Genomic DNA, 72,089 nt, shown 5'->3' with positions numbered 1-72,089 from the left:
CAAGAATGGCTAGAAAGATGACCCTTGTAAGTCTGGGCTTGTCGCTCTCACTCCAGTGCTTGGAGAAGATTATTATGGGAGCTGCTGAAAAACACTTGAAAGACAATGCAGTCATCAGCCAAAGGCAACAATAAGTTCATGAAGGCATAAGTCATGCCTTAATAACTTGATATTCATGGTGTTCCCCTAAATTTTAGGTTTAATTTTAAGGCCAGTTCTCTTTGGTTGTTTTATTAATGACCTGGACATGGGAGTTGAGTGCACAGTAAGTAGTTGCAGACAACAATAAACTAGGAGGAACCATTGATACCCTCAAGGATACAGGGACCTTAGAGATAGATCTTGATGGATTAGAATGCTAGACAGTCACCAGCTGTGTGAATTTTGGCAAGAACCTGTGTTATAGTCTGCCCTGGGATGGTGTAATCCTGTATGTACATATAGACTGGGGGACAGGCGGCTACAGTCTTGCAGAAAGAGATTGGGGACTTTGGCTGGAGGTCATCTCATGTGAGTCAGTGATGTGCCCTGGAGGTCAAAAGGGCCAGCCATATCAGGGCCAGCCATATCAGGGCCAGCTGGGGTACATTAAACACATTACAGCTAACTGGTCAAACAAAGTGATTGTTTCACTCTGCTCAATGTTGGTGTGGTCTCACTCTCAGTACTGTGTGCAGTTTGGTGTCCACAATGTAAAGATGTAAAAACACTACAATATGTCCAAAGAAAGACAACAAATATGATACAAGGACTAAAGGGCATGACTTATCAGGAGCGGCTGAGGAGACCAGATTTGTTCAGCCTGGAGGAGACTGACTGGAGACCACATTGCAGTCTACAACTTCCTCATGATGGGGTGTGGAAGAGGGGGCCTTATCTCTTCTCTCTGGTGTTGAGTGATAAATTTCAGGGGAATAATTTAAAGATGCATCATTGGAAGTTCAGATTGGATACTGGTTCTTCAGTTTGGAATGGTTCTTCACTGAGATGATGGCCAAGCACTGGAACAAGCTCCACAGAGAAGTGGTCACTTCTGCAAGTCTGTTGGTGTCCAAGAAGTGGTTGGACAATGCCCTGGAATATGTGGTTTAATTTTTAATTTGGCTGTGTGGACCTAGGAGTTGGACTCAGTGGTCTTCATGGGTCCTTCCAACTCATGATGTTTTAAGTACCTTAACTGAACTGCCTAATTTGTAATTGAGATTTGTGAACAAAAAAAAAAGGTTTTCCTTTTCCGCTTGCACCTGTGTGACCAAAAATGCCTTAATTTTGTTGTCCTTGAAGTCACTTAACTCCAGGATTGCATTCTTGTTCTCCAGGGTTATGCATTCTTATTCAACCACTCTTTTCAGTTTGCAAGCCATGCTTTGAAATGTTAATATGTCATTCATTTCTGTTCCTTTGTGGCAGAACACTACCATACAAGTGGCTTACCTTGCTCAAAATTAATTTTAAAAAAGCACCTTAATCCTTAAAGCTGATTTTGGATTAGAGTTTGGCAATGAAGCCATACATTCCTCATGCTTTCTGAGGTTTTGTTTGCTGACTCTGCTGTGAAAAATTGAGAAACTAACCATCAGTGGCTCATAGGGATAGGACATTGGTTTTGGTATTTGAGGGGGGGTTTGTGACTATATTCACATGTTCTTTTGCGTGTGGATGCAGCATGTTCAGGTCTATACTTCTGGGTTTTCATATCAGTAAACAGTGTATTTAAAATTCTGATGGGAAGGGAGACACAGATGCTTGGATTTTTTTTGTCAAATGGGGATTTGCTTATAACATAGAGATTGTGATTTGAACTAGGACACTTGAGGGCTTTTTATGTGGAAAGACATCTGTAGTGGTGGGAACACCAGAATAGGATTTATCAATCCTGGTAAACCCACTTGTTGATTGTGGTGAGATAAACCTGGAGGTAGTTTAACTGGGTCCTGAGGGTCTCTGTAGGTGTAATACCTCTCCTGCATTATGTGCCTTGGAACAGGCTTTGACAGGTCTCTATGGGAGATGCAGTCTTCTAAATATTCTTTTTATCTTGTCTCTGCACCACGAATATGACAGTTCATGACTAATTTTTAACATTTTAATTTAAACAGTTATCTGCTCACTTGCTGTTGTGCACTTAGCTAAGGCTACCAACCCGTGATTTTAGGATAAAAGAGGTTGAACCATATGGCTAAAAGTCCTTTGTTTTCCTTCATCAGCGCATTTGAAAAGCAATTCTTTATTATTCCACAATCTTAAACATAATTATAAGGAGTTTAAGAATGCAACCATTTTTGTTTCTAAACATGAGAGATGACTGTCATGTTGCTGATGATACAGAGAGGGATAGGTGATGCATGTGATGCATTCAGGATCAGGCAGTGTAGCTTCAGCTGACTTGTTTAGCCAAATTAGCACCATGCATGTGCTTTCATTTCTTTTGTTTGTTTTCTAGACTTGAAAGTGCAATTATAGAAAGATGTCTGACATATGTTGCAGCTTTAGGTCATATCTTGTCCACATTCCTAAACCACACCTGGGCACATCTGACTTTAACCACGTCAGGCACACATTCATGTCAAGTCTGGTGGAACTGTTATGCTGTCACGTGCTGAGAAGCATGGAAATGAAAACTGGAATAAGCAGTTTCTCCCATTTTTTCTTTTTTATTTAGTGAATTAATTTGTATTTAAAAAATACTTGGAGAGTATGAGTTTTACACAAATTGTTTGAGACACTGGATATGAGTATTTTATTTTTCTTTTAAGTTTCTTTTATATAGATTTGGAAGGGTAATTCTTACTTTCAATCTGTAACTTAATAGTCTGACCTTACTCCCAAGCCCAGAGAATTTAGAGTGGATCAGAGTGGCCCTTTGTGAGAAGAAATTTCACCAGGAGACAGTAATTCTGAATCTGTTCTTGTTCTGTTTGTTAAGATATTCTCATTGCAGCTTGCACAGTCTCTAGGTGCGCTGTGAAAGGGATGATGGTGCATGCTGGTATCTTGTACCTGTTTATCTTGGACAAGCACTTAAAGACTTGGGTTCATGTGGGGCTATCAAAATGTAGTCAATAACTATTGGAGGGGACTGGGCAGAAGAGTTTTCAGTGTGTGACTTTCTTCCGGCCTTAATTCAGTGATCATCTTTATCCAGCAGAATAAATTACCAAACTTTTGTTTCCTGCTTGTATTAAAATTCAGTGCAAAAATACTTTCTGATAATGAAATCACTTCCTTCCTTATGTGTCAGAGGCTGCTGTCAATGAAGCGAAAAAATCACACCTCTGTCTCCTAGTCTAAGAATTATTTTGTGCTTATCTCTGACTTTTTGGCAATTGAGTCTTTTTGTTTGACACTTTTTAACATGTTGACATAATAAGTGTATTTAGATATGTACCACATAGGCCTAGAGGACCTTTCTCTTATAGTAAGTTTTGCTGAGCTTTTAGAAGCTTGCTGGTCAAGCCCAGTATTTTTCTGAAGTATTAGCATTTTTCTGAGAGTTCTGAAATTTCCAAGTATTTGAAGCAGTTTAATAACCCATCTTCTCACATTCTGGTAAATATAGAACTTTCAAGTCTTATTGCTTAAATTACATCTGTCAGATTATCAAATCATGCAAGCCTGGATGCAATGCAGACATTTTATGCATATTGAATTGGCAATATGCCAGCCAGTTATCATGAGCTTTTAACACTGTAGCGCACTTCTACACAGAAAGGAAATCTGATCCACAGAGCCTAGTATTTCTTGCAAGTTATTGTATCTGGTACTCTGTGTGTGTGTGTGTGTGTAACATACTCATATTTTTTACCTTCCTGGGGGAATTAGGATTTAAAAGACTGCTTTGCTACATATTACAGAAAAACGCACATAATTCTTGTGGAAGGAAACTCTTGGTGTTCAAAGGCTTTATTAATCACTAACATCTCTCAGCAGTTTGAAGACTGAAGGATTTATGGGAGTCATTCTTTAAGAATGGTTGGAAATTATTAACTCATATTTATCTGAAATAACCTGGTATTTCTCTGGTTTTGTTTACTTACAAGTTTAATGGACTTTTTTATAGAAAGTCTGGATCTGCTGTGCTGAAAATAGGACTCTAATCTGTCAACCCTTATTCATATGAAAAAATCTTGTTGAGGTGATTAGGCTCTGTGAAATAATAACTATTTGTAGGAGCAGAGGTTGCCACATCACGTCTGATGTGATCTGGGCTGCTGCATTTTTTTCCTTCCAGCTATGAGCTTTGTCGAAAGATCAAACAAAGCCATGAAAATGATGGTAAGATACAGTAAAGAAGAGTATGTCTCAATATTTCTATCATCTCATATCATGCACAAGAGAGACAGCTGTTTTCTCCCCTACTATGAAGACACAGATGCATATTAAACTGTGGTTTCTGGCTGCCTTTCAGAACAATAAGAAACTACACACCTGTCAGCTCTTGGCAAGCAGGAATAGTAAAATTACTAAGTTTGTTTCCACAGCATTCTCACACTGACAAACACACCATTGGCTTCATTTTTGTCTCCATCACTTCTCAAAAGGCTTAGATTTCTCCCCAGAGGCACAGAAGAATTAAGCAGTTTTACTACTGCTTCTCATAAATGGCTTACTTTTTAGAAAGCGTATGTTTTCATGCTAGGCTTGTTTTATTACTGCTTCTCTTCTGGAACAATTTTTTTTTCCAATCAGTGTTTTGCATCTGTAAGCCTTTGTGCTATATAGCACCCTCCTTCCCTAAGGCAATCCAAAAACCCTGCAAGCTAATGGCTCATTTAGTGATCAATTTGTCAAATAATATTCACAGATGTTTTTCTTGTAGTACAGTGCAGGTAATGCCCATGTGAATGATTTCTTCTCTTAAGTGGATAGGTAGAGGATTTGTTTTGTAAAGTGCAGTGTACAGTTTTCCAGCAGACAAGTTTCCCTTTTGCCTATCAAGCTTTAAAAAAAAGTTTGTTTAAAATATAGAAATACGAATGAACATAGGATAAAATTTCTGTCCTTAAGAATAGGTTAGGCACATGACCATCCACTGATTCCTAGAGTGGAGTTAAGTGTGGACTTTCAGTCTTGGCTCTTCATTGCTAACTTTTGTGGTCTTGGCTGAATTGCAAAAGTTATAAGAACATTGGTAGGCTTTTTATTGTTTGTTTGGGTTTTTGTTTGTTTGTTTTGTTTATTTGTCAACCCCCCCCCCCCCCATACTGCCAAAAAAGCCTAACTGAAGAGAAAGATTGTTCAAGACACTTTAAAAAGTTATTAAGATGGTTCAAGACACTCTACAAAATGATTGAAAACTTCCCCAGGACATTTCTGCCCCCTCTTCCCCTCTCTTCCCAGTTCTTACAGCTCCTTCACACTGCCCCCACACAGTTAAAAGCACAAACCGGGAATTCCTCAGAAAGTCTTTTACAAGGCATGCTGAAAACTTTGAAGACATTAATCTGAAATGATCTGTCAAAGATCCAGGGGAATGGAATCTAACTGAACTTTAACTACTTTATCCTACTTAAGCCGGAACAGAACTGCTGAGCTGAGCAATTTAAGATTCCCACAGCTGCACTAGCAATGTTTTCGTTCATGGCACTAAATTGTTTCCATTAGCCTGAAAAGGGTTATAAAACCTACAATCAATTTACTTTCTGGGGCATTGTGTTTTGAATACCGTTTAATAGGGTGTGACAAAAACACATAATTTCTCCACATGTTCTTACATTGCAAGCAGATTTTGCTTGGTACTAGGCAGTGAACCAAATGTTCTGGACAGACAAATGTTCAGCAGAGAATGCACTGGAATTGGAAATAAAGGAACAGTATCAGACAGCTAGAATGCCCAGGGCATGACAAGAATCTTAAGTGGAAGAGATGAGCACAATGGAATAATGGGAATTTTTACATTCCATTTGCTCATCAGCTCCACATTTGCTATGGATAGGAATCATTAGATTTGTTTAACGTAGGGGAAAAGAATAGATTCAAAAGCTGGAAACATGAGTGAACCCAATTGGACAGGAGTATATTTAATACTAATATGAATAACCAGGGGTGGCTAAATATGATGAACAGCTGTGGGCAGGAGGAGGATTCTTGCTTTCTTCCAATGAACTCAATGACTTGGATTACTTTCTCAGCCTAATACACCCACAGCATTTTTGTTACATGAATAACCACATTTATTTCAAAAAGGCTTCTTGATAGGGGAGGACAGATTGATTTACTTACCTTTACTAATACTCCTAATCTGTTTATATCCCATATCTCCTTTCATTGCAAGCTCTTCAGCTTGTATTTTTTATTCACAGTGTATCTTAAATCGGTTTTTTGCACAGGAAAATAAGACTGTTTAATGAGGAACTGTGAGTAAATATATTCAAGCAAGTTATATGATAAAACATTTCTGAATAGTGATATGGAAAAAACCCCACGTTGTCCCATGACAACGTGTCTCTAAAAATGTATTTTCATGGTTCTGTAATTGTGTGCTGAGGTACACTGTAAAACATGTGAAGGCTGACCATCAAAAAGGCACTGCATTCTATTTCTGAGGGTAGATGACCTTAGTTGTCCTTACTAGGTGTTTCATTGTCTCTTAATTTAAACTAATGTTTTTAAGAGGGAGTGAAAGAAATATGGCAATTTTCACTCTGAGTCCAGAAATTATTGCAATGTTAGCAAGCCAACTCCTTGGTAAGGAATAAAGCAATAATCAGGGCAAAATTAAATTGGTCAGTTGTACTGCATTGATTTCAACACTTTTGTAAAGGTGCAGTTTATTAGTTCTTGTAAGGATTTTTCAGGGGTCCTTTCAAAGATCTTCAAAATTAGATGGGAACTTTTTCAGATTGAATTTTTAAGCAGAGAACATTAGCTGCTGTTCATAAAAATTTTTAAGCTGCTTCTCCGTAGCCAGTATTCTGGTTATTTAAGTGGTAAATGGCAATAGATGTTTTCACTATTATTTTGTAAGATGATAATAATAAAACCCAGATTTGCTTTATTCGATGTATAAGAGCAGCAAACACAAAACCATATTGAGAATTGCTGTCTAATCATTTCATGTAACAATATTTAAGATCCCAAAACTTTGGTTCAAGTGTTCAGCTCAGTGGCCTAACTGAAGCTAACTGTTGTGAAGCAGAGAAAAATAGGAGACTACTGCTTGAATGGGGTTAGAGAAGCTGTGCATCCCATCTTGTTTTCCCAAAGCTGTACAAAAATGCATCACACCTAAGGGCACTTCCTTCTCCTGTTTGTACATGTTTCCAAGTGCAGAAACACAGCAACCTTCTCCATTTATTCCAGTTCTTCTCTGTGCTTTCCACTGGACATGTTCTCTTCATAACTAGCCTAATCTCCTCTACTACCATTTAACCCTACACTTTGTCTCAAACTTGGCAAATATGGTGGTCAGTTCTTTCTTTGCAGTTGCATTCTGCAGAAGAGAGTTACCTCAAATCTCTTCTGCTCTTTTCTCTTACCACAACAGTCATTGTTTTTGTTCTTAATCGTGCTTTAGAATCAATGAATCATTTAAGTTGGAAAAACCCCTCAAGATCATCAAGCCAAATCATTAGTCTAACACTACCAAGTCCAACACTAACCGATGTCCCTGTGCACGATATTTAAGTCTCTTAGATACCTCCAGGGGTGGTATGTCCACTACTTTCCTGGACAGCCTATCTGTATGTTTGAGAACCTCTTTGGAGAAGAATTTTTTCCTAATATCCAACTTAAACCTCCCCTGGCACAGTTTGAGGCCATTTCTGCTTGTCCTGTTGTTTGTTTCTTGGGAGAAGAGACCAACCCCCAGGCAGCTGTAGAGAGTGATAAGGTTCCCTCTGAGCCCTCTTTTCTCCAGAATAAATGCTTCCATCTCCCTCAGCTGCTCCTCACAGGACTTGTGCTCCAGACCCTTCACCAGCTCCACTGCACTTTTTTTCGACACACTCCAGCACCTCAATGTTTTTTTTGAAGAGAGGGCCCAAAACTGGACACAGGACTCAAGGCATGGCCTCACCAGTGCCCGGTACAGGGGGACAGTCACTGCCCTGGTCCTGCTGACCACACTGTTGCTGATACAGGCCAGGATGCCCTTGGCCTTCTGGGCCATCTAGGCACAGCTGGCTCATGTTCAGCTGCTGTTGACCAGCATGCTGGGCCAATTTCCAGGCGCTCTGTCTCAGTCTGTAGCACTGCCTGGGGTTGTTAAGGCCCAAAGGCAGAACCTGGCACCCAGCCTTGTTGATCCTCATCCAGATGGCCCATTGCTCCATCCTGTCCTGATCCCTTTCCTGTCCTCCAGCAGATCAACATTCCCATGCAACTTGGCACTGACATTTTCTATCTTTTTTGTCATTTCGGTGTTCTGCTTTCATCTGTTAACATCTTACAGGTCAGAATGATCTTTTAGGGCTCTGTTCAAGGAAATGTTAGTCATTATTGAAAATCTCACAGACAACTGATTTTGTGCGCTACTATTTTTTTTCTTCTATAATTCCTATCCCCTACTGTATCTTGTTTTCTACCTGAAATGTACTTTATTTTTAAGGAATATCTGAATTTGTGATGTATTTTCCTCCCACAGGCTGTACTCCATTGCTTGTCTGAAATTTCCTTTACCAAAGTGAGTTGTTACTATTTTGCTACTTTCCTCTCATAAAAATGACTATGATTGCAGTAAACAGTGTTAAGTACTCCTAGTAACCATCTGCTTTCAAGTGCTAAAATTCCTTTAAAAAAAACAATAAACATCATGTATAACTTTGTTTTTCAGGCTTGCTTTCTGTGAAGGTGTTTTTAGAGCAAAACAGCTCATCCATTTTTGTGGGCAGGCTTTCATGCTTAGTACCCCCTTAACTATTTTGTGATCTTTCTAGCACTGGTATTGACCTGACAAAGGAAATAGGAACATGGGTGTGTGGATGTAGTGTGATCATTTCTGCCATATAAAAAGGGTAAACATCAGCATTTTAACTCATCATACCTGAGTAATACATCAATACAATTTTTTGAGCAAAATATCGAACAACTGGTAATAGAGAGGAAGATTCTATAAAGGTGTGTGACTTTGGAAATGTAATGAAACAAAAGAGGTAATTTCAGATTTTGTCTATTCATAGTGCAGGGAAGGCTCTTTTTTGGGAAAGGATGTTTTTGAAGTTTTAAAACTTGGCTTGTCATTTGACAGAAATCAACCATTTTGTAGCATGATTGAGAATGGAACTTTGTATACAGAAAAGCTGGAAAAGAATATAACTGCTGTTGAAGTACTGAGGAGAAAAACAGGTGACTTCACTGAAATGTGTTGGGTGACATGCTTCTAAACTGCTAAAAAATACATCTCCTCCTAAATCAGTAGAAAAATACTGAGAAACGTTTGGAAATTTTTTATCTTCAACCCTAAACCCCCTAATGAGTGCAGAAAACTTTACATTTTGACTGGAATATAATTGAACATTGAAGTATGAGTGTTTTAAATAAAAATAAAGGACTTTGTGACTCCATAGTAATGAAATAATCTAAGGTAAATAGGATCTGAGACTTGTTTAATGATAGCCAAAACTGCTGCATTTGTTGTAATAACTGCTGCAGATTTTAGGGAACTCTGACAACTTGATGTAAACTCTGAAGGGTCAAGAAGGAGATAACCCCTGTAAAGACTACTTCTATCATGTGAAAGAGTGATAGAAAAGATGGGACCATTGTCCCAAATGTAAACTATGTGGGAATACAAATAAATTGAAACATGAATATTTTGTAGGTAAGTACAATGCGTGGAACTGGCAGTGTAATAGCAGCAAAGCCATGTAGAGCTCTCCTGGCCAGTTATAGAGCTTTTCAGCGCTGTAGCAGTCCATTCTGAAGAACACTGCAATATTCTGGATCTTGTAGCAGTAGTTTAACCATAAAAAAGGTCCTTTTGTTAGACAAGGCCCATGACAGTTGGAAAAAGGGACACATACTTAAATTCATGGTGAGAAAAGATTTGTTCTGATATATTTGTTCTGTGGTGACTGAAATGAGGCATATTTAGCATACCAAGAATGGAAACAGAGCAAGACCCTCTAGCAAAAAAGACAGTAGTGGACATCGTAGGAGTGTGTGAGCATCTAAGCCGTCATTTCTTATTGGTGGCTGAAAGTGAGCAGAAACCTTATGAAGTTCTTAAAATTCTATTTAACACATTTTCTGAGAAAGCTGACTAAAGTTGGCACCAGAAGCTTATGTAGTGTATGCAGTTTAAAGCTTATGCTGCTTATGCAGTTACATGCAGATATGGTGTGGTGGAATTTGGGCCTGATTTTTCCTGGTCACAAATGTGCTACATTCGTGTGGTTCTGAGAATGCAGGTCTCGGTGGAGTTATGCATGCTTATCAAACTGATGAACTAGCACCTGGTTGTATTTATGAAATAATCCTTTTAGAGAAATTTGACAGTAATACATATTAAGTCAGTTCTACCTCAAATAAAACTGATGTTTTTTCCAGGAAAAAGTGTTTGTGTGTGTGAGATTTTCAAGACTGTGTTCATTGTTTTCAGTTGTCATTTCCCCCTGTCTTTTTGCTAGTGTTTTTTTCTTTTCCTTTGTGAAAAGCAATATAGAATGTGCACTCAAATTATTTCAATTAATGGGTCAACTTCAAGCATTCTTTCTTAAATTTTCTACTACCATTGTTTGTGGTATCCCCCAGTGGGTTTAAACTGCATAACATGAAGCATGGTATATCTGACTTTTAGTGTTTGAAAACCAGAGTTCTGTAAATAATGCAGTCATATATGTGAAACCTCTGTATTTAATAGCGATTTGAAGAAGTCAAGCTCTGAGTATGACTTCATTAAACTGCAAATGGCTTGTAATTAAGTTGTTGATCATCTTTTGCAAGGTCTTAAGATTCTGCAGATGAGATTAAATCCTTAAATGTGTTTCAAGAGGCATCCACTTATGCTAGCACTTTGCCAGTTAACGACAGTAGGAAACAATACTGGAAGAACATGTAAATTCATTTGGCTTGAGTGTAGCCTGAGTATTATAGGAACCTAAAATTTCACCAAGAACTTGAAAGCTAAAAATTATGACCTTCTGTATCCCACTTTCCAGACTTCTTTCTTGCTCTGTTCCCCATTCTTTTGGTAGTTCACTCATTATTACAGAACCAAGAGAAATGATAATTTTTCACCATTGTTGCTTTCCATTATTTTTGTAAATAAGGTGTATCTGAGAGAATGGAGACCCTGCTGTCATATTTGTTCTTGTTCAAAGAGAACGCGTGGTCTGCAGGCCACACATTTCTGAAGTAATTCTTCTGGCTTAATGGATACCATTCATACAACATGCTGATAGGGCAGTGGAAACCACTAAGAGTTTGTGGTGTCTGTTTCTGTCCTCTCACCTGCTTTGCGCCATCAGAATGGCTCCACTGCTTGAAATGTCACTTTTGGTGAGGATACAGAGTGGCATGGTCTCAAAAAGCTCAGAGGAGTGGGAAATATAATCGATAATTCAGAGTTTTAAGTGGCTCCTCTTCTTGAAACACATGCTTCTCTACTCATTTGATAAAATATTTATAATCAGGCTTAAAAGACAATTATGAATTAAGATGTACAATTTGATGTTCTCAAACACTGTGGGTGTCAGGCCAAAGGAACATCCATACTCTAAAGCTTCTTCTGACCATAACTTCTTGATCTCACACCTAAGGAATAGAAGAAGAAAGGTCATCGATTTCATGATGGAGGTAGAATTGGCATCCATGGAAACTTCTTCATGAAGTACAGTAACAGGAGTCAGCCACAGGGATTAGCTCAGTTGATTAGAGCACGGTGCTAATAATGCCAGGGTTTTGTGTTCAATCCCTGTATGGGCCATACACTTCAGAGTTGCACTTGATGATCTTTTTGGGCCCCTTCCAACTCAGAATATCCTGTGATTCTGTCTTGTGGATTTATTAAAATATAACATGAACCCAAACAAATTTTAAATTTTTTTTTTAATAAAGACAACAGTTAGTTTTAACTCACTTTAAGTTCAATGCATGTACTTTTGTTAAGAATTCTCACCCATTAGAATTTAGCCAATTTAAATATTGGTGATTGGGATGTTCTGTGACTGAAATGAGAGTTTTTTAGTTGGTAGATCCCATACTTCCCTTGGAGATAAAAATATTTAGCAGAACACAGTTAATTGAAATAAATTGCCTAAGTTTTACTTTTACAGAGGACATCTTTCATTTTGGGCTTTTTAAAAAAAGGTCTATTCAAAGATCATACAGACTTTCTGTTTGCACCAGCCATGGAATATCGAGGAGACACCCTCATACATCAAATATCTGTTAAAACAGATATTTTTTAGAAATAGAAAATCTCCTAGTGTGTAAACTTTTTTTTTGTTACACAGATCCTAGACCACCATGGCATGAGAGGTGAGTAGCCTCTTTTCTTGAAGCCTCCTATTTATTAGCTTATTGAAAGAGTGGTCCACTATTTAGATCACTGAACACTTGCCTGTTCTCCATCAGTCTCCCCATTTATTCAAAAACATTTGTGTAAAGACATCTTTCATTCTTTAGAAAACAGCCTCTAGTCCTCATACTTGGTAATCTATATTTTCTAAACCACTGGAAATCTTGTAATTAATGGCTTCAAAGGACAGACAGGTTACTTATTTCATTTGTATGATGATATTAATTCCATCTCTTGTAATATGAGTAGTATTCTGTTTGTCTTTTACCCAGTGTAATTTGATTTGGTATGGTTTCTTTTTCATCTTATAATTTCAAACATATTGAATACTTTTATTTAATTCTGGTTACATGCATGGGATTCTGGTTACATGAACTGGATCTTTGGGCACTGAGTTATTTGGGGTAGATAAAATGAGGTAGAAACAAAACTTGTGCTGTCACTATAGACAAAGGTCTACAGTGGCAAATAATCTAGAAAAGTAAGAACCCCAAACCTCCTAATTTCTATAAAAGAGAGAAAATAATCAGCATCTGAGAGAGACTAGATAATAATTATAGTGGATTAATCAAAAAATCAAAAGAGGAAAAATTATTTCATCAAAATGGTAAAAAACCCACTATATATTACTGAGTTGTTATTCACAAGGTTATTAAACTCACTAATTGTATTTCCAGTGGTACAGCAGATACATCCATACGTGTTCATGGGTGCAAACTCTCTTTCCAGAAGTGAGACTGTGTTTGCTGTAAGGTACCTCTTGCTCCCAGGACTGCAGTGAAACCTCACAGTTTACTTTCTCCAGTGGTTAGGTACTTTTCTATGGAGAATGAGACTCCAGTTGTTTTGCTCTTCCCTGGGGCCTGACTGAAGAGGTTGGAGTTTTTGTGAAGTACCAAAGAACAACCGATCTGTTTCCTTTCATAAATCTCAAAGGCTATTAACTCCAATGATTTAACAAAAAGACTCTTAATTGCAGAGGTGTAAGAAGTTCAATTAACATGTGTTTGTTTGCTCTAATTACTCTGACCTTGATTTTATTATGCTGTGATTTGGATCTGTTGATTCAGGGCAATTTTCTACTCCAGCTAGCTTTCTTAAGCCTACATACACTTGGGGTCTCTTCCTCTGTACATATGTACTTTCTGGATATAGACTCTGGTTTTGCTTGAGAAATTGTTCTCAAAAAGCACTTTGGGGACATCTGCAGCTTTGAGACTGTTCAGGTCAAGTATGTCCTGGTACAAAATATTTCAAAAGGTAGGGAATATAACCACAAACTGTCCTGTCATCATAGAATCATAGAATGACTTGGACTGGAATAGACATTAAAGATCATCCTGTTCCATCTGTCCTGCCAAGGCCTGGGACACATTTCACTAGATCAGGTTGCTCAAATCCTCATCCAACTTGGCCTTGAACACTTCCAGGGATGGGGCATCCACAACTTCTCTGGGCAACCTGTTTCAATGCCTCATCATCACCACAGTAAAGAATTTATTCCTAATATCTAATCTAAGACTACTCTCTTTCAGTTTAAAGCCATTTCTCCTTGTCCTTTCACTACATGTTCTTGTAAAAAGTCTCTCTTCATTTTTCTTGTAGTCTCCCTCCAGCTACTAGAACAGCACAATTAGTTAATTCCAGACCCTTCTGAACAATCCCAATTCTCATAGCCTTTCATCAAAGAACATGTGCTCCATTCCTCTAATCAACTTGGTGGACCTCACAAACTGCTGCATGAAGGGAATGAAAAGAATAATCTTTGCAGCATCAACTTGCCTGCTGTGAGGTGCAGAAGGCAAATATTTATAAACTGCCAGGATTTTTAACCTGATACTGTATTTGGTCTTTTTTTTAGAATCCTACCTCCCCAGTCAGGACCACTTTGGAAGATGTTCTTTCAGCCTCTAAAAAGGGGAGGTGTTAGCAATCTTCTTGTTGAGTGAATCAAACCTTTCATTTTTTTCCGTTTATACCTGCATTAAACATTTGCTTAGAAGAAATTCTCTCGGTCTCTTATGATTGAATGAAGTCAGCTAGGAAGTTAAAGTTACTAAGGCCTTTCTGTCAATCACCCCAATTAGTCACTTGCTTGTATTGACTTTACTGAAATTGTCTTTACTACTGGCTTGCACTTTACACTCCTGTGAGCCTTAAAAGTTGGTGTCGTTTTGATAGTGATGGTTCAATGGGGGAAAGGTACCAACTACAACTCAAATGAGTATCTAGACCATGAACCAGAGCATCAGTGCTTGTGTAATAGGTGGTTGTATTTCTAGAGGGCTGTAAATAATCACTGAGAGTATACTGAAGCCAAATTTATTTTGACAGTGATGGACTCACAGGTTAGAAATTTTCAGATGACCTTTGTCCTGTGGCTGGTTGTGGATACTCTTTCAAAACTGATGCAGGGATGTCGTAATTTGTGTCATAGTGTCATGATGATACAGCAATGTTAGATCTTCCCATAATTTCAGAAGGTTTTTCAGAGTTTCCAGTTGTGAAATGCATAAAGAGCTGGATTATATTGTAAAAATAATGGCAGGCAGATATGTCTGGAAAAGCAAAGCTGTTGAACTATTGTTTTCTAGTCAGACTCTTAAAGCTAATAGTAATTACAGCTAAAAGCATTATGTTGATTCTTCGCTGACAAGGTTACAAAGCCTTTCAAAATCGCTCTCTGACAAATGAAATAAATACATACCGAAGTATGGAGCTTGTGTCATAGTTGTGTTTGTCTAAAACTAAAGTGATGAAAAGTTTGGGGGTTTATTAAACTAAGTAATACAGTTGGAAGACCAGAAAATCCATTGCATATTTAAATAAGGTTACATTCTCCAAACTTCAGAAAAACACAGGATGTTTTCCTAGGATGCTTAGGAAACACATACTTTCATTTACAAGAACACATTTTTTCTTTAAACATAGAGGCATATCTTGCTTTGTGAATAAGGAGAGATTATTTAAGTGGGAGTGCCAGGATTTCTTTCTTTGTGTTGCAGAACGCACATTTACACAAAAGGGTATTGTTCTTTCTGAACAAAGCATACAAAATTGCTGGACGAAGAATGATAATCTGTCTAATTTATTTTCTGAGAATGTGGCATAATTGCTGATTAACCTTATTGGCATCTTACTTCCACTTGCAGGGTATAGCTGTGGAAAGGGATTAAGTGAGAGACAAAGCTTTCATTTTTGGAGAAAATGCTCTTTCTGATTTTTACATTGGAAAGAGATAAGCAGTACAATCCATTTGTAGGGGTGCTTATATGTGAATGTGAGTGGCATATCTATGTGCTTGATATCTAAAATCTTTAGGAACTGTGCATCAGGAGAGATGGATGTGAAAGAATGAGAAGCTTCTGATAGGAATGTGTCATAAACTCCCAGAAAGGACTGTTGTTTGACTATGGATGACAGCATTTTCAGAATGCAGACCACACAACCAGGATTTGTACATGTGTTTGGTTTAAATATAGAACAAAGTAGGGTGGCCTAGAGAAAATGTGAGCAATGACCTGTCTCTGTAACCTGTATGACTTTCCCATATTTTGTGCAACAAAATATCTATTGAAATCTGGGCACGCAAAGCATGTAGCTGGTTTAGTAATGACTAGCAATGTCAGCATAGTGTAATTAACATAGTGTGGCATAATTTATAAGGAACATATTATACAGCTGAACACCAACGCGGGAAGATGGGAAGGAGTGAAAGAATTGTTCATCTGCAAAATCAAAGTGTCTCTCCGTCTGATGTAAGCATTTTATTTTCAAATGCTCATTACATTTTTGTCGCTAACAAAAGGCCTCTGTCATTATGAGTTAACACAGTGACAAGCAAGAGTGAGTCATGAAGAGGACCTCTGTCCTTTTGCCTCCATATTAATCCAAAAGGGAAAGTTTGAGCAGACTGTTTTTACTGTACATAATCAAGCAATTCTGAATGCTCAGTGAAACTTGAATGGTACGGCACAAAGCCTGGTTATGACAGTTAATGAGATGAGACTTAAACTTATTCAGCCTTTATAATAATAAGTGAAAGCTTTTGCCTTCAGATTGAAAGGCAGACATATCCTGAAATATTCATTAAAATGCTAAAAACAACAGCAAGGGCACTGTTCTGTGTGTCTCTGTTTTATGACTCTCTCCAAGAAAGAAGAAACTAGATGAAATTATTTCTTAATTATACTTATTACATATCTGTAATAAGCTGTGACATTTGCATTGATGGTGGAGAACTTTAAAGAAGGAAACATTCAAAAAATTGCTAACAACACAGGGAGTGATTTATGTTACTGTATCTTTCTTTCAGAGCCCCAAATATTCAGACTGGCTGAAGCTACATAATTAATTTCACTCCCTGTCTCTAATAAGAAGACAGTTGCTTTGGAAAGACCTTTTTGTCTTTTTCTCTGCTGTATTTCCACATTCATATACTAAATAATTTAGCTTTGTATAAGCCTTCTACTTGTCATTGGTGGTTCTTGGGTGCTTGCAGCATGATATTTTTTGCAGCCATGTATAATACATATTTGGGGAGGGGGCTTTCCGATGAATCATCCAACTTAGCTGACATTGATTAAATGTATTACCTGCATTTTTAAAATTTATTGCTGGTAAGCAATACTAGAATGTGTATTTAAAAAAAAAAATCACAAAAAACATGTTGTGAATGATTTTCAAATGTTTATTTCTGTATTAATAATACTGGAAACCTCATAGTTACCTAGGACTAGCTAGCTCAGTTATGCAGCTTTGGCTGCAATTGCAGAAGTCCAGGCACTTTCCCAGAGAAGAACAGTGACCACGTATGAAAATGTAACCAAGGTCAGAGCCCTAAGCTTTAACCCAGCAAGCCTACTGAGACATTGCTGTTGTGCTCAAACTAGAGTTTTGGTCTTAGACTGAAGGAGGCAGCTGGGTTATATTCTTCTCCACATTGCTGTATTCCCCTGGTGCCTTAAACTAACCCCTTTGCTTTTTCTCTTAACCTGTTAACACTTCATGAGCATTTACACTTTCTCTTCCCCAGTTTTGCTAGTCCTGCTCCAGCTGGACAGATTCTGAAATGCTGCATGGTGATTATGCAGCCCCAGGATCGTGGTCTAACTGCTGAAAAATGATGTGGTTAAAGACATAAACCCAGACTTGGTCTCAGGCATACATTCACTACCAGTGTAGTGTATTGTTCAGAGTCCTCAAAATTCAGAGGAATTCAATGCTGGAGCACATGAGCTTACTGTCCCTGCATTTTTAGTTTTTTTAAAAGGAGAAACAAATAAAAAGTAAACTATTTATAGTGCTTGAAGCCCTAAAGAGGTACTGGTTAATAGGTGATTTATAAATTACAGAGATTGTTCTGTTGGATGCAGTCATCTCAAGATCATGTAGTGGCAGGACAAGGGGGAATGGCTTCAAACTGAAAGACAGTAGCTTTAGGTTAGATATTGCGAAGAAATTACTGTGAGGGTGGTGAGGGACTGGAACAGGTTGCCCAGAGAAGCTGTGGATGCCCTATTCCTGGAGTTGTTCAAGGCCAGGCCAGATGGGCTCTGAGCAACCTGGTCTAGTAGAAGGTGCCCCTGCCTGCATCAAGGGGGTTGGAACAAAATGATCTTTAAGGTCTTTTCCAACCCAGACCATTCTATGTTTCTATGATTCTATGATCAGTGGTTCATACAAAAGTCTTTTTGTCAATTGCTCCCAAAGGAGATTTTTGGAATGGAAACTCTGACACACTGAGTTTTTTTTCTGCTCCTTATTTTTCTTAAATTGAATAGTACTTTTGCAAAAACACCAGAAGCAAATGTGCCTAAGTCTTTTTTTTGACTTTCAGAATTATATTAGTTCAGAGTTTTGTTTCTAATTCAAATTTATAATAAAAAATATTTGTTTTGTTATGCAAAAATATAATGAAAATAAAACAAATGTATGACAAAAAAGTCAGTAAGTCTCACCATTATTCTGTAGCAGAGAGGTGTAGCTCAGAGCTACAGTGCTCTCAGGCATTAGGCTTGAGTCCAGGAAAGTGGAACTTGAGGCAAAGCTCCTGGTGATAACCATGCAAGTCTTGCCTGGGAAAGGCACTAGGGGTGTTACAGCATTTGTTTGTTTTTCACTGACACTTGGTGTACACTTCAGGAGAGAAAAATGCTCTTTACTGTTGCATTATTTTTTCCCCCTTGATTATTATAAATGCTGCAAACAGCAAGTGAATTTGTGGAGGAGGAGAACTGAGAACATTTTGTAATTCTTGAAAGGTTAATTGCACTATTTATAGACCTAACTGAAAGGGGAAAAATCTCTCAGTATGACCCAGCAAGGTCAGCGTGGTAATAGCAACCTAAATGGAGCTCTGACCAGTCATGAATTACTGTCTGTGATACTGGGAATGCTGACAGTTCAATCACAGCACTGTTTCAATAGAGAACTCCATATATTTAAAGCGCTGATACTGTTTTCCCTCTAAATGACAGGCTTGACAGATGGGCCGAAAGCACTGCAGACGTTTGAACAAGGAAATAGAGAGGGAGCCTGCTGGAAGCAGGGCTTCACGCAGCCAGCCGTGGATGATGAATAGAGTGTGATTGTGTCTGACAGGTAGTAATATAACTATTCATTCACCACAGAACACCTGGAGCACACTATATTAAATGGTACAAGATGGAGAGATTCTGTGACAGGAATGGGAAGCGTGAATCCCATGCTGAGTTTAGGTACAGCAATATAAAAGGTCAGGGGTTGTGCAATATAAACTCCCCGAGAAAAGGATGTAATTAAATTATTTGCTTACTAAAGTCTTTCTAATGTTTTGCTAACATGTTGCCAGGATCATTATTTCAGCATGTCTGTGCAGCTGAGAGGAAAATAGCAAATGGTGCTTGCTGACTACTGTGCTCCCATTCTGTGTTCAGAGTCTTGCTAATCAAAGTGCCATCATTATTGCACAAAGCTGCATCGCAGGGTGGGGATGGCAAGGGGCAGAATTGTGGCCACAGTCCTAGAAGCTGTATGCTGCATTTTGTCTTATATTGTGAAGCTTGTAGCTGACCTTATTTTATGGCATTTGGTCTGCTGTGTTCAGCCGGCCCATGGAAAATTAAAATGCACTGCACTCGTTGATAATGTGGGCTGTGGAGCTGTGTAGCATCACAAATCTGTTTTGTCAGAGCTGAAAGAAGCTGCCATTTTCACCCTGCTATGACAGAATTGTAATTCAAAGCCAGAGACACTTTATTTTGCTAATATTTATTTTGTTCCATTTCTGTACTGAGAAGCAGATCAGGCTTAAAGTCTAGAATTGTTCTTTATATACAGAAAATGAGGACCTGAGATTAGGTCCAATGTTAGTATGAGCTGGAACTGAGCTGCAAGGAGTTGACTTATTATATTACCAAATGTCTTTCACACAGGAGCTACTGAAAACCTTTGGAACACTTAACTTTTTTTGCAGTAAACCTGAGATAATTAGAGACATTTTGGAAGATTTCAGTGAGCCCTTTTGTGTGAGAATATGTGCTACTGATAAATAATGTCCCAAAGGAAATCTTGCTAGCAGTCATATTCAAATGAATATTTCTACCACACTTCATGTCTTGCAAGGCAGGAGAGTTAACCAATTTGTTTCCGTGCACTTTTCACTGATAACTCTTAAAATGTGATGAAAAGTGCAATGTTCTTCTGAAAATATAGACAGCTAATGCACACATAGTCCCTTCTCTTGGGTGTCCAAAGGAGGGGTTTACTTTTACAAGCAAAGGTGAAGGAAAAGAAAACAAGACAAACAAGCAGGCAGGTTTAAACTTTACTTCTTTATTTATTATTTCTGTACAGGGAATATATAGCACATTTTGTAATTTAGAAATACTAGTGTGTTGTGTGTTATTGCTGTCCTTTGAGCTTAAATTGTTGTCAAGTGTTGATTAGAAAAGTTGACACTAAATATGTATCATTTTTGTCAAAATTTCAATGTCTAGAGAAGGTATTGATAATTTTTTGTAAATTCAAAAGCATCGAAAGGGTAGGCTACCTAAGAGCACTCTGCTTTTTGCTATTTGAACCATCTACTTTTATGTTAAGAACTTGAGAGATATAATCTAATTTTATGCTTCACAATCCATACATTATTTCACATTATACAGATAAATTGTTTCACATTAAAAAAAAAAAAAGTTTTCAAAGCAACAGAATGTGTAGCATCAATTATTTATTTCCTGATTCTTTTTTTTTCTTTCATTTTATAATTGTATGTATTTTTTAATACTGGTTTGGTATAAAAATCAGAGTTAAATTGTGCCATAAACTGGATATTCCAGTCTGCTTTTTTAATGTAAAATAGCTAGTGATGTGAACCTTGTATTCAGTGTAGTTGAACTCTTCAATCTCTGAATCCACTCCGTCTCTGGCCTCTACTTTGTCCCCATATCTTGTTATAGCAATGCTGATGTATTTCAAATTGTTTTGAAATTGCTGTGGAAAATGTTGATTCTGATTGACTTTGTCAAACACTATGGTTGGGTGATTTTTTAAGCATTTCTTCTACTTAGACAATCACTTCGGATATCTCATGCAACATAGTCAAGAGAACCATATTTCTAAACATACGCAGTGACATGACTGTTGACTTGTCTTGGGAAGTCCTTGTGAAATGAAGTATTTGGTAGTCAATATTCCATAGGAAGTTACTGAGCAGCTTTCATCTCAAATTAATTTTGCTTGTCACTTTCTTTATTTGCTGAATTCTCTGGCTAGGTCAGTTACTGTCTGAGTGCTTACTAAGTGGCCTTTCCTGAAAGCAGAAGGCATAGCAGGCACTCTTTTTTTTTCCTCTGTCTCCTTCCATTGCCAAACCTGGCACCATAAGCAGTAGTTAAAGGATGACAGCAAATAATCAAACACAATTTAAAAAAGAAAAGTAAAATCCACCACTTTTTTACCATTTTTTTTCCTACAGATTCAGTATCTCTTTTTCATGAAAATAAAATAAAAAAATAAATGTTCTACATGCTCAGGAAATTGATGGAACAGCTCTTGGACCTCCTACTGAGTCTGTTAGACCTGGTATACTTGGACTCTGTCAGGGAGTGGCCAAATTCATTGCAGCTCTTAGGACTTCTCTATTTCATCAGGAGGATTCATCACAGTTGGATATGTATTGGACAATTTTCCTGTATGAAATCTGCATTGCCAGGTTTTGTGGTGCTTATTCATTTTCTGTTCTGTCTCAAACCTTGTTGCAGGAATTCTAATTCTGTTAGATCAGCTGAAATGGATAATGAAGTTAACACTTTATAGGCAAACAAACTTATTTCTTTATCTATTCAACTATTTATTTATTTGTTTGTTTGCTTGTTTTAAGAAAAATGAGCAGTATTCCAGGCTTTTGTGCTCCATCAATCTGGGAGTATCAACTCAGAGTATTTGTTACTGTACACAGAGATTGCACCTTCCTTGAAGGCTTTTTTAGATGTGTTTTTCACATTATTTATTTTAACAAACAATTTATCACAATTTATAATAAGTTATTAGAAATATTAGAAATAAATAATATTTATTTGCTTCTTTTCCTTAATAAGAAAAGGGACATCTGATTATTTGTTACATCAGGAATACGGGTAACACACAGAAGAGTGTCACTGAGCACGAGAGACCTGCAAAGATTTCTGCTGAGGGAATTGAGGCCAATAGAAGCCTTACATTAGCAGAATATTAATTACCAAATAACAGTGTTTTGCCAGGAGCAGAGATGCTTTTTGTCCCTCCCAATGTTTGAAAATTTCTTTCAGTATTAAAGGAATTTGCAGATATGGCTGAAGACACTGTATCTGATTAATCCATAGTCTTTTGTGGATACTTAAAAACTCTTTACCAGGAAAAGAAATCCTAAACTTGGTGATACCATTAATTTAATGTTTTGTGGTAGAATGATGTGACAAGAGAAGAGGAAAATTGATCTTTTATACTAATAGCCTTACATTAATTTTGCTTTTCAGTGTCTATAAGAAATTGTAGGGTAATCGTCACCAAAACAAGGACTTTATGAATGGTTCATGAAGACCATTGTGGCTATAGAAAATTAAAGAGTAAGTAATAAAATGAAGGTATCCTCTCTATCTACAAGATAGCTTTCCCTTAAGCAGAAGGCTTTCATCCCAGTCAGTTCTTCCCTGAATGGTGAAAAAAGTTAAGTCAACTTTGTCCTTTTCCTGGAGCTGTTCTGTACAGCACAAACAAAAATTTTGCTCTCACTTTTTGTGCATCTGTCATCATCACCACATGTCCACATCAAAGGACATTTTTAGCACTACTTTGATGCTTCCCTACAAAAATATGAAAAGTGAGAAAAGATGAAAAGTATGTCACAAATGTCTCTTGTTCTGTGGATGTACATATTATGTAAAGGACAGCAACAATTCAAAACAATTTCCTTGCCTTCTCGTTTTAGCTGTCTGATGAGATACCTGATGACTTTGTCAGCGACATTCAATATTTGATGCTTGAAATTTGAATATGTTTATTTTTCAAAACTTCCATATGTACAGGAATTATTTGAATTTCTTTGTGTTTGCTGCTAAATTCAATGTTGGGATGCATGTGGCATGTGCTCAACATTTAGGTCAAGAAGAATATTACCATCTACTGAGGAGAGTAATGGGTAGGTATTCAGAAGACCTGTAATTCCCATTAGACCACCAGTTGCCCACAAGGATCACGGGACCATATCCTTTATTCCCATCAGTGTTTAAAACTGTGATTGAGGAACCTTCTTAGCATTGAGAGTTCATTCTTCAGGTGTCTGCTCTAACTGAGCATTTTAACTGTAAAGATCTTCTTGGCATGGTCAGAACCACGTGAAAAAATTTTGCTTCTTCATAAAAGGCATTTCTAACTAGTCTTGTTTCCGTATGGAGCTTAGTACTTAAATTTGTATTGAACAGTCCTAATTACTGTCATCTGTGTAAATAGCAGAAAAGTATTTAACGTATTCCAGGACTGGCAGTTAGAAACAAATCTGCCTCTAGTCCATCTTCCTCTCTTCCAGACATGCGCTGCATCCAAGTGTACCATTGTGCTCTAACAAACTTTATTTATGCAACGTAGCAATATTACAGATGCCTATGAATTTCAGTGCTGATGAGTCTTTTAACTGGTTCCTGCTTCTAATCATTACTTTCAGAGTTCATTTACTCAGAGTTCAGAAATCGTTCTAAACCTGGGTTCTGGCTGATTTCTTTATTGTCAAGTATAAGCCCCTCTACAATCAATAACCGGCTGCAGTATGTCAAAACCTCTCAGGCACCAAGAATGGAAGTAAGACAATTAGAAATATATAAGTAGTTTCAAAACTATGACAAAATAAAGTTTTTGGTCCAAACCAAAAACTCTTGGATTCTGTGAAGAAAAACAAAAAGATCAAGCTGGAGGGTTTTGTGGAAAGCTTTGCATCTTATCATGGCTCGAGAAAAAAACCATGAGCCAGCGACACAAAAAATGCATTCTAGTCAGGGCCTTTGCACCTTAGTACAGTTTATAGAGGGATGACCTGGTTCTCAGTGCTTCTTTTAATTTCTCAAGTGCACAGAGGGTCTGCTGGGGTCTTGGTTATGTCAAAGTGAACAACTCATACTTTGGAAAAAAATAAAGAAACTGTTATTGTTTGAGATGAAAGGGCAAAGGAATTGCAGAAAATTCTAGAGTTTTGTTTCATGCTGAGGCTTTTTTGTTCCACGAAATCTTTAATTGGTGTGGTTTAAAGGTTTGCCCATGGTGCAGCACTTGATTGCTCATCTCCTGGTGGAGGCCCATGGCTACCAGCTTAGAGGTAAAGAGAGTCACTGAGACTTGACCCTGATAAACTGAGAGATACATCAACCTCTGAAACGCATGAAAGACTTAGGCAGGCAATACACTGTGGTGCAGGGACTTCTCAGTGGTGTGGATTGAGCTAGGGTTGTAAAGGATAACAGAACAGCTGCAATGGTACAGTGTGATGTTAGTGTTCTCATAGAGGAACAGTAGTTTACTGGATGTATATCCACTATTCTTGTTGCTGTTTTGTGCTATATATGGAGAATTTCCATCTCACTTCTTAGCCTATCTCTTTTATTGGTCGAAAGTTTAATGTTTTTCAATATACTCTGACTCCACATGGGTGATTAGAATATATTTACCTGTTGTTGCAACTTAGAGGATTGCTGTCTTACTTGTGTTCTTCACCCTGCGCTTTGCTCTGAAGGAGGTCCTCTGTAAACAGACAAATGTAATTGTAAGTAGACAATTACGCACATTTAAGAAGAAAATTACACTTTTCTGTCTGTTTAATAGTTGAGGATAGAACCTGGAACACAAATGTTGTAAACTCTTCAGCTTTTGATGATGTCTTATCTTTGTTGACTGGAGGAAGTGTTGAGGGTAAATATCTTCTTAACATCATTTGTGGTGAATATGGTTGTTGAAGAATCACTTGCTTTTCTGAAATGTGACTTTCCTTGTTTATAGCTGCCATTCCCTTTTTTTAAGTTTCCAAAATCCATCACTGTCCTCTGGACTCTTTTTTTCTAATATTTAATTTTTATGCTGTGTTTCTGAAAGGATTTTTGGTGCTTTTTGTTAAGTTTTGTCTAGCTTGATTCTTTTTCTATGTGACTAATTTACTGGTTTTGTTTTCATAAGCTTTCAATTAAATTTTGTGTAACCCTTTCAGCTGAATGTTTTTACAGTATTGCTTCTATTTGCTTTGTGGCTTTTTTTTTTTTTTTTTGGTTTTTAGTTGTAGCTATTTTGTCCAAGAGGACCGTTCTCCACTGGGATTTCATGCCTGTATGGTTAAGCAGCTCAATCCCATTTCCGAGAGTCTAAATTTCTCAATTTTTTTTTTGCTGCAGGATGTTCTTGTTTTCAAGATAGCCTTGAAGAAAGATTAGGCAGGATGTGTCCAGTATTACTCAATGGGTGATCTGCAGATCACTTGGACTTCTTCCTTCTCTTTAGTTATAGCAATGGCTCTACTCCAGAGCTAGTTATTCTGAGCAGACAAGTACTGACTTAGACTCTTAAAAAACTTTAGTGATTTAGGACAGAATTTTTTCTCAAGTGAGTCTGGTAGGGACTGTGTGAACAGAGAAGAGGACTATGCAATTATTTACACAGCAATTATTGCCTTGCTGTGTGTCATGGAACACATGGATGTACTGAGTGTTTTTAATGTATGGTGAAACTTTTTGTGGCTTAAATGTTGGAAAAGATATCCAGTGGACTTTTCTGAAGTAAATTGTCTATAGCATGGTGATGCCTATTCTAGTACTATGGAGCTGTTCTGAAGGTGAAATTTGGCCAGGTCTGAACTATAATGTAAGTTTTATTTATCACTTCTCTGTTCACATTTACAGCTGTAATCTGCAGGTTTTTAATGATCTGGAGATTACCAGTGATATCTCTAAAAACTGTAATATTTTTTAAGACTTTGTCATCTTTTTATTCAGTAAAGGATCTGGTTACCTATCATTGTGATATCAATTACGTAACAATCATGACACTTTGATGAATAATTCTGTTGTGATTCATCTATACTGGCAGCATAGTATCACTGAAATATTTCTGATTATCCCCTACATTACTGTTTTTGATGGCTATGGAAAATGTAATTTGTGTGTTTTACAAGTGAATGTATTTTATCCCTTTTCTTTTTTACACTCTATGCATTGTTCAGCCAATATGCTTGAGATGGGAATTTGTGTTCACAGACTGTAAGCATGAAACATCACTACAATCCATAATAAGGGCATTAGTATTCTGTTCATGCAAGCCAGTGTAAGTACAATTTTCAGTGGCCTAATGTAACAGGTAATCATAAATTAGTATTTGCTTTAAAACAACACCAGATTATGCAGGCTGCATGCTTAAGAAGAATGACCCAGTAAGTAGTGCAGCTCTGTAATGAAGTGGGAGCTCATTAAACAGATGCTATCTACTTCACTGATCTACATAAGCGGCAAACAAACCAAATGGAAACGTTTCAACAGAACACCGCAGTCAACCAGAACAAGTTCAGGTTCATCTACTTGTGGCACCATCTACAGGAATTAGTCACAGTAATAATTGAATAGTTGCTTGCTAATTTATCATTTTACATTTGTTATTGCATTTGCATAATGTGTTGGTTTTTTATGTCTTTGGTTACATTAAATGCCCTCATCTGTGTTTACAAAACCAGAACACAGTGGATGATTTAAAGATTCATCATATTGGCAGTGTTCGATGTTCATTGCTTGGACTGTATTTTTTAAAATTGTCTTTTTTTTTCTGGTTTGTGTCTTACATCTTGGCACATACAGGCTTGCAATTACTTTTTAGGAAAATTGAAAGATTTACTTTTTTTAGGAATCATAGGTAGAGGCAAGAAGATAGAAGCAATGACTATGCATTCAGTATTTCTAGGTGTAATGCACCAGAAATGACTTAAGATGTTTTCCCAGTAGGTGGAATAGCCAGAAATAACAGTCCTTTAGAACTGAACTCTGTAAGTAATTTCAAAAATCAGTACTAGTTTTGTAGTGTATTACCTGAAGGACATTTTGCTGACTTTAGAGGCTTTGCAGCTGCTTAGGAAGAACAGTACTGTATAACACTGTTATACAATTCTATTTGAAAGTAATGAGATGTAAAAATGTTAAGTGACTAGAATCTAAAAAATAAAAAAAAAAAGTTTCTCATAGTCTCTGATATGCATTAATTGCAGGTGTTACACAATATGTGTGAAATATAGCTGATAAAGTAGAGATAAATGGGTTCTAACTTTTTATATGGTGATATTTTTTATTAGACTGCATTTTCTGGTAAGTGCTCATGCAGTGCCCTACTATTCAATGATACAACATCTAGCAGAATCAATTTTTAGTGTTGTCAAACTATTTCAGGACATTTTTTATTATTTTAATGCTTTATCTTTTGCTCATAGCTCTTAATTTCTAGGAGAACTATGATTCTGCAGATACATCAGTTGTCCTGTGATTTTTGACATGTTTCAAGTTTTGTGTCCTCTGCAGAAGCCCTTAACATTGTGAACACTTGCCAAAAATTGCTATTTTACAAGTAGCTTGTGATCTGTATGCAGACTGTGCTTAGAGCAACTGTAGTTTTCTTTGTGCAAATGTATTGCATGTGGAGTACTAGTCACCAAGAATATGTGGATGATATGTGGAGCTCAATGATGCTGGGAAAAAAAGAAAAAGTTACAAAACTTTACTGTTTAACTTAAATAAACATCAACAAAGAACGTATGCTTATAAGTCACCTTTCAGCAGGACTGGTTAGACCTTTAGAAAACAAAACCCAAAGACTTGCTAGTAACATGCAAAGTGTGTTTTCAAAGGAAAAAGACTTTTCTGTTAAATATTTTCAAAAAACTTTCACTCCACCTTTTTCTGTATGTTCATTCATGTGTTCCACAGAAACTGTAGACTTGGCAGACCTCTGAATTTGTAGCTAACCTTCTTCAATTACCTTCACTGTTAAACAATAATTCTGCTGAGAAAAGCTGTTAGAAGTTGCAGATTCTTGAATACGTAGCAAAGAAAGGCTAGCAGCAGCCAGTAGTAGAAATATTGTAGTCACTCTGTGTTGGGGTCCCTCCCCTGCCGTGCAGCCCTGGGAGAGGGGCCCTGAGGGCACAGACACGGGGTTTCCCTGTCCCTGCTCAGCCTCGTTCCCATGGGTTGGTTTGTGTTCCCTGCGCGGGCAGAAGGACCCTTGGTCCCGTGACTGGAACAGTTCCTGGGCAGAGCTCCGGCCATGCGGCTGGAGAAATAAACATCTCTGAAACATCTAGCAAGAATCTGTCTGTCCATATATATTTCCTTTCCACGGGACTCCTGGTGTGATATATGCGTGTTGCAGGATCCCCACTGCAACATAATGGTAGAGAATTGAGAGCAGAACGATCCCCGATCCCTAAGTGACTGATTTGTGTGAGTAAACCCTGGAAACTTTGGATTCCTCTTCTTGGTTTTGCTTTGCTATTCCATATCTAAACTATGGAGGAACCGTGGGAAGACTCTTGGCTCTCAGAGCCGCATATGGACATTTATCTTAAACTTAAAATGATTCTTGAACAACGATTTGTGAATTTTAGCTTGATTCAAGCTCAAAAAGAACTGAAACACTTCCTGGCATGGTTGTTTAAGAACTTTTTCTATGTTTCTTGGGATTTAATTCTTACCAAGGGCTTTTGGAAAACCATTTGGACACAGTTAATACTGGAGTCAAAATATATGCCGATGGAAGAATATTTTCGTGAATATTATTTAGTTACCGAGAGTGTTGAGCAATGTCAGCTGTGTCCTGGCGAAGGGAAGCCTGGCACAGGGACCGTGCGGCCCAGGCCACGTGCACCGAGCGCTCTGCGAGCAGCAGCGAGGCAGTTCCCGTGTGCGGACGGAGCCACGCGAGCCGCAGTGTCGGGGGCGGAGCGAGGAGCGGCGGGACCCGGCGGTGCCCGCACGGCCCCGTGCAGCGCGTGGTGGAGCGAGCCCCGGGAACACCCGGCCGAGAGGGGCGGCGCGCGGGCGGTGGCTGGCGGCGATGGCGGTGGAACGGAGCCGCGCCCAGCCGAGACGCGCGCTGGAGCAGGGCGCGGGGGGGTCATTGCTCGAGGGCCCGGCCAACATATGGGTACAGCGCCAGGCAGCGGCAGCGAAGCTGCGACCAGAGGAGGCGACGCACGGAGAACTGAGCGGCACGGCCCGGCCCGGCCCGCGCGGCCCCGAACGCGACCCCGGGAAGAGCACGCAGGCACCAGCAGCCCCGACAATTCCAACACGGGAGCGACTGAAGGAGAGAGCAAAGACGCAGCGAGACAGAAAACAGCAGCCATTCGGAAAAAGGAAAAGATCATAGTAACTAAGATCTTAGGGATAGTAAAATGGTATAATGTTAAGCAAAATTATGGTTTTATAACAAGGTGTGACAACCAGCAAGACATATTCGTGCATAGAACTGCTATTAAAAAGAATAACCCTGAAAAATGCATCCCAAGCTTGGGAGATGGAGAGGTGGTAGAATTCAAAATTATACGAGGTAGAAAAGGGTTACAAGCATCGCAGGTCACTGGGCCTGATGGTGTTCCTGTAAAAGGCAGTATATATGCAAAAAATCGTAGTCATGTTAGACAGTATCTCTATTGTAAGCCCCCCCTACAGTCTCCCTTTCCTAATCCCACCTTTCCCTTTTACCCTATATCCTATTACCCCCAGTGTATTCCCAATCCGTTTTTTCATCCATGGTTTCCCTCACAAAACCATGCTTTTGCCAATTGTTTCCCCAAAAATCCCTTTCCAATGCCGAGTGGGGGATGAAAAGGGGGAGGGAAGAAGTTAAACCCTCTCCTGCCTCAGTTTCCCCACAAAGCATGCTCAGAGAGTCCTGTCTCCCTTCTGTCAGCCCTAAGATGTTCCACAGAATCTGATTGGACATTTAAAGACTCAGGAGGGTGGCTTGTTTTGTTTTGAAACGGTTCTTGTTATGTTTATCCAGTTGTTTTCATTCTCCTTTTATTAAAATAAAACGGGTGAGGTGTTGGGGTCCCTCCCCTGCCGTGCAGCCCTGGGAGAGGGGCCCTGAGGGCACAGACACGGGGTTTCCCTGTCCCTGCTCAGCCTCGTTCCCATTGGTTGGTTTGTGTTCCCTGCGCGGGCAGAAGGACCCTTGGTCCCGTGACTGGAACAGTTCCTGGGCAGAGCTCCGGCCATGCGGCTGGAGAAATAAACATCTCTGAAACATCTAGCAAGGATCTGTCTGTCCATATATATTTCCTTTCCACGGGACTCCTGGTTTGATATATGCGTGTTGCAGTATCCCCACTGCAACAACTCTGTGCTAATCTACTGAAAATTTGTGTGGATGTGTTTTTTAAGCACTGAGTTGTAAATTATTCAGTTCTCTTGAGATTTTGTCTGGGTTCACAGAATCACAGAATCGGTCAGGTTGTAAGGGGCCACATTGAGTCATGTGACCTAACCATCTGGTCCAGCAGGACCCTCACAGAGCACATGGCACACCATTGTATCCAGGTTCATGAGTATCTCTGGTGAGGGAGACTCCACAGACTTTCTGGGAAATCTGTTCCAGTGCTTGGTCACTCTCACAGTGAAGTTTTTCCTCATGTTCAGGTGGAAATTCAGTGCATCAATTTCTGCCTCTTGTCCTACTGCTTGGCACCACCGAGCAGAGCCTGGTCCATCCTCTTGGCACCCTCTCTTCAGATACTCATAGACACTGATAAGGTCCCATCTCGGTTGTTTCTTTTCAAGGCTGAACAGGCCCAGCTCCCTCAGCCTTTCCTCATAAGAGAGGTGGTCCAGACTCTTGATCAGTAACTCCCTGCTGTTACTGCTGTTACTGTCCCTGGACACATTCCAGAAGCTCCATGTCTCTCTTGTGCTGAGGAGCCCAGAACTGGACGCAGCATTCCAGGTGAGGCCTCACCAGGGCCAAGGAGACAGACAGGATCACCTCTCCTGACCTGCTGGCAGTGTTCTTCCTAATGCAGCCAAGGATACCATGGGCCTGATTTGCCCTAAGGACACTGTTGGCTCATGGACCCCTAGGTCCTTCCGCACAGAGCTGGTCTCCAGCAGGTCACCCCCAGCCTGTTCTAGTACCTGGGGTTTTTCCTCCCCAGGTGCAGAATCCTGCATTTGCCCTTGCTGGATTTCAGAAGGTTCACCTCTCCAACCTAAGGTCCCTCTGAAGGGCCACACAACCCTCTGAGGTATTGGCCATTGTCAGTTTATTTAATAATTGAAGGAAATTTCAGCTTTCTTTTTCCTGTCATCAATTAAAGTAACTAGAATTTTGGTTTATAAATATATGATTACATGAAAACCTTCATATTCCATGTATGTGAAGTGTCAAAGTAGCTGAAATACACCAGGAATATTGAACTTCTCTAAAGGAGAACCTTGCAGTCAATGTACCTGTCATCAAACTGTGGGTGACAAAGTGAAGAAGATTCAATGCCAAAGCTGTGTAAGCCGTTTCCAGCTTATGAAGTATACCAGTACATCAGAAGAAAGCAGGAGAGCTGGTAACTCTAACTCAGTTCATACCTATTGATTAATCTAGTTTATTTAGAGTATTTTAAAAATAGGTCATCAAGTTTTCATGCATTTTTGATGTTTTTCCAGCATTTCCTCTATGAAGTGGATGAAAGTTCTATCAAGCTATTCATATTCTTGCATCTATTAATATGTATAAACAGTTCTGCACTTCATGAAGATCTAGGACACAACTGTATTGCACTTCAATTCTTGTTTTATACTAACATTCAGCTGCACGTTGCAGTTCTGCACAAGAGTGGTGAGCATTTACTGACACTAGTTGAATTTGTCCTTTTTCTGACATAAAACAAGCTTCTGTTTATATCATTATCCTATAGTTAAGTTAAATTTGCATAACTAGCACCTCATCAACAAGGGGATCAAATTTAGCTGTACTAAGGTACTGGTTATAGAGAAGAACAAAGAAATACACATTGAAGAGACTTTCCTTTAAAAACAGTAGTTCAGTATTAGATTCGCAGGATCTTCCACCCTTATTTTGTAAGATCTTACTGTTCCTGCCTCCAGGAGTATATCAAATAAACTCTGACTCAGCTAAATGTATTTACTAATTTTTGACAAGTAGGGCTTAACAAGTCTACTTCTGAATTTTGCCCTAGATTGTTGTAGTGACCGCTGCTGTCCACTGCCCAGGCTAGCTCCAGTGGTGCGTGGCAGGAGTGGGCAGCAGCTGGAGGCACGGAGCTTTAAAGCTGCTCCTCTGCTTTACCCAGGGGACACTGTGGCAGTCAGCAACCCTCGACGAAGGGAGAGATAAAAAGTAGTGGGGAGGCTTGATACGGGAGGTAATCCAAGTTTATTGAAGGGTATCCACAGAGGACAAGCCACAGCTGCAACCCGCCCTGCCTTATAAAGGGGGGTTGAACAAGGGGAGTAACCTAACTAGGCACCAATAAGCGGATTAGGAGGGAGGGACGCTGGAGGGATGGAGTGGGGAAGGTGGGGATGAACCATTGGGGTACAGAGAACATATGAAAATACAATAAAAGTATCGCATCACCACACTAGATTAAATCTGGTTTTTGTTTAGTTGTCCACCCATCCCTGAAGATGGTTTGTACCTCTGCCCCCTTTCACCTCTGCCCACATGACTAGAACAGTATTAACACAAGCTCAAGGGACAGAGATACCTTCTTTTGCTGAAGCTTTATGCTCATTGTCAAGAACAAGTAGTGATGTGCAGACACAAGAGGGTGTTTCTACTAAGTCCGCTTGTGAATAATCAGTCTCCCTGTTGGAGAAGAGCATGATGTCTATTGTTTCCTTGGTTTTCTTCTTCTGTTACCTGCCCCTTATTTTCTAATCTAACTCTACAGTTACTGAGAATTTTCATCAGGGGCATATCTTTTGATAAGTTTGCTTTTGGTGTTGAAGTGTTCATTTACAGCTTTCAAATGCACCAACAAAACTGCATCCATAGCATAACCTACAATGCAGACCATATGTGCAGGTCCATTTTAGTAGATTTATAGCACTGGTGGAATGGTGATCCCAGAATTTTGATCCTGGTTTGTCTACCACCTGTTCAGTAGAATTTGGGTTAAATAAGGTGTTTATTGATGTTTTCAGAGAAGTGTTTGAGCAATCACAATAAAATAATACAGTAAAAATCTGACGTATGTGACCTTATGGGTTCTTTCTCTGCTTTTGTAGTTTTGTTCATCTCAGCCTCTCTGTTGTCTTAAGACCATCATGTATTCATGTTTACCAAATTTAACTCTACTCCTGGACATAGTTAGTTTCTCTTCTCTCTTGCACATTTTCTTTCAAGTCTGTGGTTCTCATTCTGCATGTGCCAGTATCTACTGCCTGAATTTTGCCTATGTTGTGTTTTTGTTCTTCCCATAGACATCTGCAAAAGAATGGACAAACATAGTATCTCTCTGGGAAAATATTGGCTAAAAGTATTTACCAGGCTAAATATAGCAACTCCTAAGATAAGGGAACTAAGAGATTCGAAGCTGAAATACTCTACAAGATTTTTTCTCTCATCCCAAGTGATGAGCTTACAGACCCAGATCATCTTTTTGATAGGTGCCTTATCTGCAGATGCTTCTGGGTCAAGCTCTGTGGAACATGGGCTGTTTGATGTATGGTGTGTGTTCTGTAGCAATTCAACCTTGAAATATGCGGTTCAGGTTTACCACTGAGGATGTAATATGCTCAAGCACTTAAGTTGTCATTCGCAGCGTGTGCCTAACTTTGAGCAAGAGAGTGGTTTCAGCAGTGTTTGAAAAATATCACAACAGACAGAAAATGTGCACCATTAACTAAGTAATATCAGCTTAACTTCCTTGTTAGCATAACTGAGCAGGAGTCTAAGTCTTATGACAATGACCATGGCTAAGGCTACAATTTTATAAAAGGCAGAAAATGAGGAGTATCTGTTCTTTGGAAGTAACTATCCATTTCCTTCTGTGACAGCCAATCAGTGCAGAAGTTGGGTATATACCACAGGCTAATGAGCTGTGTGTCAGGAGGTGAGCAAAGAAATCACAAAAAGTGGGTGGGGAGAGGAAGAACCCTCTACTACTCATGCTTTTCAGAAAACATGAAAAAAATCAAATTTCAGGCAGAAGAGAGATGTCAGAAAAGATAAAGGGATTTTGGAGAGTTGGTCTGTGAGCCATTAGAGAAAAAGGAAACAGATTATTAGATTACAAGGGTGTGACAAGCACAGGTACAGGTTAGGTGACCTGGTAAATGTGCAAATTATGCTCGTGACAGTCAAAATCAAAGGCCAGAACAAGAGAGCAGATTTGTTTTTCTTAAAGAGCTGTCTGTAATGAATACAAACTGAAAAAATTGGGCAAGTGGAAGGTAAAGCTAATGGGGACCAGGTTCTGGCAATTTATTTTGATCTAAGTATGAACCACATTTGTAAAGCAGCAATGATTTATGAGTACATCTCTTGGTACCAAAAGTGAAGTCTCTACATGTCCTCCTTTTCCATTCTTTAAATTATTCATGTTGCTGCTACTTACTCTCTGTGAAGAGATTTGAGCCTAGGTCACACAGAACAATGATCCAGAGGACTTCTCAGAGTGTTTCACCTGCGTTTTAACTGGCTGGACATAACTCTTAAATGATTAAAGAGTTTGTCTGTCAAACTGGATTTTTAGAGAAAGAATGTGTTTTTACAGAGTTTCCCTCTTTTTCATCCTCTTCTGACTTTAGGTTTTCAGTAGCCAATTAATTTTTTTTATTTTCCATCCACAGACTCACTAGTTTTTTGAATGTATTCTCTCCCCCCTTTCCTCACCCTAAAAATGCTAGTCTGGGTATATCCAGCTGAGCTCTTGCAAAACAGTTTCCTTTGATAACCAAATAAAAACACAAAACGGTGTATGATGCTCACTTATACTTTTCTCTCACTGTATTTGTTTTGTGTACATGGGAAAGTCTAGATTTTTTAAGTTTGGGAGTGGTCATAGGACATTAGGAGAGATATTTCAGAGAGTAGCTGTAATGGTTCCTCCTGTCCAAATACCACAGACTGAGAAACACTCTTCTGGCCAATTTGCTTCTTTTGACATTGTTTCAAGTAGGTGTGCTCAAACCTCAATAGAGAGGACTTTTTTGGATTTTTTTTTTTTTATTTTTAAAGCTGAAAACACAGGAAAACACTGTTTTTCTCAGGAAAAAACAAGGAAGAATAACAGAAAGTGACCAAGACTAAGACTGGAAAAAAGAGATAGCCTTTAAAAATGAAAAAGGAGTTTACTGCTATTTTACCATCAATCTCTGGTGTGTGTACACAACAAATGAGAGGAGAAGAAATGTGTGATGAAACTTAATTGACTGTCCCTCCGCTGTTTTTTTTCTAAAATAAAAACCAACCAAACAAACCTGGATTTTGTTAAAAGAGTCAAGGAATCATTGGATGTTGTAGATACTCTGAGACATTACACATTTACAGTCGACTACAATTTTGAGCTAAGCGTAATTGATGTAAATACAGAAGTAAGGAGAATAAACACAGGCTCCAGACCTTGCACATAGTGTAAAACCGCAGTCATTCTTAGTTCTTGCTACATTCAATAGTGTGCCTTCTTGATTTAGGGTACATGCAGCACTGCAACACTCAGAGAAGCTGCTGGTTCTCTTTATTATCTTCCCTAGTCAGTGCTGTAGCTGATCAGTTTTATGTGTTTGAAGAAAAAGTTTCAGAAGTTATCTCAAGTACATATGATGTTTTCATGTGAGAAACAGAAAAGCTTACTTTTGGCAGACAGGAGGGAAGCAAGAATAAATTGCCTCAGGTTTGTCGTAAGTATATTAAATTGCTAGAGAGATGAAGAAAATGACAAGAACAAAAACTACAAGAGCTGTATTTAAGTGTTGCAAGCTTTGTGGCTGTCAGCCAGAAAAGCAGAGTGTCCATGGCTGTCACAGGAGCATGAGTGAACAAAGGAGGCACTTTGGTCCAAGTGAGAGATTATAGGCCTGGGAACAAAGAATTTAGGAAGGAGCTGAAAATGAACACTTAACCCACACAAGATGGGACAAAGGAGACTTGAGTGTTCGAAGTAGGTCCATTTGGAGACAAATGGAGTAAAACGATCAGTGAAAACTTTAAAGATGTGATGTGTTCAGGATTTCTTATTCAATGCCCTGATCTCATGTTTCGGAACAGATTCAGAGGTGATGTGGATGTCAGACACCAGTAAGTGGGTGGAAGGTATTCATCGCTCAGTTTTGAAGCCTAGAATGCGCAAGTAAAAGAATGGTGTCTTCTTCCGTCCATCCCATCTATTTATTACATTTCATTTCTAGGTCCTCTGTGTACATGTAAAACTTGAGCTTCTTATACCTAGAACTCAAAATTGCCTGTTATCTAGAAGGAGTAAGAGTTATACCAACTTCCTGTTCATGGCTTGGATGGGTGGACTCTTTGATGGGTAAAAAACTGCCTGGGTGGCTGGGTGACCAGATGACCACACCCAGAGGGTTGTGGTGAATGGAGCTAAATCCAGTTGGCAGCCGGTCCCTGAATTTCTCTTTAGAGGCTCTTGGTAAACGTGAGCCAGAGTGTGCCCAGATGGCCAGGAAGGCCAATGGCATCCTAGCCTTTATCGCCAATAGTGTGACCAGTGGGACTAGAGAAAAGCTTGTCCCCCTGTACTCGGCACTGGTGAGGCCACACCTCAAGTGCTGCGTCCAGTTCTGGGCCCCTCAGTAGAAGGAAGACATTGAGGTGCTGGAGCAAGTCCAGAGAAGGGCAGCGGAGCTGGGGAAGGGTTGAGAGTGCAAGTCCTATAAGGAGTGGTCGAGGGGGCCAAGATGTTTATCCTGGAGAAAAGGAGACTCAGGGGGGACCTCATCACTCTCTACAACTGCCTGAAATGAGGTTGTAGCCAGGTGGGGGTTGGCTTCTCCCAGGCAATGAGCAAAAAGACAAGAGGACATGGCCTCAAGCTGCCCCAGGGGAGGTTCAGGTTGGACATCAGGATAAATTTCTTCATGGAAAGGGTTGTTAAACCTTGGAATGGGCTGCCCAGGGAGGTGGTGGAGTCACCATCCCTGAGGTGTTCAAGAAGTGACTGGATGTGGCACTCAGTGCTATGGTTTAGCTGTCACGGTGCAGTTGGTCAAAGGTTGGACTCGATGATCTGGGAGGTCTTTTCCAACCTAGATGTTTCTGTGATTTTGTGATTCTGTGGCTTAGTAGTGAAATTTGCAGTGTAGTGTTTAATGTTTGGTTTTTGTTGTTTGTTTGGGATCTTTTTCTAAGCACATGAAAGCTTAGGAACTAACTTTCTAAAGCTTAGATCTACCTTTGAAAAATATTTGAAGTCTTATTTTTATAGATTGCTAAAAGTGCTTTGAATTATTTCCCCATGAAGGTGTCTTTTTGTTTGTTTGTTTGGTTTTTTAGAGATATTTTCGGACATTGCTATCTGACCTGGTGTCACTAACTAAAAAACAAGTTAGTGATATGAATGACTGTAAAAAGAACAAAACTGCAGAATTGCTAGGCTAGGGCAAGTTCAATGCACAATTACAGTACTGTGCTAGGATTTTTGTTAGCTGTGACTGATCTCTGTTTTCACAGCTTTTCCAAAAGAGAAAAATCACAATCACGTGTGATGCCAATACCAGTATTCAAAGTTTAAATTCAAAGCAATATTGAAATTAATATAAATAAATATCACCATACGTGAAAAATTAGGTCACCGAAGTTTACCATTTTGACTTCTAATCACAAGTTTCCTAGGAAATGTTTTTTATAGTTGAATAGGTGCAGTTTTGGTCAATGATAGATACCAAGCCTCAAGCCAGTCATCTAACTGAACAAAATTTTGTAACCTTATTTTGTGACCTTGCTTTCAGGTGTTCTTCCAGCTTCAGTAGTGTTGTATGCAATAACCCCTATAAATTAGGAGTTGAAGGGTCTGATGTAATTCAGTGTCAGAGATGTATTTTTCAAGCAGACAGGCATGTTTCACAACCAGTTAAAAGTCATTTTGTTACTGATATAAAACTAAGGGGTTCTTGTACTTCAAGTGTAAGTATTTATTAGTGTTCTCCTATGCTGCCAACTCTTTTTCAATTTTAAAATTGAACAGTCTTCCCCAGTCTGCCTACAGGTTTGGAGTCCACTTCTACAAGATTTGAACATTTCCATCTGCTTTGCTTTGCTTCATTTATTCATGAGCACCTGACAAGCTGTCATTTTTAAAGCCCTTTCACTATATAGGAAAACAATTTGATATGTCAAGCATGTCATCATTAGAAATATTTGTCATTTTAGTGCCACATATATATGTTTTGTTTTGAAAAAAGGGGAAGTCTGAAAGGCAAAGCAGACAAGAAAGTAGTGATATTCTGAATGACTGAATGGTTGTTAAGGAAAACCCTCTGTAAAAGGAAATAGGAGAGAAAGGCAATTCAACACTGCAAAGGTTTGTTTGGTTTTTTTTAGACTTTATACTTATCTTAAGTTTAAAAGAGTGAGCCAATAGTCTGTATTGGGACTGATACTGATTTTAGGGCCATTGCTGATAGGACAAAGCGCTGGAACATAGCTCAGAAATGCACCTTCTTTCCTTCTGCAGTGGCTACATTAATACCTCCCATTATATCCATTTAATTTTTCAGGAATCACTTCTTAATAGACTTTCTTCTTGTAAGGGAGAGATGACACATGTATAGGGCCCCCTTATAATCTCAAATCCCACACACTCAATTTATTTTGGACTTATATTGACTTATGTCAGAAGACTGAAGTAAGAAGCAGTCCTTTTTCTGCTTTATCATTGTCCAAATAAATTGTGGAGAGATAATAAGCTGTCTCAAGCGTTGCTTTTGATATTCTTATTGCAAAAACAAATTTAGAAAACATCATTATTTGATTCTGAGTTGTCTTCTCATTTATAAGTAAGGAGAAATATGTTTTGGATCTGTGACAGTGAATTCTAAACTTTTCAAAGTAAAGAAATATTGTCCGGTAACTTTCTTCAACAGTAGTGAAAGTGTTTCTGCCATTCAGGCAGTAAAGATATAAGAATTAAGTAGTGAGGGTCAGATTTCTGTGCTGGTGATGTGGATTTCTTTAACTGCAATGAATTTTCTGTGTTTTCTATATGCAAAATGTTGTTGTCATACAAATCATTGTATGGTCCTTTTGTACATCTATAAATCAGCTTTTTATTTCACTCTCATGCTACAGGAAATCATGATCTAAAGTTAATTTCAAAACATATAATTCTTACATACTTCTGGCACTCAAACTCAAATAAATGTAAAAGTATGTCATGTAGGTAAAATGCAGTAAATAGACAGAATTCATTTTTGCAGGTCTCTGAGGGTTGTACTTAAGATGATGGAACTAGCCTCTGTGGACTGTAGAGGTAATAAAACTTGAATAAAACTTCATAGAAGAAAACTGAGCTATTCTATTCCAGCTATTTCAAGCTCTAACAAAAATCAAACTGGTAGGGAACAGATAGAAAAGTATTCCCCAGTGGAAGAGAGGACAATGTTTCATTCCCTTTTGGTTGCTCTGTACCAAACTAGAATTTAATAAGTGTATCACTTGCTATTTGCCATTGTATAATGATATCATGGGAAAAAAAAGACCAGATAAAATACTTTCTTCTCAGGAAAATGTACTCATTTTTCTGTATGCCAGATGAAAACAAAGTGCTTTTAGATCCCAGTGGGACTGAAAGGGTGACATCTCATAAAATTTCAACTTACATGTCTGTGAGGATCTTCTGCTGTGTCTCATGGCTTGAGTCTCTATCTTCACAACAACCAGCCGCACTGATTTAAGCTGAAAAGAATGGGTGACAAAATTTTAGGAGGAAAAAAGTCAGTTAGGATTGAAATGAAATGGAGAAAGATAATGTCTAAAAATACTTCTCCAAAGATCAATCCCCTTGCTCAAGCTAAAGCTGTGTTTCCATGCTGCAAAGTGGTGTGACAGCAAATACCTTATTTTACCTCCAAACCAGCAATAGTCTTCTCTTTTTTCCTATCTGCAAACCACCGAGATTTTGTCAAGGCAGGAATAAATATTATTTGCCAATTGCAACACAACTGGTAAAAATAAAGTTAAATGTTCTAATGCATTTAATGTTGTCTATGGTTTATTTTTTTTTTTTATTTTAATTAACAGTTTGTTTCATTAATTTCCTTGTTATACTACAATGTAGTAATTTCCTGGGGTGCTTTCTGAAACACAAGACTATCCAACAACTGTTAGCAATTGATAGACCACAGGTTCAGGCATTTTTTTCTTTTTTCCTGAGATTATCCATATCAGAGTGTAGTTTCAATTTCTCTGTTCTCTTCAACTTTGCAAACATTTGTTTTCTATTACTATTCTGTGCAGCAAGAGGAGGAGGGAGAGAGAGGAAACCCAAACTAACAAATACTTATTTGCATTAGGTTAAACATAATCAAAAATGAATTTAATTTAAAGGAACAGAAGAATGTAATAATATTGTAATAATGTAATAATCTTGGGAAAAAATAGTAGAACTAGTTTTCAGCCATACTCTTGCATCATATTTAATCACATACATTTACAGTGCTTCATGCTTACGTAAGTTCATCCCTGATGACTAATGCAATGAATATGTCGATAAATACACTTAAAAGATACGCAGTCCTTCTTACATAGAATGTTTTCCTTCTGAAAGGATACTCCATTGTATGTGGCCTTACTGTTCAACTTTTTTTTGTTTTAAAAGCATGTGCCAGGCATCCAATAATTTGTTTTTCCCCTATTTGCAACTGAGCTGCCTAGCCTCACTTCAGAATAGTGTGACTTCCAGGCACTGGCTTTGGGTTGCCATGAAGTGTGTGTGAATAGTTGTGTTGTATGTCATAGCTCTTATTAACTCTAGTGCCATTGCTAATGTTTTAATATATGCGTATATGTGCCTTGAGGGAGTAGTTTGTGTGTTTTACTAGCGTGATACACAAAAATACTCCCTTCCTTTTGCGTCGATTATAAATTAATACATGCCATCAGGGGACCTCTTATGATGTAAAATTGTCATCTTGTGAACAGTACGGATGAGATCCCGTGATCAGTGCAGCTGAGCAGCTACCCATCCTATGAGCAAAACAAAACCCTCTCCATGCTTGCCCCGGTGGCTTGCATTAATTTCTTATGAATAATTCACATTCCTTCATCACAGTTATTATTCCCTCCTTCATCTTTTGTTTCCCAGTTCTGAAAGGCATACAAGCCTCTGCTGTGGTGGAGTGCTCTCAGGCAAAACCTTGTCCACTGGCCCTATGGCAGGGCTTGCTGGCACAGGGCAATGCCTGTCTGGGACGTCACACTGGTGCAGGGAAGCACCCTGTGGGGTTCGTAAACCTGCCAGTGCCCAAATTAGTGTTTTAATTGAGAAGCTAATGGGTTAATCAGGATCCCTAAGCTTGTGCTGCTTAATGGATCTGTTGCCTGGCAACAACACCTGCCAAAATGAGGAGGTTTTGTGCTTCTGCTGCTGTGTGAATCAGGCTCTTATCTTGTGAGAGTTCAGGAAAGGGAGCTGCTCATATGCTGAGTCTCTGGGTCCTTCTCCAACCAGCTGGAAATTCTGCAGGGCAAATATCAAAGGATTTCCAAGTCTGACTCCTTAATTGTAAGACTTCCAAAGTTCAGATGCATATTTGAAATTTTTGAAGTCTCACTTTTGCCTTGTAACCCAAACAGGTCGCTCCCCATTGTCCATCTGTTTTCCTGACCTGCATTTATGTCCTTTCCTAAATCCAAATTGCGTTCATTGATTTTTAATTTTTTTTTTTTCTCAGCAGGCTTCCCCTTCCAATTTCTTCTAAACAGCTGACCAAGCCCCCTCTAATTTGTTTTCCCTCCACCAGGAGATGTTTGTCTCTCTACCCATTAGTCTGTGTTATTCTGCTGGTATCTCTGCTCAGGGTTTGCTTTGCCTTATTGCATCCCAGGAAATATTTACCTTGCCAGAGAAACAGCAGAGCACAAAGTTGAGATCACCTGACTTAACAGAGGCTACCTGTTGGCTTTGGTGGGGTTTTTTGAGAACTGGAAGAGAAGGTCTGCTGTGCTTGCTTTCAGAACTTAGCTGTTTCTCCAAAGGCTTTGTAAATCTGTGGGGTTTTGAAGGTGTCTGTGCTCATGCCCGAAGCCAAGGCTGGCTCTCTTTGCACACTAGCGGAAATCTCATTAGGAAATCAACAAAACTCTGTTTCACTGGTTTGAGGCAACTCAGAGTTACATAAATACGTTGTTTGGCATGTTAATAGGTTTTCTCACAAATACAGCATATAGAGTAATTTCTGCTTGTGCAAGCTGTGCATTTCAGTTAAAAAGCCCATCCTGTGACACAATATATTACTCTGCCAGTCTGCTTTAAAAAGATCAGTGTTGCATTGATCCTATTTCTGTGGTACTTCCTGTATTCTTTGATACCTGAGCAAGATTTTAAACTAATCTAACGTTTCTAAATGTATTACTGTATGTGTATACTCCCTGAAGTATTTTTAAATCCTCCTCCCATGATTCTTTCCTGTGCTCTGTACCTGGGTCATAGAGATCTTAGTCTTGTGTTAGCAGGTTGTTCTGAATAGGACTTTGCTAGCCAGACAGCACTTCTTTTTTTTTTTTTTTTTTTTTCTTTATTCCACTCCATAGGAAAGAGAATGGTAGGGCACAGTGACATTTATTTACTTTCCTCTTTATGTACTGTGTCATCTGGAACTGCTGTAATGTGGCTCACTTACTTTTAACAGCAAAACTACTGTGACACACAATGCTCTTCAGTAAGCTTTATGGGAGAAAGTTTTGCTAGACAAGAGAATGGACACATAGGGTAGATGAGACAAATGTCAGAACTTGAATTTTGCAGGTGTTGAAATAATTGTTATATCTTAATGAAATACAATATCCAATACCTGGTGGGATAGCCAAATTGTGCTATTGTACCATATTTTGTTTCTAAAGCCAGTGTAGGCTACACTGTAATACCTTGCCTCTGATTCTGGTGAAATGAGACCCTCAAATCTATTCTCTGCTTTTCTGCATCTTGAGTCAATTTGCTGCAGAGCGATTAAATTGTCCTTTTGCGTGGGAACAGACCTCTTTGAAAAGCTCTGTGCCTCTCATCCTGAGAGCATGGTACTAGTCTGGTTTTGATCTTTCAGGAACACTGTGCTGAGATGGGGAAGGCACTAATCAGATTAGTTAATGTGATTTGTAGAAGGGGGGGAAAGATAAGGATCAGGGACTCCATAAGGAAAGAGTTTATAGCAGAGGATATCAGAACGCAGATCACACAAAGAAATATTTACGTCTCATTTTATTTGGAACAGCACAATATTGGAGCACAAAAACGAATTCCCCGCATAATGTTGAAAAAGCTGCCTTCCTTTTAAAGCAGAGCCTGCTCATCTTTTGAGTGATCAAGACATGAGTATTTATGTTCGCTGTCAGGCTAAAACAATTACTTTGTATCAGAAAGCATTTGCATGCAGCTTTTTATTCGTTAATTAAATTGCTGATGCAATTTTTAAATGCACTTTGAAGATAGTACTACAGGGTGTAATGAGTTTCTAACCAGACAATTAGGCTGAAGAAAGCTGAAGTTCATTCTTTGAATTTAATAGGCATCACCCTTACTGCAGCAGTATTTTCTTATAACTTCTCACCAAACTGTTGTTTACAAGTCTCTGTACCACCTGACTTTAACCCTACGTGCACTACATGAGGTGATGGGAGAGCTCTCTATGGGGCAAGATTTACTAGAGATTTCTTAAATCTTCTTAAAGATTCAGAAATCTGGAGCAGTAGGACTCTAGTGGTTAAAAAGAAAGAATGGTGATGAAAATATCACTTTCCTCCACGGAGACACCGGAATTGGATACTTAAAAATTGTCTTCAACTATTTATGCTGCAGACAAGTCTTTCTGTATGTGTGTGCGCATATAAGAAAATATGTATATCTATATGCATACCTCTTATTTGTCACTTAACATATTCTAGCAGCATGCCAGACAATCCAAAGGCTCAGGTCCTAAAGAGTGATACTGTTTGGAGAATGTATCAAAGCATAGAACAGGCAACAAAGAACTAGAGAACAGCTGGGTTTGGAAGGCACCATCTGATCAAATCCCCAAGGTCATGGGGGTCACCTAGAGCTGTTCTCCCAAGACTTTGTCCATATAGCTTTTGAATTTCTCCAAGGATGGAGACTTCATCACCTCTCTTAGCAGCCTCCACCAGTGTGTGGTCACCCTCACTGTGACCAAATGTTTCTAGATGTTCACAGGGAAACATCACTTCCCTTGCCTTGCTGGCAATACTTTGTCTAATGCAGCACAAGATACCATTTTCCTTTTTTAAGGTGACAGCACCTTGCTGGCACCTGGTGGCTTCACAAGGACTGGAGGCACATGAGGTTCACTTCTGCAAAGTTGCCTTCCAACATCATTTCATGTCACCTTCTCATTAGAAACATCTCCTAGAATTGTCTAGGTATGGTGCTTTGCTTAGACTGGGATATCTCACTTTCATCATAGTCACTTCTTTCCTGTTTGCCTTCTGAACATGAAGGAGGTTGTTTTTAGTTTGATTGCTTTGTGCCCTGTATTCCATGTATTTTAACTACATGTCTAATTAGATTGCTTAAAAATAAAGTTTCTCTGGGCTGTCATGTGAAAATAGAGCCCTTTAAGTGTTTTTATACTTCTGGATTTTAAGAGGAAAGACTTCTATGTACCCGCTGCTACTCCATTGTTCAGTATGGATGACAAAGTTCAGTATGGATGACAAAGTTGTGGGTAAAAAAGTTTTGTGTATTCTAATGGTGGGAATCCTCCTTCTCCTTCTCTCTGGGGATGGAATAACGCACTATCTTGTTGGGGTAGCAATATAATGATAACTTGAATTCTACCTCTCTTTTCTGAGGAAGTCCTGAAAAAAAATTTATTTTTTGGTCCTCTAAACCATAGCATGTGTTCTTCCATAAGGGTCATATCAGATGGCAACCACACTGCTCTGATAGCTGCAGAATATATGTAATGATAGAGTTTGATAAAGTTATTGGGAATTATGAATTTAGTTTTACATATAGCACTGTAGAACAACAGCTTCTTCATGGACTAAAATTGTTGTGCTTCAGGGTAAAAAAAATGTGAGCATTGGTAATAGCTTTAGCATGTTATTTGCAATGTAATAGTTTTATGTCATTCTTAACTCAAAATGGTTTGGACCTGAATTCTTGCCATTCATATTTAACTTTTATATAAAGTATACTAATGCTTTCTAATTCTCTTCTTATAATCTGACATTAAGGAAACAAATTCCATGAAAGCACTAGAGGATATTTAGCAACCAGTCAGAAACCTGACCTGAATGTTATTTGCATTTAAATATTGTAAAACATACACAATCGGAGTGCAAGAGAATTCTTGAATTAGAGAATTTAAACTCTGTAGGCTTTTAGGCTCATTTCTGCTAACCATGAAACAGGGTGCCAGGAACCTTATCAATGAGCATAGCTGCATGCCTTCATTTGTCTTCACTTTTAACACTTGGAAACACATGTTGGAACAATGTGTCATTTAGAGCTGGGTGAAATAGCTGATGCTCACTCTCCCGGGAGCCAGAAGTGGAAACAGAAACCTTCTTTGTGCCCAGTTTTGGACAGGGATTTCAACAGAGACCTCCCACTTCCAATGAACTGAGATGAACTCCCCAGCAGCCTCTAGGCTCAGAAGGTTTGGGCTTGCTGGGGTCTGTGCCACTTCTGTATAGAAACTAAAGAGCCAGGTGACTCCCTCGGGTATGTCTAAACTGTTGATTAGGGCCCTCACCTCCAGCTGCTGGAGTAGTTCTTTATACAAAGAGGAAAGTTTTGACCCAGGCATCTTCCTGCTGGAGAAGATGGGGACCTGGGGCTCCCATAGCCTGGTTTGCCACTCAGAGTTTTACATAAAGGATTGAGGAGCAAAAAATGTGTGTTTGGTCCCCAAGGGACCTGTGTGCTTCAGCACAGTGAGATGTGGCTGGAGGTAGCAGCATCCTCTGACCCGTTGCTGGGATTGCAGTGCAAGCACATCCCAGGACATCACCTCATACATCAGGTGGGAGAGGAAGGGGCCACTACCAGTCCCATGGGTCACTCCTTTTGCTCCCCGAGGCGTTTCAGTCAGAGTCCCACAGGGCTTTCCAAGCTGGATGAAATGCTTTGTGGCTCTGCTTTCTTTCATTAACACAAGCTAAAAGTAAAAACCAGAAAGAACATTTAAATTAAGGTTGGATCGAATCTTCACCCTCCTCCCTCCCCCTTTTTTACTTCATCTGTTAGGCTAAGGAATCAATTATTTGCACAGCCTCAGTATCAGGAGAGAGATCTTCTATTACTATTTCCTATACTGAAGAGCTTATTATGACTACATAGGGGTTATTGTATTCAGAAGCAAAGGGATTACAAATATCTCAATGTCTTCTATAGCTGCTAGTAATTATTTTTCCTTCCAGCTATGTTACAACCATTAAAGTTCATGTTTAGGTTACAACATTCCCTGTGTGAATGTTTGCTTTTAATTAATAGAGGGATGTGCTGGGCTTGTCCTTCCACAGTGTAGACCCTAAACCTGTCAGAAACAGCTTACAGTAATGGAAGAACTCTGAAAAGCTCTTTCCTGTGAGAAATGTGGCTGGAATTCCTTGATTTCCACATCACTAGCCAAAGATATGAATGCTTGGGGGGAGTTTGTCCTACAGGCTGTATTAGATAACTTTGTTACACTCTGCATGAAATGCAGCCCCTGACTTTTGACAGCTGCCTGTATATTTTTCAAGCTGGCAAAGAAATAGCTGCTAACAAGCAAGCAGTGGCATAGTTAAAATTCAGTGTAGATCATAGCTGCAAACATGCTGAGGGTAAAAGGGCTGCAGCCACTTCAGCTCACTGTTCCATAACAAACTACAGAGCTTCTACGAGAACCAAATATCCTGGCTCTTCTCCCCCACTATGGAAATGCTCTCCCCCTCCCTCCCTTTCCCTTATGTAGGGATGAGAAATCCTCACTGCAATCTAAACATTTGCTGATATCATCTGTCATAAATAATCCCCAGAAAAATATTAAGAGAGAGGAGAGAACAGCAAACCTCAAACCAGTATTTAGGCCATAAAGGCCAAAAGCATTTGTGTTTGTTTCAAGATAGTGGAGACCAGAGTGGAGGTCTGGTATTTTGCTGGTGACCGCTGAAGAAGAGGGATTTGGCTGCTGGCAGAACATAAAGCAAAGCTGACAACAGAGCTTTCCTTTCATGCTATCCAAATGAACACATTTCTAATCTGAAATTCAAATACTTGACAACAGAGAGACTGTGAGTTGGGCTTTGAATAGGAAATTGCTTCATGGTTTTAGCATAATGAATTAGGCAGTTAGAGTAAATCCATTTAGAAGGCATAGAAAGCTTTAACATGCCTTGTAAAAGCTAAAAAACCCCTACTAATTTCCTAAATTTCTCATGACTTGCAAAATGTCTAAGTGTTCTGAGCAAATGTGGTTGTGCATGTTATGTTTGGCTTATTGCAGCTATGTAGTTTGACTCTTCTATTTTACAACACACTGATTATTTAGATAATATTGTACCTTAATTAAAAGCCATAAATAACAGCTAGGACATTCTTTGAAAACCAGTGCTCTCACCAATAACAAGAGTATGTTAATTAGTCCTGACACTCTGTTCTGGTCAATTACTATTACACATTCTGGAGATGCAGCATTAGGCTGAGAAAACAGCTGGGGTGGAGACACACCAAGAAAATTGATAGAGGGATTCTCTGAACTGTTAGCTGTGTATTGACAAGTGGCAGCTTCAGTCTCATGTTTTGGACAACACTGGACCCATTCTATGTGGCAGCCTTCATAACCTTTCAAGGGGACCAGACTGAGGCAGTGTCACAGGTAGCATAAGGAGAGATGCTGTAACACAACACAGAGTGAGAAGCTGTTGTTTCTTTTGTGCATATTTCTGACCTTGGAAATCATTTGTCAGGCCTCCTGGGAACTCAGAGTTCCTTCTTCTGTGGTTTGCTTAAGCAAACAATTGCAAACAGTACCACTAGGAAAGCCAAGGTTAAAGGCATTCCAGTCATGTTTTTGAAAAGGACCTGCCTTTTTTTTCTTATTTTCTGTTGGGTTTTTTTTTTTGTTGTTTGTTTTTTCCCTTTTCTTTTTTTCTTTCTTTTTTGTGATAGCCCTCAGAATGTTCTTAATACTTTGGGGAAGGTGTTCAAGTCCTTGTTTTTAACCTTTTGTTTTGCTGCAATGGTTAAGCTTAAGAAGGCAACTGAATTTATGAGCAACTGCATAGGGGCTTTCAAACAAATGCATACCAACAGATAATAAGGCATGACATTCTTGTATTCAGAAGCATACTAGCTATCACAGCAAACCCACTTTTTTTTCTCAGGGAAAAAGACTGAGTAAATAAATGGATTTTATTTTATCACATAGTTTGTAACTTTGCCATCAGAGATACCATGCTCAATGAAATAGTTCTTTGGCTTGGCGTAGTGATAAAAGAATTATGATGGATTATTTTACAAAGAATTTTTTTAATCATTAATGTGTGTCAAGCACCTAATTAATGTTTACAGTTAGGAATGTAAAGGAAATATGCCCTCACTTTCTCACAGCTGCTATAATATGAATAGGTCTTTTTAGGCCCTTGGAGATGCATACTGAATATATGTATACAAGCATCTGAATGTATGTATGATGAATTAAACTGAGAAACAGTGACATTTAAATGCATTAAAGCTATACTGAGTTGGAATAATAATTATCACCACCAGCACAACATAAATATTTAAAACTACTGTACCTATGCAGTAGTCACAGAGGCACCCGGCTGAATTTATCAAAAACCAATTCTGAATGGCACATCTAACAAAATAATGGGATGTGGAAAGGAGGCATCTTCAAATCATTAATACAAAGGGAAACTGAAGCCTGCATTATAGACTTGTTCTTAGGTGCCAACACAAACAATAGGTTTCCAAATCAGGACTTTCCGTATACAAGATGTCATAAACATCAAGCAATGCAGCTGAGATCTGCCCTGCTGCAAGACAGGCTACTGCCTGAATCAGTCCACTACATCAGAGAGGGGTATTCAGATGTTTCCATTTAAGAATTAGCTGAGAGAAAAAAATATATTTTTATATTTTTTAACTTATATTGTCATGTATGGTATTTTATACTATGTTGGAAACAAAAACATAATCTGTAAAATAATTAAAGACATATATATATGTATATATATATACATACTCTCCCATTATAGCAAGATGTTAAAATTTGTTATTTCTGAACTATAAAAAAATTTATTTTTTACCAGGGCAAAAAAGAGTTTTTCATTGACTTCTACCAAGTGCTATTCTTTGTGAATGTGTGTTCATGCCAAAATGTCTCTGAAATCTTTGGAATTATTTGGTCGGCATGGAGAATTTTGCCTACATGTGAACTTTGGGACTGAATCTAGAATCTGATGCTCTGATGCAATATGAAGTTTCTTTAGGCAAGAGGACATTGTTTAATTGAGCTAAAAGGTGATAAAAAGTACTAAAAGCTTGGGTTTGAAAGAAGAAACATCATCTTATTAAATGAGATAAAGGTATTCTGCTTGGAAAGAACTCTTTGGATGAGAACTGACGACTAAGTACTATTGCAGCAAGAAATAACAAGATGAACCAGCCACAGTTGCTGATTGCTGTCAAAAACTAGTGACTAATTTCTGCCATCTTAACTCTAGGTTCTTGTTCAGCTTTTGCTCAGCTTGCCATATGGAATCACTGTGTGCTTTCCTTTGTTTCTTGCTTGCACAGTGTGAAAAAGTGAAGAAAAGAAACAGATTACAGTCTTTCTCTTCCACCTGAAAGAAATAATTCCCTCTTCTGCTCTTTATAAATCATTTGCAGTAAAGTTGCTGTGTAAAAACACCTCCAGTGACACCAGACAAAATGCACTACTGTTACACCACCTAAATCATGGTATCATATTTTGGAGATGCCTGTGAAGCACAAGGTGTGTACATTGTGTAACCCTGTAGCTCTTCTCACTGGAAGATCTGAGTTGCATTGTTTAGAGGTACAGTGTAAGATCTGAAGCCCAGCAAAAGCTCTGAGCCGAATATCTGTCATCTTGATCCTGCCCCTCTCTGAAGCATGAATTACACCCCTTCTTTGTAATGACATTTGATAATCTTGAGAAGGAGAGAAGCTATTTAAATTATGACAGGTATCGAGGTTAATTGAAAGTTCTCAGTGATGACCACTAATTCACGGAGTTTGCTCTGCACTCTTAAAGCAAAATGTGACTCCTGCCTCCATATTTTGGTGGTTGCTATGAGGGATTATAATTGTAGAGCACTTTCATGCAGCACCTACAGTGGGACAACATTCTCTCAGATGCCTTAGGCCCCTTTCACAATGTGGTGAGCTGTTTATGCAGGAAAAGATAAAGAGCTGCCTTTCACAAATGTGAGCTCCAGAATCTGATCTCAGGTCACCCATCTCATTTCATGGATAAGACAGAATTGCAACATATTCTTTCATAAATGAGAAATATACAAAAATTTTAATTACTGAATTTGCACTGGTACATTTTTCTCTACGATAAATATCTCCAAAACCAAAGAAACAGGCATGTTTTTCATAAATTTACTACAGTGATTTTTAATGTTGCAATGTGAAGATTTTTGGCAGACATAAGTGCTAGAATAGTCATGGATAGAAGTTTAAAAATATCATAAACTGATTTAACACATACAATGTATTAAAAGCAAATCCTCAGAAACTGTCTCAAACAGGAAATAAAAAATTTATCTTCTTATTAAAGATTCAGAATAGAAGGCAAATTTATATTGCAGTAACTGTCTTTCTTCTTTTCCTTGACTCTAGCTATATTAGAAAATATTTGATCTCATTTCTTCTGCTGATGCTTACAAATGTAGCCAGCTGTTAACCTTAAGTTTAAATTCTCTTATACTGCATTTAGGTTTCCAAATTGTCACATGAGAAAGGAAGCTCCTTAAATGCAGCCTATCCTCCGAGTGAAATATGAGCAGAATTGAAATGCACTTTGATTGCACTAAGGTGCTAAAGCAGGCTGAAATGAGATTCAATAAAGCAACCTTCTCAGCAACTTCAGTGCAGTGGTAAACCACTGCTTTCCCAAATGGATTAATTTGTTGAAGGGAACACTTTTACTGTCTGCTAATTTTCAGATATGTCTAATTGCTTGGAAATCAAATACTTTCTGTAGCAAAGAAAGATACAGGAAATGCTGTTAGATAATTAAAGCATAAAGGTTATGCACAAATGTCAAATCAATAAGGACAGTAAACATGGTTTATCAGCCATGCCAAGTACACTTTTTCAGTTGCAAAATTTAAATAGGTTTAGAATAGAGTGGTCTGGTGGGATGATGGATAGGATACCCATAACAGTTTAATTAACTCCAGTTTCCTACATGTTAAAGGTTTCTTCAGTCCACTGGTTTATGTAACAAACCCTCTTAGGATTTCATTAGCCATTGCTCAACATGAAGTGTAGAATGCTGTCTTAAGGGGTTATATTTTGTCCTGCTCTTCTGTTGAGCTAAAAGTCTTATCACAATACTATTACTGTTTTCCCTGAAAATATGCAAATACTTAAAAATATCAGCTGAGGATATTGGTTTGGTATTTTGCTTTTTATTATCAGGAAGTAAAAGGTAACAACTTCTAACAGTGAAATGCAAATGCTTCTTCAACTGCACATAATTGGTTTACTTTGTTATATTTTCTTTGTTTTTTGGTATTATTTTTTGGAAGGGAGGTATGTTCAGGGATTTGGATTCTTTATGTTGATAGAAAGAAGAAAAATTGCTTTTGTTTTGTGACTTAGAAGATATGATTAAAAGAAAATCTACACTTTACATTGCAATAAATTTCAAGATTTTTAGCTTTTTTGTAACACATTGGGTATTTTTCTTTACACCTTTTTGTCTGATAAAGGGTATTCACTATTCTATTTTAAATGAAGACATTCTTCCATTCTGAAAGCAGCGACTCTGAAGCTGGGGCAACATTTTCTAGCAATGCTTGCTAAGGACTTTTTTTCCCTATAGAAAGGAAAACATAAATCAGCTTGTATTCAATTTGGCTTCAGACAATTAAATTTATCATTAGGAAATAAAAGGGCTATTTAACCTTTAACCCCAATAGAATAGCTTAATTTTAAGTTTAGAGCACAGAGATTTTTTTAAAGCCTTTTTATTTAAAACAAAATGCTATCTAATTTTTCGTGTTGCCCATTTAGGACTATAACACATGAAAACATCACATACAACCTCAGCTAATAATGATCTATTTTCTTACAGAAGCAGGCAATAATAATACTCATTAACACAATTTTCTAATGTTCCTGTGGGACATGCTATCAAGCTCTCTGTTTAGGACTTATTTCAATTAACAACTGCTGACCTACCTTGTACATAGGATACTCTAAGCAAGTGCAGTTTGATCCTGTAATGGCATTTTCTTTTAAGATGAATATATGACAACTGTATTTTGTATGCCTTGGAAATGGCTTTCGAAAACATCCGTTGTCAGTACATTTTAAAATTGCTCTTTTAAGAAGCTTTGTAGTCTCCTGGCTGAGTCAGACATGCATGACTATCCTTACAAACAATGATTTAGAGGAAGAAATTTGACACTCAAGATTTGCTGCTTCCATTTCTCAATAATTTTGTGCTTTCCTTGCCCTCTGCTGTGTTATCAGTCATCTGTGTCCCAGGGGAAATACTACAGGCTTGAGGTTAAATTAAGGTTCTATCTCCAGTGATTGTCTTCAGCAGACCCTGTACATTCCCAAACAAACCTTATCTGCATTGAATGCAGCCTTAAATGCCAAGGGACAAAGGGGAAGCTCTCTTCCTTGTTGACATGAGTACTAAGATTAATATAGAATAGTGTTTGAAAAGGAGAAAAGGTAACTAAGCTTAAAAAAAAATTGTACATATATTAACCTATTAATCAGAACTGTGCTCTGATTAGAGATTAGTTTGTGAAAAACATTACCAGCCATCATATGCTACCCAAGAGAAAAAATAAAAGATAGAAAAAAGTGTTGCTACTACATCTGTCTTAGTTGGTTTTCCTAATTAAAAAATCAAGCCTTTTTGTGTGCTGCATGTGGGTCACTGGCATTTATGGATATAACTTAAGGAGTTCCTTGGCTCAAAAGATGGCTTTCTGTGGGTTTATCAAATTAAAGCAGCACAAAATAAACTAATTCAGTGCAAGGATCTTCCCAGAGGTTCTGAGCAAAAAATCAGGCTCTTAGCAACTGTATAGTTTTGTACATGCTGAATGGCATGGACCAAGCTTCAGGTCATTACTGGGGTAAAGAAACTTGCATGGGCTTGTATCATGTTTTAATAGAAAATGTTTTAAAAGAGCTGTGGGTTAGTGGCCAACCAAAGGCTAGTAGAAGTGCCCTTCAGGGCTACTGCTCCCCATGCCTGTGAGTGGTTTTGTGAGGGAGAACAGGACTTTCTGGGGGGCAAAAGTCTTCATGGGGACAAGCTACAGCAGCAGCCTCAGTGTGGCCTGCTCCTCTGGCACCACAGTGGCAGACCTGCCACACTGGCTGGAAAAGAGGCATGAGGGGATCTCTCCCTAGCTGTCACTCTGGCTTAATTAAAGGCGAATGTCAGGGATGGGGTCTGTATTTCAACAAAGGATTTATTTGTTTAGGTAAAGTTAAGAACAAGGTTTCAAGGGAAAGAATCAAACCCCAAATCTATCATTGCTGACCTAGAAGGTGCTTTTGAAACTGTTACATTTTGACACAGTGTAAATAAAAATTTACCTCCTTTTTCAGCTAAAAGATATGACAGAATCACACAGTCATTGAGGTTGAAAGGGACCTGTAGAAGGGACCATCTTGTCCAAACCTTAAGCTCAAGTGGATCCATCAAAACCCGTTCCCCAGACCATTTTTCTGGACTGTGTCCAGATGGTTTTTGAACATCTTCAAGATAGGAGACTCCACCATCTTGCTGAGCAATCTTTGCTGACCAGTGCTTGGTCAGCCTCACATGAAAGAGTGCTTCTTGATGTTCAGAGGGAACGTTCTGTGTTTCAGTGTGTGCCCATTTCCTCTTCTCCTCTCACTGGGCACCACTGGAAAAGGTTGGGCTCTGTCCTTGCATTGTTCCTGCAGATATTTATACGTATATTAATGACTTCCCTCTGAGCCTGCTCTTACTCAGGCAGAACAGTCTCAGTTTCCTTAGCCTTTCTTCATAGGAGAGATGCTCTTGTCCAACATCTTTGTTTCCCTTTGCTGGACTCTTTCCAGCATGTCCATGGCTGTCTGGCAGTGGGAAGCCCAGCACTGGAAACAACACTCCATCCATGCCTTAGCAGTACTGAATTGATGGGCAGTCTCACCTCCCTCAAATCTCTGGCAACGCTCTCCCTAATGCAGCCCAGGGTACCGTTCCTAGTCTTTGCAGTAAAGGCACAGAGCTGGTCTATGTTTGACTTGGTGTCCTTCAGGACACCCAGGTCCTTTTCTGTTGATCTGCTTTCCAGCTGGGTGGCCCCCAAATACCCAGATGTGTGGAATAGTTTCCCAGGTGCAGGACTTCATACTTCTTGTTGAATTCCATGATATTCCTGTCCTCTCAGTTATCCACCCTGCTGAGTTTTCTCTGGTTGGCAGCATGACCCTCTGGCATATCAAGCATTCCTCTCAGGTTTGCTGAGGGGGCACTCTTCCTCATCATCCAGACCATTAATGAAAATGGTAAAAAGTATCAGATCCAGATTTGATGCTTCATATACACTTTGAATCACTGGGTTACAACTAGACTTCATGCCACTGATCACCACTCTTCAGCCACTGTTCCATCAACTGGTCATCCATCCCTTACTTCAACATCTTATCTATGAAGATCTTACAGGAGGAAAAGACCTCACTAAAGTCTGTGTGGACAATATCCACTGCTCTCCCTTTATCCATCAGTCAAGTAATTTCACTGTAGAAAGTAATTTAGTTTGTTAAGCTTCCCGTTGGCGAAGCCATCTGACTATTCCTGATGATCTTCTTGTCCTTCAAGTGCCTAGAAATGGTTTCCAGGGCTAGCTGATCCAATGACTTCACAGGAATCAAGGTGAAGCTGACTGAACTGTAGTTCCCTGGGCCCTTGCCCTTTTTGAAGATAGGACTGACAGAGGCTTTTCTGTAGGCTTCAGATGCTTCTCCCAATTGCTAGAATTGATCAAAGATTATTGAAAGTGGTCTCACAATGGCATCTGCCAGCTCCCTCAGTATTCAAAAGTGCATCCCATGAAGTCCTGTCCCACAGACATATATATGATCTGTTTGCTAAAGTAGCCTCTGATCTGACCCTCTTCTTTGCAGGCTGTGTACTTCTTATATTGTAATTTTAAAAATTTACATTTAACAACCAGGGTTTATTTTTTCTAAACAGGAAGGAAATGTTATTCTCCTCAATTTACTCTTATTGCAGCATTGTTGCACTACAGCATTTAAATTTTAAATATTTTTACTCTCTCAAAAATAGTGTTAATAATTACTTATTGTGCAGCTGAAAGCTCACCGTGGAGGGTTGACTCTGGCTGGATTCCAGATGACTACCAAAGCTGCTTTATCTCTCACCCCCACATCCAGACAGAAAGGCTCATGGGTCAAGATGAGGACAGAGAGAAATCATTCAACAATTACCATGGTGGGCAAAGCCAACTCAACTTGGGAAAAAATAAATTCAGTTTATTGTCAATCAAATCGGAGTAGGATAATGAGAAATCAAAACAAACCTAAAAAACATGATCTCCCCATCCCTCACTTCTGCCTGCACCAAACTTCATTCTGAGTTGCTTTACCTTCCCCCCTCAGTGGTGCAGTGGTACAGGGAATAGGGGCTGTGGTCGGTTCAACACATTGTCTCTGCTGCTCCTTCCTCCTCAGGTGGAGTACTCCTCTTACTCATCTCCTATTCCAGTGCAGGGTGCTTCCCGCAGGAGACAGACTTCCATGAACTTCTACAACCTGGATCCTTCCCACAGGCTTCCCTCCCATGTGGTGCAGTCCTTCAGGAATGCACTGCTCCACAGTGGGTCCCCCATGGGGACACAAGTCCTGCCAACAAACCTGCTCCTGCATGGGCTCCTCTTTCCATGGGTCCACAGGTCCTGCCTGGACCCTGCTCCAGCGCAGCCTTCTCATGAAGACACAGTCTTCTTCAGGGACTGACCTGCTCCCTCGTGGACCTCCACGGGCTGCAGGTGCATGGCTGCCCCTGGGCGATCTTCACACTATCATGGGCTGCAGGGGCATGTCAGCTCTGGCTCCTGGAGCACCTCCTGCCCCTCCTTCTGCTCTGACTTTGGTGTCTGCAGGGCTGCTACTCTCACATGTTGCCACGCCTTTCTTCTCTGGCTGCAAGTGCCATTGTGCAGAACTTTTTGCCCTTCACAACTGCATTATCCCAGAGATGCTACTGCCATCGCTGTTGGGCACAGCATTGTCCAGCAGTGTCTAGGAGCTGCTGGGCACAGGGAAATCTTCCAGAGAAGCTACCCCTGTAGCCCCCCCTGCTGCAAAAACTTTGCTGTGTAAACCAAATGCACTCACCTAAAAAGCAAATGTTTCTAAAGGAAATGATGAGTGTTTTGGATTTCTTTTTGTCATCCTAAAGATGTGGGGTTTATGGGCTGTTGGAGGAGGTGTGTGAGTATAAGGATAAGAAAAAAAAGCCTCTAAAGAGTTGCAGCATTCGTATTTGCTACTTTATGTCCTCATCTATCCTGTCTGTCTGTATATTACAGCTGTCTTTGTGGTCCTAGTTTATCAGTGCAAATGATGTTACTTTCCCACTTACCACCTTTTTCTCACTCTTTAATGTTGGACATGTAACTCATACTAGCAATCTTGTCACTAAAGAATTTAGTGCAGAGATATCTGTGGGAGATACATTCATACCAGATCTGATTTATTTGAGATTTTTTTCCTGTGGGTAGGAAGCAGTTGCTATTTTTTCTTCCAGAAAAATAATCAAAATGACTCTGCTGCTGTATTTGAACAGAGTCTCAGATCAATGCTCACATTCAACAGGGAAAAAAAGTATATTTGAATAGAAATTACATATGAATACTTAACATACGTTATTCACTTTTTCCTTTTTATGATCATGTTTCTGTAAATGATAGCAGAAGCTGGGGCATAGCAGGCTGTGCTATTGCTGCAAAAATTAGTACTGCTGAGACAGGATGCTATTGTACTGGAATTAGCTTGTGTAGTGTGTGTGCTTTTTCTTTTAGCAGAGGTGATCACAAACCTGACTGACTGGTTCCAATAGAGCACTTGTACTGGGGATACAGGCTCAGCCAGGGGATTAAAATGCACAGAAGACTGCCATGCTATTCCCAAGAAATGTGAATTTTAAAAAAAACCACCCCAATGATCTGATATTTTTGTGTAAACCGAAGACTGCTCACTTTTCTAGAAAAAGAATTTGTAACACAATCTGTGAGAGTGCCACCAGGCTCCCCTTGCAGTAAGAATGTATTCAAACAGATGTGTCTTAATTGAAGATATCTATCTCAATCAAAGGAGCCAAACAACTTGAAGATATGTCATGAAATGATGTAAGTATTCCTCAGCTTTTCCCCCTACATGCTCACATTTTTTCACTACTATGCAAATTAGAGTCTACTTTTTTTTCTATTGATAATTACTTTTTGCATGTCTGGGACCAAAGCATATAAGTTTTTAGAAACTTATTGTTTGTTATTGGAAAAGTTAGCAAAATTTTTTCATTAGCATTTTGTTCTAAAGTATGGAACCACATAAACCCATTAAATAACAAAAAATAAATTCCTATGAGATCTTAGGAATAATAGTTAAAAGGACTTTAAAGCATCCTGTTCAGTGCCTGCCTCTGGGGTTTCTCAACAAAGAGAAACCTGACCTGAGGTTTTTCATGAAGGAGTGATGCTTTCAACTTACTTAATTTGAAGTAGCATATGCAACAGTGACAGGCCTCCATTTCCAATTTAATTCTCAGCCAAGATATTTTCATTTTTCCTTCAGCCTATGGAGGAAATTTGTTAAAAAACCCAAAATCACAAAAATATTTTTGCAAGGCTTTCTTTTCTTAGCATTCTACTTGTTGCTACTGCAGTATATGCTAAATGAACATTTTCAATGTCAGACTTAGGTAACTTCTCTCTACTTGCAAATATTTGAAAAATCAATGCCAATTAAAGAAAATAAATCTGGGTTTTTTGATGGGTTTAGAATGTTGGGGTTTTTTGTAAAGCTGTCATAAAAATGCTGTATCCAAGACAGTTATTGTATTCATTTTACCTTAACAATTATGACTGATACTGAACAAATGGACATTCTATGCTTAGTAAAAAAAGGATTCACAAGGCCAGAAATACCTTTCAATTTTCTTTTGCTAATTAGTTAATTTGTCATTTTGTTCAGATTCTAAAATTTGCCTTTACAGAAAATAGAAATCTGACTGTTTTTTAGAAATGTGACAGACCAGCACTGACCCACAAACTAGCTGTGATGAGTGTTTGGTGTAATTGTGGTAATGCAGACAAATATTAACTGTCAAACTTGAACAAAGCTGTGACTGTGAGGTAATTTAAAAAAACTAAGGGTTATTTCCAAGTCACCTCACACATTTGGAAAAGGAAAGGTTAACAAATCATTATAATTAGTATCTTCTTTTTATCATACTTTTATTTTTTAGCTATGAACGGTTTACTAATGTCACATAAGGTGCAACTACAAAGCAATAGCTGCATGAGCAATTTCAGTTCCTGAAGGAATTGAAACTAGGCCCTTTCTGAGGAGTTTTAGTGACATGAAATCACTTCTGTATTATGTGTCAGGGCTACTATAACTGACTGTTTCAATCTGAAGGTCACAAGTTCACAAATAATTTTACTAAGTACATTCTAGCAAGTGACATCAGCAAGTGCTATGTATGTTGCTTTTTAAGCCATGGTTGCCAAATATTAAGGTAGAAACATACCCAAGAACATACTGCTGGTGCATGCAGAAGGTGAAGTTGTTCTAATAGGTGTTCTGAAAATAGATTATGCAGCTCACTCAATGAAATTAGTTTGAGTTAACTCAGTTTGGTTACTGTATGCTCTCAAGGAATGATAAAAGTATATGTGTTTCTCTAGTGGTTTCCACTTTTCTCTTCTGTTGAAACTTTATAAAAAGCCAACTGGATAACTTCTATATAGTGGTTGCACAAAATAGCTATGTTTGTGTATATGAACATCACATCCACTTTTACACATTCAGTTAATAAAAGCAATGAGTCTATTGTTCTTTCCAAGGCAGTGACCACTAGGGGATGGTTCTGTGTTTTAAGAGAAGCAATTTTTCTATTTGGGTTATTTGGCTGGGGCTATTTATGCTATTTTGTTGTTTAGTATGAAACCCACCTTCTTGCTTTCACAAATATTTTTCTCCTAAGTTAGCTTTTAAACTACTCCTAGCCCAGATTTCTTTGGTTCTATGTCTGTGGGAAAGGGAAAGTTTTGACAAGATAAATGACATAAGCTGTGGTCCATAGCCATGTGAAGATGAACTACAGTCAAGTCTTTTGAAGATGGTAATGGAGAATTATTGTTAGTTTACACTGAGATAGGTTTCCCTGCTCCCTAGTTGCCTGTATATATTGCATAATACAATGTTCTATTGACCAGAATTTTTCTTCTCTGTTTAGAAGCTGTAATAATGTTATTTATATGCAATGAAGATTACCTAAGGAGCTCTGAATAGGACTAAAAAATGCTTTATGTAGCTTCTCCATATATTGTCAGAAGGCTGGAGAGGATTAAACTGCTGAGTGATATTAAGATTCTTTCTTGAGCACAGAAAAACCCACTGCAGCTCTTCAAAAATCTATCCTTCTGGCTGTTCCCTTTCCTATTCTCCTCATTTTCCACAACACCACCTTTTACTAGTGAAGTCTTCCATGTAGGCTTGTTATGTGACAGATAAGGTTATGTCCAACAACATAATACAGGTTGACCCAAGAATTTGATAAAAATTTGATTTTTATATTTTTACTCAGGCAATTCTCATGTGCCCGTTGCTACTTGCATGACATCTTTAGATTTTGATGTGCTCTGTAAGTGCCATTTGCTGAACATTCAACTGATCATGTTTCAGCTTGTAGTTGAAGTTCAAGTGATTCCTGGCATGCAAGTTTTAAAATTCAAAATGACTAGTTTTGTTTGTTTATTTACTTACTATTTGGCTGGCAGATATTGTTAAAAGTTGAAGACTAAAATTCTTTTGGGAACATAATGTCAACATCTAAGTATTAAAGAAGACAGAGATCTGCATCAAGAATTTAGTAAGTATAATTAACACTAAGTCGGTAAGGCACCTTTTTTTGTGAAAACATTTCTCTCTGGTAATGCTTTCCTTAATTCTAAAGTTAAAGGAGCTATAAAGCATATCAAATATGACAACTGGCGGTTTTAATTTATTATAACTTTTCAGCTTTTTTTTTGTCTCAGGCTGTTTCTTTTTCATCAAAAATACAATGTAATAAAAGTTTCCTCCAGCCACTTTATTTGTCTCTTTGAAAATATCACAAATACATTTTATGGCACATTGTGGAAACATAAAATATGTATATTAAGGCTTGTATGACTTTTATTAAATTGTGTACTTACAGACGCTTGCTGCCTCAAGTAGTTAGAAGTATCCAATAAGAATATTTTCGTTACTGACTATCTGGAAATAATTTTGTACCAGTCCAGCTCCAGCTAAACCATTGCTGACACTCAGAACTGTAGACAGATGTGGGATGAAGGCTGACATTGGAGAGACAAGTATCTGTAGTAGTTGTGCCATTTAATGTCACTCTTTATGCAGGGAGAACAGGTTTGAAGATATTAAATGGGAAAGAGAAAATAAATCTGTGCTAATAAGTGACTTGAATTTGATAGCTGCTATATTTGAGGTTATATCATGCATGGTGTACAAATATATCTGCCCCTATGGATTCCCAAATGCAACCAGGAAGTTTCAGGCTCTGAATATGTGTTTTCAGCAGCAGATATCAGAAACTTGTTGCTCCCCTGGTTAGTCAGCAGTTTGAGTTATTTTTATTTAAAAACCTTGTATGCATTAAGTAGGTGACATGATGCATTTTCAAAGCCTGTAGGAAAATTCAATATTTTAAAGAAATATATTGATCTTATTAAAAACTTTTATGGCTCCTTATTTGGATTTATTTTGGAATGTTCACTAGCAGACCTGAAAAGATCACTTCACCTTAAACTCATAATTTAAGTTTCTCCTAGGGTGTTTTTGTCATGACAGTTCATTATTCTGTCTTTAAACTCCTTAATTTTCAGAGACAGATTTCAGATGTGCTGAAAGTGATTAGAACTCTCGTCGTGAAATTGACTTCCCTTGGATTTCCATATGCTAAAAAAATGCTTTGCAGCAACTGCCAGTCTAGTATGGCAGCAGAAAAATTTTCATCTAAGTTGCCAAATGTTTTTGGGATTTGCTTTCCTGTGTTCAGGCAGAGTTCTATGTCTAAATCTTTTAGGATCAGATAACTTTCTGGAACACCTGTTTCTGCCCTCTGACTCCTCCCTTGTGGTCTGACAGACCTCTAAGTAGCAGAACAGAAAGCCTGCATCTAAAGGGACTTCAGACAGGACAACACTCTCCAGGTGACCTGGAAAAGCTCCAGGACAGGACTCCTGACGGCTGACCTGCTGACACCAAAGGAATTAAGTCATGCATGGCTGTAGGTGCTGAACTTCTACCCCCTGGGAGAACAGTGTTCCTGTGACCTGAAGAAAAGCTCCACAGTGACGTGAAGCTGTAGCTCCTTGTGCTTGCTGCACAGATGACCTCTGCTCATTTTTTTTTCCCATGAGGAAAGCAGATCTTTCTATATTGAAATTGTACTGACATTCATTTGTTTCTGCAAAATGGGAAATTCTGCCCAGTGGAACTATGGCAAATATGTGTGTGCTGTTCAGTTCATATTACAATAACTACAGTGTTTAGCAATGAGTCATTGATGTTGCACATCAGCAGATGAGTAATGCTTTTGATGATGTTAATGGACACCAGGAAAGTTTTCAAGGAGTGCATTCATTTGACTTGTTTTCTCTCCCGCCCACAAATTTCTTTAATTTCAAATAGGCCTCCTGCAGCACAGCAAAAAAATCACTGCAAACACTGAGACATGAAATACTGCCTGGGAAGTTGGGGCAGTTGATTCAGACAAGTACAGAGCTGTTTGGGTGTTATGATTAATAAGGAAAATATTTAAAGCTGGCCCGACAAACTGGGGCATAAGCCTTTCAGTGAGATGTATTTAAATTGCTGCACTCAGACCGAACAAACTAGATTGATGTAATGTCCCTGTGTAGACATGCCCTTGCTCGGCTTGCCTCCCTGCTTTGATCTGAGATCAGGGAGCGAGATGAAAGCAGATCAGAAGAGTGCTCCCTATTGTACCTCCGTAAGTGATCACATCTATCTTCATGTGACGCCATGGCAGCTGAGGCCAGCTCAGGTGGCAGAGCTGATTTCCCACAGTTATAAATGCAAAGGGACTGCGGGCAGAGAATTTCAATGAGGGGCACTTGATTTTGCAATGTCAGCCAGCAGGCCCTCAATCAGCTGATTGAATCTTCTACACTGCCTAACCATTTAGCCATGTTTTTGGAAAGCAGTTGCATTAGAGGCAGGGGTGTAGAAGATGTAGTCTCTTGTACTGTCCCTTGTTCATTTCATGTCATGGAACAGAATAGTTATTTCAGTGACATGAAAATTAGGCGTAGTTCCATAAAATTAATGTCACAGTTCTGACACAAAAGAGAGGAAATGAGCAGAGAGTAATTGAACCTGTTATTTATTGATATGCTATATGGAAAAATAAATACGTATTTTTGATAGATCTATGTATACACAAGAAAGCATTACTTATTTGCTGCTTCTAGTAGCCAGGTACAGATATTTTGATGCCAAACACATGTTATGAGTTCTATAGAAATACTGCCTTCAGCTGAAAGAGCCTAAGTATTGACTATGCATCTATAATAATTTTGCTTGGCTAAACTTACAGGGATACGGTGTGATTTGTTTTACTTCGAAGGAAATCCCTGCCTAATGTTGTGTGGAGGAAGTAGTAAAATCCTGCTCTGAGTTTGCAGGACCTGGTAGAAGCTGTAATGCAAAAGCTTTTGCTGGAAAACAGCACTGCTGGAGCACTAAATCACAGCCTTTTGCAGAAAATGTTGAAATGAACCCAATGCTTATAACTTCCATTAAAAAAAGCCTTTTTATTTCTCTGCTGTCCGTGGATACACTCATGCAGAAGTTAACTTCATTTTGCACTTGATAAGTGGTTGCTTTAATTTTTTAATTGTTTGTACAATAATATGGATTCAGTCTTTGCAATCTTTTAGTGTAACCATCCTTCACAATAAGAATTTTTGTGTATTCCAGTAGTGTAAATGAAAACAAGAGAGCACATATCATTTTTTAATTAGATCTTATTTGGCCCATGACTGAATAAGGGTCAAAAGCTTCAAATATTTTACAAATTATTTGTTTGTGCAAGAAAATATTCAGCTATCTTGTCTTGTTCTAGAAAAGAACTTATCTAATGTTTAGAAAAAACTAGTTAGCCTTTCAAATTAGTTCCTGCAACTAAATAATTTGTTTTCCTCTATTGCCATTGATCAAACTTTTCCATGTCAAAGAGTATACCAAACCAGAATTGAATACCTTGGAAATATGAATAAATTCATTCAGACTGTTCTTTCTATGTCAGTGGTTAATAATGGTTGCTTAAAAGCCTCAAAATGACCTGAATTGGAATAATGCCCTGCTCTGCAGTGAATTAAATGTTATTTTGAGTATCAGAAAATAAAAGGAGAGCTTAAACAGTCTCCTTTTCTTATTAATTTTTATGCAAACTGGGATGCATCCATAAGAAAAGATGAGTTCCTTGAAGAGTGTTAGTCAAGTTTCACTCTGGATGTGAACTTTTCTCACAAGACTTGAATATTAGAATTTGGCTTCTGGAGACCAAGTCCTGTGGCTGATAAAGCTGTCAGTAGTTACAGTTGTTGTGAAGGCTGTTTCTGAGTTTGCATGGGAATGAATAGCTTTCTACTCAGGCATTTCAGTATTTGTACTAATTTAGTGCTTTCCACTTAATGGATGTTTGGACTTCTGAAAGCAGACAGCACTAGGGAAAAGGCAATCCCTTTTTTATTTAGTGGAAGACGAATGGAATGGAGGCAGCCAACAAAATTATCTGCCTCCCTGGAGGCTATGGAAAATAGTCTCCATTGCAGTTCAGAGATGGACTTTCATGAGCATAGACAGACAATTGCATGAAATTGGGTTGAATTATGGGTAGGTAGTTTAGTAAGATGGACTACTGCCCACTGGGGAGAATTTTGGAGCTGTGAAAAACTGATCTTTAACAATGATAATATATGTAAAAATAACAATTTGTCTTTGATGGAGATAACTTTCCAAGGTTTTGGCCTTGCTTCTTGCGTATCAGGTTCATCTACACAGAGCAAAAGGAAAAATGTAAAATAAAATTGTGTGTCTGTGTCTATGCCTGTGTCTGTGTGTGTGTGTGAAATGACATCCTTTACTTTCACTTTCAAATAACACAAAGAAGTCAATTTTATATTATTTATCTACTTCTACTCTGAATGATGTTATTTAAAATATTTATAATTTGCAGTGTTTATGCAGGAATCTGAGGCTAATAATACAACAAATAATTCTGAATAATAGCCTAACATATAATTCAATTATAGCACACTTTAATAGAATCAGTTTTTACAAAAACACATTAAAAGAGACAATTTTTCTCATTAAAATTCAACAGGCATTTAGCTCAGCTGGAACAGGACTTATCTGAGCCTCATTCATACTGAATTTTCAGATAGATTACAAACACATAGGCTTAAACAAAATTAAGTACAAAATACTTTTTGGAGTTACAGCACTGAAAATATTTGAGTGGCAGCATCTGTATAGTTTTTATGAAATCCTGTATCTTTGCCCTTTCAAATTTTAGTAAATTGCAGTTTTGTAAACCATAATTATATGGGGTAATACTTAATGGCTATACTTGGTAATGCTGAGACAAGGTTAATCAAGTTTCTAAAAATTTATACATACTTTCTCATTCCTCATATTGGTACTTATGTGCTTCAGGTAATTACAGTCATCTATACATTTTATACATGGTTGGGTGCTACTCCTTCCTGTAAATCTATTTATATTTGGGACTCAAACTTCCACATATTTTCACAAATTTGACAATTTTAAGGATATATTTTTTGCACGTCTCTGGGATGAGAGGAGCTGTGTTAGCAGTCTGAAACCTATCTTGAGAAAATGTACATCTGTGACTCTGTGGTGAATGTATGTCAGCTGCTGCCTGAGTGCTACCCCATGGAGGATGCTGCTTTTAACTTCTTTTTGAACTATGAGATACACTACAGGCTGTTTGAACCCCTGCACTGTGCTTGACTACATTTCCTAATGATGTTCTTCCCCTCTATCCTACAAATTCTTGAAGTTTGGACTAACTTATTACTAGCTGCATGTGAACAAGGGGTTACATTTCTGATCAGCTTCTCTTACAGGTGAATCGTACAGGGATTAGTGAAAATCCATCTATTTATATACCACAAAATTGTTGTCTCAGTATGTTTACCCTTTCTCCTCTGTTGCCCAATTTTTCTGTTTGTTTGGTTTTTGTTTACTTGGGGTATTGTTTGGTTTTTGTTTGTCTTTTTGTTTTTGTTTGGTTGGTTAGTTGGTTGGTTGGGGTTTTTTTTGTAGATTAAAGAAAATTATGCACAGAGTTCTCCATGTGCTCTGTTACAGGCCAGACCAGAGAGAGAAGAAGAGTGGGGTTTGATTCCCAGTTTTTCATTCCATCTAGAAGGGCGGGTAGTGAAATTTGTCCTGTAGCATAGTGTCTGGTAGGCGAGAGCAGCCTGCACGTTGCCGCGAGAGCTGTTCTCATGTGCCTTTGGTCAGTAACAAGTGCCTGTGATTCTATCTTTATCCCTGGTCCTTCTGTTTTTGAAAGAAGGCTTCTCACAGTGTTTGTAGCAGCTCTCTGAAATGTGTAGGGTGGCTGTTAGACCTTGCTGCTTCTTTTCCTATTTTTTTCCAAACGTAGATTTAATGATCCTGACTGGGATGCAACTACTCCAGATGTATTCTGTTATGCCTAATAAATCAGGATTTCTGTCATTCAGCACCCTCTCTGATTCTGTTTCCGTGTTTCCATTACTCTTTTTGGGTATAAATATTTCTGTGAAGTAATAATTTTATCATTTTTTGCTTTTCATTTCAGAACTTCTCCATTTCTGTTTGTGCATAAGATAAATGGGATTGGCAGGGGTGAGAGAGTTTTTGTCAATTTCTGTTTACTCTTCTCATCTTCTTTGGTTTTTTTTTTTTAAGGATAAGCATGGAAATCTTGTCCAGGAGCCTGAGTGTTGAAACTCATGACCTGAGAATGGAATTACTTACTTTGAATCTGGCCTCCTGTCTGGTGTAACTGGATGACCTTCCCTTGTATTCCTTGTCAGTCATGGTCAGACCTTGGGGTGAAAGATGAGCACGTCCTTTAGCTCTGAGAGTCGAGTTGTTTCCGAATGGACCAAGATCTGCTGTAACCTGCAGTTCTCAGGAAGGGTGTGCATGCTGGTAACCACCAATGAGCAAAATGCAAAGAGTTTCACACACCAATCTGTGAAGATTTACCTGTTTTTCTCTCTTGGGATATTGACCATTCATTCATTCCCTGAGAAGAAAATCCTGTTTAAAGAAGGACTGTGGCCAAGACCCAGTCCAGGACCTTGGAGCTAAGACTGTTCAGGGAAGGAACTGTGGCCTTGGCAACAAAACCTTGTACAGAAGAACTAACTTGAGCTAAATTTCCTAGCAACAGAGTAATTTATTTTCCTCCATAGAAAGAACAAATAACACGTAAGCCTGTGTTTTCAAAATTATTGCTATAATTTTTAGTATACTCCTTCATACTCCTAAGATGAGAAGCATTTAGTAGACTATTTTGCTCTGAAAGGAGATATCTGTGGTTAATCATGGTGCTGCTGGGAGAAAAGAGATTACTGTTCTTATCTTACTGCTGCGCTCCTCAAAGAGTGTTCCTAGTGCTGTGCTCATTCCTACCTTGGCTCTTGAGTTGCTTATTTCTTTTCCAATCCACTCTACCCTTGCTTTAAAGGGTTGGCAATTAGGCTTCAGTGGCTGCAGAAGCAATTCTGTAACATCTGCCTTTAAGATTTTTTTTTTACACAAAACCAAGGCATTACCATAGGATTAAACATACGTAATTTATCATTTGTAGTGTACTGCCTTTACTGCAGCTAAATTCAGCTAGACTGTACCAAATGACAATTACATAGCTTTCAAAATGTGTGAAATGCTAGCTTTTAAAGTCAACAATTCATGTAAAGAGAGATCTTGCCTAACCATACACATCTTTAAAAAAACCCCCAATCTTAAAACACAAAAAGCATTACATTCCACCTCTGATCTTTTTTTTTTTTTTATTCTCATTTCAGTGATGGACCATTTGTCTTAAGCCAAAAACAGGTAAAGCATATCTGACTTTTATGTCATTTGCCATACCCACAGGAGCTGCTTTGCTTCATTGCTAGCATTGTTTAGATCATTTGTACCAGAGAGGAAAGAACTGAGAAGCCAATAAATTGCAGCTGCTTTTAAAAAGGAGCTGAAAATCAATAATAAATTATTGTTTTCTATAGCAGTTTAGGTTCCTTATGTGTCCCCTCTGACATGTGGATGTAGCTATAAATTAATTTAGTTTTAGACTGTAAAAAACCTAACTTTCTCTGGACTGACTCTCTGACATGCATTAGAGATATAAAAATAACATACCTTGGCAGGATAGCTTTCGAGGAGTGCCGAACACTGCAACTTATTTTTATAGTTTAATGAGATATAGGCCCATACTTCCAGAGGGAGACACAGTGAGCAGAACACTCTATAATTTACTGCGGTAAAATGATCAGGATTCATGGTGTCTATAAAACATGAAAAACATTCTTCATTCCTCACCAATTAGATCATAGTTACAACTCTCAGCTCCTTTGAGCTTAAAAGAAAATTCTAACTGCTAGACATAAATGAATGCTGTGGTTAAATTAAGGCCTTCAACAGCCCAAACAGGCTTGAAAGAAATGCCTTCTGGATGTTATTAACATGCATATTTAAGTGCTATTTTTAAAATTTAACTGCAAGCCATAGCAAGCAAAAATGTTTATAATAGCTATTTCAAAATTGAAGCATTAATTTGAAAAGCATTTTCATTGCTGTTAATTTCTTCCCAATAATTTTATTTCAGCTTTTACTACAGCTGATTTTTTTTGCACATGATGACAGACAACTTGAACTGAAGTCCTAAGATTTCATAATTTGCTGGCCTTGAAAAGTTTCTCCCATAAAATATGTCATACACAAAGGCTCAATTCATCAAACATGTCTGATTTACAAAGTGAGCCATCCTATCTATTTCAGTGGTACATCAACGTAGGGAAGGTAGATGGACATGTTTTCAGAGTCAATGCTTTGGTCTTGTGCTTCAGTTCAGAGATGAATCATCGCACATCACAAAAATACCTGTGGCTTGTTCTGCAGGGTAGGGAGAACAAAGCACTGTGAAGGAGCAGGAGGCAAGGAAAGAACAGATAGCAAAGGTGCTTGGTTTTCTGTCACAGGTTGCTGGTGTGGTTAATCTTCTCTGCTTCAGTGCTTCACATTTTCAATTCTTTTGCAATTTGGTCACACTGACAAGCCACAAGCACTCTTTGTTGCTTACAAGAATTGTTGATTGCTTGACAGAAATGAATTTGAGGGTGGCTCAGAGGTGACCTTGCAAGACTTTGAAACATCAAAGTGTGTTGTTCTGATATGCCTGATAAAAGTGTCATTTAAATATCCATGGAAACTGGCTTTCACATGCAGCTCAGGGGCTTTGGTCGTAAACAAAATACTGGACTGTGAAGGGATTTCAAAGATATACCTTACCCTTTTGATGTCTGCAGCTCATCCTTTTCCTCAACTCAGTAGTCTTAGGAAGTAGTCAGTTTCTTAAGAAGACTACTGAAGGTGCAGCTAAGCTGTTCAGTGGGAGCACTGTGATTTGTTTACTTTGATATTCCCCATAGGCTACTGCTCCCTGTGAACAGGGAGTGTGTGGTAAGACACAAGTGAATCCCCACCTCGGTATTTAAAAATTAAAAATGCATTCATCTCTGCATAGGTCTATATTTGCATGTGGTAAGTGGGAAGCAAGCTAAGCAGTCCTGTATTGCCAGAGAGGTGTTGAAAACCAGGCAGCAAAATCAGTAAGAATTAGTGTCTCATTTTTTGCTACGAGTTTGAAAATGTGTTTGAGCTGTGCACTGTCATCAGGGTCTTCTCCAATGTTCTCATTATGTAAACGGTATTTAAGTCCAGGTATTTATTTAGCTAACATAATGAAGTAGGGAACTGCTGTTACAGATAATTAAAGGAGATGAACAGTTCATATTTTTTCTTTTGTAATTTTTCTCCAGCTGAGTGAGACAGATATTTTTCCAGCCTGTGGACAAAGATTACTGTATCATTTAATACAGCCTTTTAAAGATCACTACTGTAGAAATGAGAATTACCCTCTTATTACTTTATCACCTTGTTTAACAACAGAATATTTGTAAAACTGGTTTACTGAGTTGATTAATATGCACAACCAACCAGCCAAACCAAACTAAAACAAAAACCAACAAAAACAATCCCAGTGTTTTTAAAATACTTGACACCTTTTGTTTATTACGTCTTATTCAGGTTTTTTAATTTTCTGGAGGATTGGTTCACTTATATAGTCCTAGATTTTTGTCTTTTTTTCGATACTTCATTGATTTTATTTTAATGATTTTAGGCTTCATACCATCTGTGATGTACAAATGTTCAGAAATTTTCTTGGGAATCTAAAAGTGACAGGATCCATTTCTTTAGCTTCTCTTTTTTTTTTTTTTTTTTACAAAAGATAAACATAATAATAAGAATGTTATTAGACTGGAATAACTGACTTGGAATAACTGATAAAGAACACCATTACTTTTATGTGAGAGTTTCAAAGCGATTTCAAGTGCAAGTTAATTGAGCCTACTCATGCTCTTTGGGGTGAAGTTAATTAATATTATCACCTTCATCACAGGCCCCCGCTGTGAACAGTCCTGGGGTTCTCCTGGACAGTAAAACCAAGCAATAAAAAGCTGCGTGTTTTGTGATTAGATGGGAGTGATGCCTCCTTTAAAGATATGATCCTGCTGAACTTATTAAAAAATATAATTTGAGGACCTGCCTTGGACCAGGTGAGAAAGTCTTAGGAAGAGAGCTTAAGCTACCCAGCTATATGCAATTTCTGTTCACCATCACTCTCCTCTAGGGCTCTGGTGGAGAGCTTGTGTCCAAAGTCATCTCTCTTTGTCACATCCACCCTGGCTGTGTGGCAGGGTCTGTCACTGCAGGAACAACAGTCAGAAGAGCAGGACTACATGCTCCCATCTTCATGTGCTCAGTCCAAGGTCATAGTCACATCTTCAAGGAGAGAATGTTTTCACTTTGACCTAAGAACAGGAATAGTCTTAGCGTGGGCACAAATTCTCTTCTGCAGTAAATGAATGTGGCTGTAAGGATAAAAGTGTCCAGTTCCCAGGAGTTTCTGTCTCTTTTCTTCCTGTGTACAAATGCCAGACATTTGGAGGGAGGAAGAGAGATGGAAACTGTCATACGGATAGCAGCATGACAAATATAAGTTGGATTTCTACTTCTGTCAAGACTGACACAACAGAGGAGAATAGAAGGGGTTTAGTTAAGGAAATAATCTAGTTACACACGAGTAAAAAATATATAAAGCCTATTGTCTTTTAGTTAGCTTATTTATTTTAATTTTCTTAGGGTAGAAGGGCTGGAGTGCTGTAATCTACAAAGAAGCCCCATAACATGACCTGAATAACATGGCAGCAACATGTGTGCAACATTCGGGTTGACTTTGCTCTGTGTAAAGCAAATCTGTCATGCCTCCATTCTTTGAGCAGAGCTGGAAAGAAGATCAATAACTCATAAACATCCGGGGAAGTTTGTGACACTAGAGCTGATGACTGGAAATACGAAGTAAGTCGATTAGAAGTTTTTTAAAGATCTCACATACAGAAATATGGAATGTGGAAGAGTTTTGTCCATGCTCCTGCCTTTTGGAGAGAAGTCTTGCTCCATAAAATCTCTAGAGTTAAAAAAAAGGGTTTTGTTTACTTTGGATATGGGAATAGCTACTTTGATGTCCCGCTAACTCAAGCAAGTTCTTAGTGCTCAACTTCAAAGCAGAGTTTTGGAACTTCAGGGCATGCTAATAAAGTGTCCCCAAATACCCTGTGCCTGTTGGCCTGTTGATGGTGGGTTCCAAATCATCAGATTATTCAGTGCAACTGTTACCAAGGAAGATATGCGAGGGTGGCAATGGAACAATCTGAGGAGTAACTCATAAATGTACATGGTCAGTTCTATAGAATCATGAAAAGTTAAGGTTGGAAAAGAACTCTTAAATCATCAAGTCCAAAAACAACCTAGCTCCATCACCACATTCACCACTAAACCATGTCCTCCAGTGCCATATCCACGTGTTTCTTGAACACTTTCAAGGATGCCAACTTCACCACTTCCCTGGGAAGTCTTACACAGGAAGTTGCAATGTTTGGTAACCCTGTCAATTAAGAATTTTTTCCTAATATCTAATCTAAAACTCCATGTCAAAACTTGAGGGCATTTCCTCTTGGCCTTGTCACATATTACCTGGTAGAAGAGACTGACACTCACCTCAAC

General features: G+C 38.5%; 2 long non-coding RNA genes across 2 annotated transcripts; one reads left to right on the top strand and one right to left on the bottom strand.

Moving 5' to 3' along the window:
• Positions 1–41,584: 41,584 nt before the first annotated feature.
• LOC121657439 lies at positions 41,585–67,894 on the top strand. Its single transcript, XR_006013632.1, has 3 exons — positions 41,585–41,684; positions 66,642–67,169; positions 67,769–67,894. It is a non-coding gene; the product is annotated as an uncharacterized LOC121657439 (long non-coding RNA).
• Positions 43,362–68,199, bottom strand: LOC121657438. The gene is made up of 3 exons (XR_006013630.1): positions 68,106–68,199; positions 66,711–66,781; positions 43,362–46,296 (listed from the first exon to the last, which is right to left on the bottom strand). It is a non-coding gene; the product is annotated as an uncharacterized LOC121657438 (long non-coding RNA).
• Between the last annotated feature and the right edge of the window lie 3,890 nt (positions 68,200–72,089).

The sequence above is a fragment of the Corvus kubaryi genome, unplaced genomic scaffold, assembly GCF_017639235.1.
Source record: "Corvus kubaryi isolate FWS band 111438036 unplaced genomic scaffold, C.kubaryi_AGA036_p1.0 split1-37296, whole genome shotgun sequence".
Lineage (NCBI taxonomy): Eukaryota > Metazoa > Chordata > Aves > Passeriformes > Corvidae > Corvus > Corvus kubaryi.
The sequence above is the reverse complement of the archived record's forward strand: the minus strand, read 5'-3'. Positions and strand labels throughout refer to the sequence as shown.